We start from the raw sequence: 68082 nt of genomic DNA on the forward strand, positions 1-68082 counted from the left end.
CCTCTCATTTTTTTTTAAAATTCTATTTCCTAACTGATATCAGTCTTATCTGAGTTTATCAGCTTTGCATTATTATAATTAGTAGCTTGCTAGAACAAACTCACTATTTGCCCAAATTAACGCATTATGCCGTGAGTGTAAACATCCACTGATCCGACTAATGGAGGTAACGCCCATACACACCCACACACACTAAGATGCAGACATTTTTCAGATAGACACCTCTTCGATATACAGACTTTGGAAAAAGTCATTTAATATCAACAATTAAAAGAACAATATGAATAACGGTGTTACAAGCAGTATAAACAGCCAACCGATTAGTGGTTATCCACTAATGACAGGTGATAATCATTTTTGTCAACAATACCCGTATAAGCATCTTCGAATTCAGAAACCGTTTGTTCTCTTGCCATGTCATTATATAGGTCCGGTCGTAAAGTTGGTTGCTGTTTTGAGGCCCTTGTCTTGATCGGCTATCATTAAAACGGTCTTTCTCAAGATGTGATCAACCAGTTCCTTGCCAATTGGCAGCGTGTGTTACAGATGTGAATCAGAAGTATCAGTTCCATTAGTGTCAAAGTCGGCAGATTTATATAATCGTCGAAATTCATCGTAGAGAATTGTCACTGGTTTGAAGGTGGTCTTTTTAACCATTGAGGAGGAATCGATGAAAATCCGTTTTGTGGTCAATACGCAATTAACTGGTAGGCAAAGTGTTGTCTTGACTACCCATATAAACGGTATATATCGGTCCATCGTCATCAGCAGCGAGTGAAGAGTACGAGTTACTACAAAGAACTGTTTCTTGTAGTAACATCTCACAAGTTTATCAATTTCAAGTTCATCGTCAGTCTGTTCATTGTCTGTTGCTGTAGCATCTGATGTTGTCAGCCGAAAATCGTCAAATACACATTCTCCGATGTCAGCAACGATGTCGTAGATTCTTTTGGAGTACTGAAAGGTGAGTATCATTGGCATCAACGGAATACGTACGACTGGATAGAAGACGGCGAACCAATAATTGATTACACCTTTGAAGAACTTCATAGCGGTTGATACACAAAACATGGGAAATGCGAACACTCTCTTAAACAGAGTTTGGAAATATTCAAATCCGATTTTCAAGAGTCCAGCGCCGTCAATTCCAGAGATTCGTTTGCAATAGTCAAGGAGAGAATCAATCGCCATCAGAGGATGGCAGAAGACTTGGTTAGCGACAGAGAAGCACCAAGTGACCGATTTCGTAGCATTCAATACACAGGTCGTAGGATATGCGAATACTCTGGTCAGGAGCTCCTTGGAAGTGAAAATTGCGTCCGTCAAATATGTCCATGGCCGGTTCAGAATCAGGTCAGTATAATAAAACAAGAATGGCATTAGTGGAACGCGTACTGCGAGTTTCTTCACAGTGAAAGTGGCGAATTCGTTCGCAACACGGCGAACTTTTGCCATACTCGATAATGAAGGAATTGTCTTTCTTGGATCTGTCAACACATTTTGCATTACGTTGTTGATGACATTGGTAACGAACGATCTAGCCTTACCGGGGAAAGCGATAGCTTTGTCCACGAAGGAGCATAGTCGGCTGATAACTGGTAGTCGGTGGCACAGTCCAATACACGCTCTGAGCAACCTCGTCAAGTTTTCCCAACAGTAGAAATTCTTCCATGTCTTGGTAACTTTTAATTTCACATTGGCAATACGGGTAGAAATCCATTGTCTCAGTCCAAGTCGGTTCCAGGTCCATTTTATCAAGAAATATGGAATCCATAATGGTGGAACTACAACAACCAGTAATGGCATACCCCTGAAGATCTTCACCAAGTCATCGAAGATGGAAATGGAAGAGAAAATCAATTTCTCTGAAATACGGATACATGTTCCCACCAACGGTAGCTTAATCGCTAGGCTGTACGTGATACGTAGCCAAAACCTCAGCAACAGTATCAGTATTGCCGAGAGTTTCATATTCATGCGCTATCAAGGCGGTATTTTGTGGAGCGAAGTCATTCTGCTGCACGCAAAGTGATGGCAGAAACAAGAATATATGGAACTTGACGATCGATTGTAGCGTTGCCACTGGTGATGATCTCGCAGATGTTCCACATAACACGAGACTTCAAGGGTTCTTTTCATTCTGCAAACGAGTGCGTACGCGGTGTAGGTATATTGTTTCGAGGAATTAAGGGAATTAATGGTGATATTATGGGATGGACATGAGATAAGGTGGGAAAGGTGAGGAGTAGAAGAGTAAAGTATCTTGAAATTGTTATTTACAGTTTAAAATTTCACATAATATGTACACAGGCTACGCTGATTTCACAAAATACTCGTGCACTATAAAGTTTACTTAGAATGTACTTTTTAAAAATGTTGATGAGTAAGCTCACTTTTAATAAATGTAAGAATGAAAGCTTAAAATTTTATATAATTTGGTATATACATTGATGATAACAAAGCACACGTGACCTCTCAAGCTTATTGATGTAGCTTACATTTTAATGAGCCATTTGCATAACAATTTAGGTTTACCTGTTTGCACTGAAGGCAATCGGTTGACAGCTGGTATTTGTTTAAAACAGTATTTAGGAATAGTACATGTAATCGGCAATTTTGTTTTATATGGAAAGTTGTCAGTTAGCTATAGGTAGGCCTAATTGAAATAATGTGTCACTTAGCCGAGTACTTGTATCAACTAACGGTAATTAAGAGGAGACATTGAGAGTTGTAAGTGAACACAAGACTATACCTAGTACCTTCGATTCTTCACAGGTTATCAATTATGATGAGTCAGTTTACTTTATACAGAGCAAAATATAGCTTACCTGTAGACTTAATTGACGCTACTACACTATTCCGCTATCATATTAAACTGACGTCACACACATTCCAAACGTAGAAATGAACTTGAGATATTTTGTACCTAGAAAGCATCTACTGCTAAGAAAATCCAATATGGTATCTATTCTAATGATTTTACATATTGAGAAACGCCTCTTTTCTGGGCTATATATGTTGTAATTTGGAGTGTTTTTGAAAGGATAGGACGATCTCTTCGATCTGGGGAGAATGATCTGGGGCTGGATTATCTCGGCTGGACGATCTATCTGATCGATCCAGCTGGACGATCTGGTCATCTTCATCATCCTCTTGACTGGTGGGCCAGACGTTACGAAATAAATCTTCTTGTTATATTAAGTTATATTCTGCTGTGTCCCTGTACAGTGATTCCGTGTGTACCTCTCGTTGAGTAATTCCCCACTAAAAGTTATCGATAGTTGTTATTGACTTTGAAAAGAGATTCAAAGATTGTCAATAATATACTGTCGTTTTAACACTGACATTTCGATTTAAAAAGAAATGATAAAAATCAAAATGTCAGTTAGGATAGCGGAATTATACTCTCCTCTGAGTCGAGTCTACAGGTAGGCTATAAGCAAAATATTGCTTGTCGAGCACTTTTTTGTCATAAACCTAAATGTCCGAGTGTAAAATGCTATAGTTATTAACAAAACAGAAATGGGACGAATCTATGGCGATGAATGCGTTGATTTTAAATTTTGAAAATGTAGTGAATCGTCAACAGGAAACACACAATAAGACATTTTACGTTTCCCCTGAAAACGCTGCCTTACTGAAGTGCCTAATTCTGCATTTCATCCAAACACCATTGTATTGTCGGAAATACATCAAGTGTCAATTTTTGATGAAAAAGTTCAAAATATAAAACAACATTTAAAAAATGGTATATATGTGTAACGACTAGGATTGGCATTGATATATCAGATGAATAATACGTGTATAAAGGAGGTAACACGGACCTCCATTAGTCGGATCGGTGGATGTTTACACTCACAGCATACTGTCTTAATTTGGGCAAATAGTGGGTTTATTCTAGCAAGCTACTAATTAATGCAAAGCTGATAAACTCAGATAAGACAGTGATATCAGGTAGGAAATAGAATGAAAAAACAGTGAGAGGAAACAGTGTTTAAAACTTTATTTGAAATATACAGAAAATAATATTAGCAATCCGGAAAATCGGGAGAACAAAATTGATTATTTGTCCTTTTCCCTGTGGTCTAATCACGCCCATACACACCCACACACACTAAGATGCAGACATTTTTTCAAATAGACACCTCTTCGATATACAGACTTTGGAAAAAGTCATTTAATATCAACAATTAAAAGAACAATATGAATAACAGTATTACAAGCAGTATAAACAGGCAACCGATCACCACTTTGTATGGTTTTCTTGCAGAGACGATGACATTCTTGGCTTGATCGTTGATGACTGTTGGATTTTGTGCGGATAGAGCTTGGTCTGTGTCGTGGTTATCCACTAATGACAGGTGATAATCATTTTGTCAACAATACCCGTATAAGCATCTTCGAATTCAGAAACCGTTTGTTCTCTTGCCATGTCATTATATAGGTCCGGTCGTAAAGTTAGTTGCTGCTTTGAGGCCCTTGTCTTGATCGGCTATCATTAAAACGGTCTTTCTCAAGATGTGATCAACCAGTTCCTTGGCAGCGTGTGTTACAGATGTGGTTGAATCAGAAGTATCGGTTCCATTAGTGTCAAAGTCGGCAGATTTATATACTCGTCGAAATTCATCGTAGAGAATCGTCACTGGTTTGAAGGCGGTCTTTTTAACCATTGAGGAGGAATCGATGAAAATCCGTTTTGTGGTCAATACGCAATTAACTGGTAGGCAAAGTGTTGTCTTGACAACCCATACAAACGGTATATATCGGTCCATCGTCATCAGCAGCGAGTGAAGAGTACGAGTTACTACAAAGAACTGTTTCTTGTAGTAACATCTCACAAGTTTATCAATTTCAAGTTCATCGTCAGTCTGTTCATTGTCTGTTGCTGTAGCATCTGATGTTGTCAGCCGAAAATCGTCAAATACACATTCTCCGATGTCAGCAACGATGTCGTAGATTCTTTTGGAGTACTGAAAGGTGAGTATCATTGGCATCAACGGAATACGTACGACTGGATAGAAGACGGCGAACCAATAATTGATTACACTTTGGAAGAACTTCATAGCGGTTGATACACAGAACATTGGAAATATGAACACTCTCTTAAACAGAGTTTGGAAATATTCAAATCCGATGTTCAAGAGTCCAGCGCCGTCAATTCCAGAGATTCGTTTGCAATAGTCAAGGAGCGAATCAATCGCCATCAGAGGATGGCGGAAGACTTGGTTAGCGACAGAGAAGCACCAAGTGACCGATTTCGTAGAATTCAATACACAGGTCATAGGATATGCGAATACTCTGGTCAGGAGCTCCTTGGAAGTGAAAATTGTGTCCGTCAAATATGTCCATGGCCGGTTCAGAATCAGGTCAGTATAATAAAACAAGAATGGCATTAGTGGAACGCGTACTACGAGTTTCTTCACAGTGAAAGTGGCGAATTCGTTCGCAACACGGCGAACTTTTGCCATACTCGAAAATGAAGGAATTGTCTTTCTTGGATCTGTCAACACATTTTGCATTACGTTGTTGATGACATTGGTAAAGAACGATGTAGCCTTACCGGGGAAAGCGATAGCTTTGTCCACGAAGGAGCATAGTCGGCTGATAACTGGTAGTCGGTGGCACAGTACAATACACGTTCTGAGCAACCTCGTCAAGTTTCCCCAACAGTAGAAATTCTTCCATGTCTTGGTAACTTTTACTTTCACATTGGCAATACGGGTAGAAATCCATTGTCTCAGTCCAAGTCGGTTCCAGGTCCATTTTATCAAGAAATACGGAATCCATAATGGTGGAACTACAACAACCAGTAATGGCATACCCCTGAAGATCTTCACCAAGTCATCGAAGATGGAAATGGAAGAGAAAATCAATTTCTCTGAAATACGGATACATGTTCCCACCAACGGTAGCTTAATCGCTAGGCTGTACGTGATACGTAGCCAAAACCTCAGCAACAGTATCAGTATTGCCGAGAGTTTCATATTCATGCGCTATCAAGGCGGTATTTTGTGGAGCGAAGTCATTCTGCTGCACGCAAAGTGATGGCAGAAACAAGAATATATGGAACTTGACGATCGATTGTAGCGTTGCCACTGGTGATGATCTCGCAGATGTTCCACATAACGCGAGACTTCAAGGGTTCTTTTCATTCTGCAAACGAGTGCGTACGCGGTGTAGGTATATTGTTTCGAGGAATTAGGGGAATTAATGGTGATAGATTATGGGATGGACATGAGATAAGGTGGGAAAGGTGAGGAGTAAACGAGTAAAGTATCTTGAAATTGTTACTTACAGTTTAAAATTTCACACAATATGTACACAGGCTACGCTGATTTCACAAAATACTCGTGCACTATAAAGTTTACTTAGAATGTACTTTTTAAAAATGTTGATGAGTAAGCTTACTTTTAATAAATGTAAGAATGAAAGCTTAAAATTTTATATAATTTGGTATATACATTGATGATAACAAAGCACACGTGACCTCTCAAGCTTATTGATGTAGCTTTCATTTTAATGAGCCATTTGCATAACAATTTAGGTTTACCTGTTTGCCCTTATTACTGAAGGCAATCGGTTGACAGCTGGTATTTGTTTAAAACAGTATTTAGGAATAGTACATGTAATCGGCAATTTTGTTTTATATGGAAAGTTGTCAGTTAGCTATAGGTAGGCCTAATTGAAATAATGTGTCACTTAGCCGAGTACTTGTATTAAGTAACTTAATGATTCGGTAATGAAGAGGAGACATTGAGAGTTGTAAGTGAACACAAGACTATACCTAGTACCTTCGATTCTTCACAGGTTATCAATTCTGATGAGTCAGTTTACTTTATACAGAGCAAAATATAGCTTACATGTAGACTTGACGCTACTACACTATTTCGCTATCCTGTTAAAATTGATGTCCCATGCATATCCAAACGTAGAAATGAACTTTAGATATTTTGTACCTAGAAAGCATCTACTGCAAAGAAAAAACCAATATGGTATCTATTGTAATGGATTCTATTGTTTTAAACCAAGCACGTTATTATCTCTAACAAAACCAATATACAAGTTTGAACACAAAGCAAGATATTCCAATTAGATACAATGAAACATGAATAACAAAAGAAAGCGAAATGATGAAACAATGGAGAAAACTATATTTTTTAGCGAAAACAATGAGAGTTAGTGTGAAATTAGTCTCCGGTTATATTTGTATAGCCTTTGTTTAACGTAAAATCAAGTTCAAACTGACTCAAGACAAAAGAAACTATTACATATAAGATCAGAATGAGTGGCAGATTGTCTACTGACGTCAAGTGGCGGGTTGATATCATACAAACTTATCACAATTTCAGAGGAATAGAATTTATATACATTGCTTGTTGGCACCACCTGTCATAAGAATATTTTAATAGTAAAGTATTTTGGATAAATTTCTTAAGAATAACATTTATAGTAATAAGCGTCGGTACACTGAGATGATAATCTGAATATCACGTCATTATATGCAAATATTAAGAACTTCAATCCAATCAACTGTCTGGAATGACTAGTGACGTGAAACTTGACATTTGAATAAGAATTGTACTAGTGCTTCTTCAAAATGCTTCGATGAAATTAACGGCATTGGAGAATCTTTAACTCCTGAGGTTGGCGTGTCAGTGAGAAACGCCTCTTTTCTCTAATTCTGCATATCATCCAAACACCATTGTATTGTCGGAAATACATCAAGTGTCAATTTTTGATGAAAAAGTTCAAAATATAAAACAACATTTTTAAAAATGGTATATATGTGTAACGACTAGGATTGGCAGCGATACCAGATGAATAATACGTGTATAAAGGTCAAAGGTCAAAGACGCGAACTCTGACCTTCATTACTGGACAGATATTGATGGAATAAAATTATTTATTATTCTGTTTCATATTATCACCCCAACACAGACACGCGCGCGCGCGCGCACACACACACACACACACACACACACAGCCATATTGTAGAAACGTACATATGCTAGCCTGATAGCAATAATTTTAGCAGTAATTGAAGCAGATATCTTAATGCTTTTAGCATTATCATTACACGCATGTAAATTGAATATCACATTTATCTGAGTTTGCCATTTTTTGCCTTTCTTAATTTGTAGAGTATAATAATCAAATGATAGATATTGCGGATAATACTAATGCATGGGCATTTTCACAATGTATTTACGCGCCCAAAAGTACATGTTTATATAGTGCCAGTTCACTGAGTATTACATCATCTTTTGAAGCGACATTCTTATCTAAAGAGACATCGAAGGCAGAGTACCAGAAATACCGCAACAGAGAAAGATCATTCAGTTTCTCCGCTGCAGATTCAAGGTTCGATAATTGTTTGAGCGCCACCTGTGGCAGGTCACCGCCTGACCTCAGCTGCGAATAATGATTTGTTATACTTGACCTTTACTCTACGCTGATCTGTCGCGCAAACATCCAAAAATATTAAAACTACCGGATCGACTGCGAATTCATCGACTTTCGACAACGACAGGCGATGCGTGGTTGTCTAGGTGACAGACACAGTGAGAGGACACAGGTGGCTGATCGATGCCAATATACCAAGTATTACATCTTGAATTTGAAACCGTTGTGTAAAATGGTGCCCGATAGTGATACTGATAGCTAGAAGTAGGGTTTGTTAAAGCACTGTATGATATTGGGACGTTTACTATCAGGTAGGCACTAGTACTGTTCCTGATTTGCACGTATTTGAGAAAATGTTGTTGTTAGTCCTCCACATTTATAATACTGAGTATTGCGTACACTGTACTCCCGGGAATAAACTCGATCTTCTTCATATACATCGTTACATTACAATGTTAGTGCTACACGGAGTTATTTATGTCGGGCTGTCGTATTAGGAATACCTGGTGTGGTTTGAAATATATGGACACACTAGGCTATATGTATCATGATTGTAGACAACGGGGAAACGTTTGTGACCACGATCATTCTCGAGTACATTATGTTGTGAGTGCCAGGAGGCGTACATGCATGCGTATTTACTCGGACGACTGCATATATTTGCATATTAACATTGTTCATATCTATAACTTCCGGGGTCGCAGATAGCCTTCATCACTTCATCATGACGATTGGTATATGCATATATGGTGTGATCCTTGAGAAAAGCTTTTTTTTCAAAAGCATGAGATTGTCCAGTGAAACCAGGTCTAATGCATTTTACAAGGTTAAAACAGTTATGGTTATTTAAAACGATTTATGCCGTGGTTGCTCCTGATCCCAATCCACACAAATACCTTGTCAAATCCCCCCCCCACACTATAAAGAAGTTTTTAACTTTTAATACAACAACCAGGCAATAGATGACGGTGATAAAGTTCAGAAATAAAGGTTATTTATCATTTCACATCTGGGAAAGCCATTGTCTGTGGCTTTTGGGGAACCTTGAAATTGGAAAACATCTCATTATTTTGTTGTACAATCCGAATACAGCGTATTTCAAAATACCGTAGAGCTTCTCTGTTTGATACAACCATGCCGCAGCTAATAAGAAACTACACATGACACATCAAGATTGCATGAAATTTGTCTCAATGAACTGAACTGACTTGTTGTCACCATGCAGACTTCAAATGCAGAGTGAAAACATTGGCGTCCGCGTGTCTGCTGCTTCCTGTTGCAGTACGGTTTATTTAGACAAAATCACAGACAAGAAAGAAAATGTAGCAATACATTGACATCTTGCTATTAAAGTGCAACACATGCAGTTTCTTATTTAGATCTATGTGGTTGTATCAAAGCTGAACGATGTTTTGAAATCCGATGTATATAAATATATATTTTTTTATGTCATTTCAGCTATACGATCTAGGAGAATGAGACGTTCCAGACTATTTGCACTTATTATTGCTATCTCAATCACATCGTGTCTTGTACTTATTTGCTACCAGCAAATACAGACTTATGACGACAAGGAATCACCATGGGCTAAGTTTAGATTGGATATCGATCGTATGCTTACAAGGAAAGAGATACAAGATGTTAGTTTGGAACAAACAATATATGAGTCTACAGAGTAAGTCTTTCAAGCTTAGAAGTGTTCCAAGTGCAGTCTAGTCGGTTTACGGCGCTGTTGAGATACATCGATATCGTTAGCTGGACGTACCTCCCTAGCTTGTACATCATGCACAGACAAGTAAAAAACAAGCTGTTGATATTCGAGGGCTAGGAGGTACGACCAACTAACGATGTATCTGAACAACGCCGTAACCGTCAAAGTATAGAGAGAGAGAGAGAGAGAGAGAGAGAGAGAGAGAGAGAGAGAGAGAGAGAGAGAGAGAGAGAGAGAGAGAGAGAGAGAGAGAGAGAGAGAGAGAGAGAGAGAGAGAGAGAGAGAGAGAGAGAGAGAGAGAGAGAGAGAGAGAGAGAGAGAGAGAGAGAGGGAGGGAGGGAGGGGGAGAGGGGGAGGGGAGAGGAAGGAGAGTGAGTGAGTGAGTCAGACAGACAGACATACAGACAAACTGACAGACAAACAAACAAACAAACAAACAAACAAACAAACAAACAAACAGAAAGGTGAAGGACGGGAGAGAGGATTAGTGTCATGTTACTAATGACTGTGCATTATAAGGTTATACGGTTTGATATTGTCTGAATTCAATACTATTATATGTACTGGATAGAAGTGAAAAATGTAATAAAGTATAGAGGTTTTAGCTATGAACCCAGTTGACTGTGAGATCTAGAGAGTATAAAATCAACATAGCTCATGATCAGAGTATTGTACGTTTCTTCGTAGATTGCCACTATTACGTAATGGTGAAATAGACACTCGATACATGCCGTCAGTAGGAAATGGACATATAGCAACAGTGATATACAGTAATAGTACTTACATCAATGGAGTATACAACGGAAAGGAAGGTAAGACACTCAACGAATACGGCTATTGAGGTGACTTTAATATCTTGTTAGGAGATTGTATGAGGTATACTTTCTCAGTAGTACCCACCTGTCTGGTATTCCGAGAACTCGTGTAAGGGTTTTAGTCAGAATAAATAAATAATAAAGGAGGGGGGGGGGGAAATAGAATCATTAAAATATATTTAAGACAGTGTGATGTTTCGATTTTTATTTCAATGAGTATATATAATTCACTGGAAAATAAAAAAAAATTGACTGCCAGATACACTTGCCAACAAGCAGAAGATATATACTGTAACACATAAACGGGCAAACAAGTTCAAAAATATTCTGTACAAGTATAATATGCATTTATTTGATTTCAGGAAAATGTACACTTTATTATTAACTTATTATTGCTCGTCTGTCTGACGATTTCTTTGAGTGAAAAAAAAATATGCAGCCCCTTTCATGTTAGTGTTCACTTGCTTGTTTTACAATGACGCAGATAAACCAATAAGGAACTGCACTGAAGTAAGCCAAATAAAGTTTCAGAGTGTGGGAATAACACTCCTTGATCATAAAGTTGCCCACGGGACTCTGACCAGTGTTTCCTTTCCAGGCTTTAGTCATCGTGCAAGACTACCATCCAAAAATGCAATTCGAGTTCACTTCGATGAAGATGTCGAGAGGGAATTGTCAAGACGATACAGATTAAATGTTCGAAATGGTAAGATATGACACACAGATAGAGAATCACACAGTTACATAGATGTATACAATATATAGATAGATATTTGGCTAGAGATTGGTAGATAGATAGATAGATACATGTAGAAAGATAGATAGATAGATAGATACATGTAGAAAGATAGATAGATAGAAATAGTCACATACATTGTACCTACAACATACACATACATGCACACACACACACACACACACACACACACACACACACACACACGCACACGCACACGCACACACACGGACAGACAGACAGACAGACAGACAGACATGTACGTAACAAATTTAAACAAATCATTTTGTAGTATGCTATCTATTTTTCCATACTGACATGTACATTTAATATTGTATTATTGTTCTTCTTAGAGAAATTCCAGTATAGTGTATACACAAACACAAGACTACACTTTTTCATTTCCTTACAGGTGTTTGGCAAGAAGTTATTCAACACCCACAGTTTGCAGTGACTGTCAACATATATGCTCACCAATACTTCACCCGTTTACTTGTAACACAGGTAGAATTCTCAAGAACTACATCACGTTCAGATGATACCAAAAACATTCAACTGAAATTGGAACAGAACGAAGGAAAAGCAAGCCAAGACTTCTTGTTTGATGAACCTAAAGAATACATTAAAGCTAATAATAGGGCCTGGTAAGACTATGAAGAGTTATAATTTTGTTTGTTTGTTTGTTTGTTTGTCTGTTTGTCTGTCTGTCTGTCTGTCTGTCTGTCTGTCTGTCTGTCTGTCTGTCTGTCTGTCTGTCTGTCTGTCTGTCTGTCTGTCTGTCTGTCTGTCTGTCTGTCTGTGTAATGCATTTGCTTGTGTGTATGTAATTTTTTAGTACGAGATATACATATAATTCAGAGATACATTGACTAGTCGGTGTATTTCCCACATTGTGGGATTTCCCGGGGGTGGGGGTGGGGTGGGTGGTTCAGTATTCATGGGCAGACGACTTTCAGGGAACTATAGAGCTCCGTAATTGCACACAATCATGCATCTGATAAAACACAGAAGTACAAACTTGCTGAGTATCGCTTTAAATGTTGATCTAAAATATTCGGAGACAGTGTGACGATGGAAACAAAAGAATCTGGTGAGCTTGCCACACCATACGATGTACCCGTTTAGTGTACGATAGTTTCAGAAAAGATAATCTTTTACACATGTATTATGCATAATACACCGATAGCTACACTTGATAGGTTTATCTTCAAGAAATTCTGATAAATTTCTCGTAATACAAATACAATTTTGTTCGTCTCTGCAGGCAAATTAGTGGTACAACCATCGAACCCGAATTGTCCGATAAAAAGACAGGAGATAGTCCGAAGATATCTGTATATGTCTATTATACGGATATGCCAAGAGAGGTAGAGGTCATGGCAGAAGATCAAGATGCCCATATATGGACATATGTGACGTCAGTAGATCAGGATCAAAATGTCGCAAAGCGAGACTTCGACGATGCTATGACAGAAATAAACAAAAATCCAAAATCGTTTCTAGAAAAACATAGCCAACTGTGGGAAAGAACTTGGGAAGAAGGAGGGATCGAAGTTGATGATCTTAAACTTGGGAAATATATATACGGATCGTTTTACTATATACTCAGTTCGCTTCCCGCTCTACATGAAACGAACCAACCGAAAAACCAATTCTTCGGTCTTAGTCCAGGTGGTCTTGCGAACGGTGCGAATGCTACAGATTATCAAGGGCATAGTTTTTGGGACACCGAAACGTGGATGTACCCGCCAATGTTGATGTTCTATCCCGAGCATGCCAAGGACATTCTATCGTATCGCTGGTACGGTAGAGAAGCTGCCAGAAAACGCGCTAAAGAGAACGGCCATTCTGGAACTCGTTATCCGTGGGAGTCTGCCTTCACTGGAGCCGAGGTAACGCCGAGAAAATTGTGCATGGCATGCAGGGAAAATGAACAACATATAACAAGTGACATTGCTTTTGCAGCACGACAGTATTTCTCGGCGACTCAAGATATGAAATGGTTGAAAGACTGGGGGCGTGAGTTCGTCTACGAAATGGCCAATTTTTGGCAGAGTCGCGTGACCCAAAGAAAAGTTTTGGATGCCTGGGAGATTAAAGGTAGAACGCTAATTTTTTTATTAGAAAATAGTCATATAATTGTAGTTGTATGAACAAATCTTGCTGATGTTTGGAGACTCCTGTTGATAATACTAGCTCTACACTAGTTTACTATTAACACAATGACTGCGTGTAGCCTGCAGTAGGCAGGCCATATATTCATGAGAATCTCAGCCAACCAACACTGATTTTCAGGTAGGATGTAGATTTTACCTAGAATCAAAGTTCTTAAGACCTCTCCAAATTTTGCCATGTCGAATTTTGAAAATTGCTTCAGGTCCTTTTGAAATAATAAAAGAAATTGGGGGTCCACCGCGTTCTCTTTTTTTCATGGAACTCGACAATCTTTTATTTGGTGCAGTATTTGGCGGCCATATTGGACGGCGGCCATATTGGATTCTAAAATGATTTAATTTTGATAACATTTTGACCTCTGTTTAACCATAGACCATGTCTCTCTAGGGTCTATGATTTAATAAATTCGTACGGTGACCCATGATTTGTTCTTGATGTTTTAACTGAGAACCAGTTGAAGTTTTCTTGAGCTAAACACCGGCAAAAATTTAAACGGTGTATTACCTATGCGCATTTACGTGTTAACCGAGTTACAGCAATCTCCATATCAAATAAAGCTATAAGAAATGTTTTTTTTTTTCATTTCCATAAATACTGACATTATAGTAATTTGACGAATCAACAAATAGTGAGAGAAATAACGAATTTATACATTTTCAGGAGTCATGTGCCCAGATGAATACGCGAAGCACGTGGACAACTCTTTTTACACGAATGTTGGAGCTAGTCAAACAATTTCGTTCGCTCAGTTTCTTCAGTGCATGGCGGGTGACAAAGCGCTACCGATGGAATGGCAAGAAAAGGGGAAGAACCTTATTGAAGTTATTGACACCAAACATAAATATCACCCGGAACATGAACATTATTACCTAGGTAACCCAACTATCTCTGATTACATTTGTCAACACTTATAGCCAGAGTCACGTTTGCTGATGAACCGCATTCATGTGGTTTGGTCTGCTTGTCTGAGCTGAGTAAATTAGTATAACGCCCTCAGCGCTCACCGACGACAAACAGAACAATAGTACATTTTGTAATGTCAGAGCACATAGATTAGAATTTATTTTGTGGCATGAAAAAGTACTGCTTGTTCTTCGTTTTCTATGTAAAAGTTGGTTTTAGAAAAATTACAATACATTTTCACTGACTTTTTATGAAATATTGAGTGTATTATAATTTTCGTTTGCAAAGACACGTAAATAATGATATATCACATCGTTCATATATGTCTTGTTTTTGTTAATGTTGATGTATTTTTGTTTGTTTGTTTGTTTGTTTGTTTGTTTTCGTAAGAACAACATTATTGAAAGGGAAATCGACAACACATTTATTTACTCAGAATAAAGATTCAAGTTTAGGTACTGGTGGTCGTTGATAACTCAAACCTACCGACCATTTTCATTTTCTATGGTGTTCTGATGAGGTATTACAAAAATACATAGACCATAAGAGATTTTGTTGACAAGAAATTAAAGAACAATTGTTGTATAAAGGAACCTACATATTTGGCTGTACATTAAACTGAAACTCTAATAATACTCAGTATTTCCTTCATAATTTTATTTGATGAATAGGTACCAGTGTCAAGCAAGCTGACGTCATCTTGACCGGTTTTCCGTTGATGTGGCCGACAAAACCGGAAATTAGAAAGAACGATCTGGACATCTACGAGAGTGCCACGGATTCTCATGGACCTGCTATGACGTGGGGAATGTTTGCCGTTGGTCATTTAGAACTAGGCCAATATGCTAAAGCGGCCGATTTATTTCAAAAAAGCTACGCTCCGTATGTGAGAGAGCCTTTTAAGGTAGGTCACCTGATTTTGTTTTGTCTGACTGGAAAGTCTTATTTACAAACTGGACCTCGAAAAGCATAACAAAAGCGACTGCACATTTCACAGACCGCATGAAAATGGTAATATTATACTTTAGAGCGACACAGACCTGTAACTAAGGTACCAGTTTAATTTATAAAACAATGTTATAATGGCTTTCTACTTGAAAAATTGGCATGAAACAACATTGACCGAGTCTTTGTTTGTTACTCATGTGTTTGTCATTGTTTGTTTGTAAGTTTGTTATTGCCTCATATGAAAGCATATCATAAATAGACGGCGAGGTGACCGACGTATCATATTGTTTAGGATGTATTCAACACCTTCCCGTGACACTCATTCTTGAGTTTATAATATTTTGTATAACATGATCAAACTATGATAAGCGTAGTGAATACATCTCATCGACAACTGATACATTTGTAGTTGTTTTATCTGACTTTGGAGTTTACATGTTCATGTTACTCTATTTATTGAAGGTATGGACAGAAGCTCGCAGTGGAATGGGAGCTGTTAATTTTATAACTGGCATGGGTGGCTTTTTACAGGCTGTTATGTTTGGGTATGGCGGTTTCCGACTACACATAGACAAGTTGAACTTTGACCCCGTGTTACCTCCAAATATAAACAGCATTAAATTTAAGAATTTGAATTATATCCGGTCGAATTTCGACTTTGTTGTTGATGCCAACACAGTACGAATAGTTGTTGGATCTGTTGACCCTCAACATGAAATTAAAGTGAGAGTTCAGAATGGAACTGAAGTCCTATTTGAGAAAGGTACGTGTTAATATATTACTTGTATTATATTTTACTGAAGTGACTAATTAATCCGATGTCCATATTACCTATAGTTACAGTGAAAATTATTTTAATTTTAGATCGAAGACAAATTTGGTTTACTGTAAAATTCAACCCAATAGGGGTTGAATGATGTGTGAGGGCGCTCGTCACGGTGTACGGAGACTACCCAATCATTGAATCCTCACGTGTTTATGACTCAGTGACGCCGCGCCGTAGTCAAGGAGGGAAGACTCAATGTTAGGATGGGGGGGGGGGGGTGGGGGTGGAGAAACTGTCCAAACACCAGTTTACCTCTTCAGCTGGATTGAACGTAGAATTAAGCACTTCTTTTTAAACACGTCTGATTGTCGACGAAAGAGGTAACGATTAACCTCTTTAGCTTGAAGATTAGTACACCACCTTAAAATGGCGAAGTTTTACCACGATGTTGATTTCTCTCGCTCGGTAACACTTTTGTTGCCAACTTTAAACCTGAATAGCACCCCTCAGTATTCACTAACACCCACATATCCAAAATTGTAATCGTCTGATAGTGGAATCCGTAGCTATTTATTACTAGATTTATGAGTTTAATAACAAGTTTGCTAACCCCGTAATTCGTACTTTTACGGTATTTCGTCCATTTTATTATGCTGTTGAATGGCTAAGATGTGCAGTTTTGTTAGATGAATAGATTAGATGAACAGGTATGCAATCTAGCACTCATCAACGTTGCCTGTAGCATAGAAGTACCACCGTAGTAATGATCAATATATTGTGAGGGCAAAACAGAATTACCGAAAGGCCCGACTTGTGAATGATTTAATTACAGTACTTCAGGTCAAGGTCAAATTTGATTGTACATGTAGTTAGTGTAGGTTGTTTTACATGAATCACAAAGATAAGAAAAACAACTCAAATCAGAGGGGTTCGGTCTGAGACTAAAATTTGAACGCCAGACTATGAGGGAACTTACGGGAAGGAATTCGAAGGGGATGGGGGGGGGGGGGATGAAGATCATTATTAGGAGGAAAGGGACTGGAATGACTCTGTTCATGTTGTTGTCATATCCTTACTCATGCCATCCTGTTTATGACTAAAAATCGGCGATAACAAACAAACGTACGGTATGTTTAAAATGTACAGGCAATTGTTAAATAACTGATAGAGGGCGCAATTTATCACGGACATGGGATCGGGACTGAGGTGATGTTTCCGCAGTGACGCAGAGATATAATATTTCGTTGTGCTTTCTTCAAAGGTCCATCAACATATTATACCAACAAATCTAAATCGATGTGCAATATCTTCAGTATTGCTTTACAGATTCGTTAAGTGTAGGCAACAGAAACTAGTATCAAATAGATTTTGTTCAACATTCCCGCAATATAACAGTATTACTAGTATATCTATGTGCGTAGTCGAACCTGGTTCATTTATCGAAGGTCAGTTCTCCAGGGTCAGCTCTTTATCTTATCATCACGACAAAAAATCTTACTATCTGCTGAACGTAAACCTCTTTGAAAGGACATCGGCCTCGTTCTGAGCTAACTTCTTTCAACATTTTCAACGCTGCATTTCTGCATTTTTTGGGGGTTTGGGGTTGCTGCAAGGGTTTATGGGAAAACCTCTAGATGATGATGACATCACTTTTGTCCCGACACTCTATATTTGGACCTTTTCTTTCTGTTTCTGCTTCTGCTTGGTACTGTACAAAACACCTTGTGGTTACCACACACGGGTCAGCTCGTGTGGTACAGGAGTACTAGTGATGTGATGAGTTTACAATTTTTGATATGCTCTGTAAGGCTTGTAAATTTACTTTAAATATGAAAAGATGAATGGAATGGAATAAATTGAGTTTCATAAATAATGAACTTGACGCGTGTAGATCACGTGACGAAGAACACATCGATGGAAATTACGAGTTGTCATGGCTCTTTACTTTTACGCATAATCCGGTCACAATGTCACACATGTATGGTCCACGGTCACTCCAACGATTAGTACCAGCCTAAATAAATGATCACGGTGGTGATGGGGAGGGGGGTGGGGCGAGATGGTTCAGTACGAGGCCACTGCTGCCGTATACCAATATCACAATTCAAAGTCAACGAATAAAACAAACGCGTGTACAAGGTCGCCAAGGTCGTCTCACTCAATCTTTACAATAACAATATTATTTGACATGAAAAAAATGTGTAAATTGGTTGTGTTTGAACCTGATAAACAAGTTGAAGGGTAAATACCACGTACTCCTATGGTTACTATCAGATACCTTAATACCAAATTACCACAACTACAAATTTTTGGCAATTTTTGTGTCGCACCTCTATGATGATTTGGTTTGACTTTTTTATTCATCTATATTATTTATCTTTAGAACTATACGTTTACGTGCTAATCATACATATTAAGCATAGTCGTAAACCATAGCCTGTTTTACGGCATGCATAAGACCAGCGGTACACATTTCGTTACTTTTGGATCAGCAGAAATATGTCCTCTGGTTTGCAAGAATGGGGGTATAGAGACCAGGGTATGGTCTTTATACATACCCTTCGATATTAGATGACACTATCTTTATCAAAAGAGTGAAATTCAGCAACGTAAATATACTTCATGTAACCCAGCAGGTGTTTGAAGTGAGCTTGGTTCCCACAACACGAACAAACATCAGGGTTACATGTAGCATACATTAACTGCTGTATGTGGTATTTGGGTTTTAATAACACACAGTGATTAGAACAGGAAGTAAAGAAACCAAATTCAAATTAAACCCAGAATGCAATATTTTCATTTCACAGGGAAGGTGATCAACCTGACACGAAGTCCTGGCACTATCTATTCTACGAAGACCATACCATGTGACCTGCCAGCAGACAGAATTCTTAAAACTCTTTCAGTTGATTCATCCATATCACGCAAGGCGCCGAAAAGGAGCTCGAGGCCCTAACATTTAGAAACGGTGGACGATAAATGTATTGAAGCTGTCAGATTACAACACAATGCAAAGACAAGGGTCATAACCTGACCAGAGGTCAGAGGTCATAACCCAGGTCAGGGGTTGTTTAGCTATCGGCGGTTTTCATCGTTCTTCTTCGGTTTTTTGTAGCATGACTGTAAACGCTAAATTGAAATGGCAAATACCTTGAAAATAGATAGCAGACTGGAAGAAGAAAATAAATGTATATAAGACATAACGCTCTCGAAATTCTACCTTTGATCAACTCTACTGGATAATATTACACTATTAGCTGTAACGAATTTACTTTTAGCGAGATTTGATGAGTCAAACTGAGCATGCGTGACTGTGTGTATATGTCTACATATATGACATTTACATATATGTCTATATAACTGAAAATCGCTGGGAGCAATTCCCAGCACAAAAATATATTTAAAAAAAGAAGAAGACATCAAACAGAGCATTTTGTGTTGTCAGCCGTATAACGGACATATCACAATTTTAAACTATGTATATGTATTATACCATTTAGAACAGGAGGGACAGGACATTAATCTGCAGGGACAATCTGAACTTACAGAATGCAATAATTGAAGACCTCATTGACAGTACTAAATACCAATGCAACGTGATTACAATTTATTTTATAATTCATTGAGTGCATATTTTTTCAAATATCAAGGGTCTTGATTATGTTTACATGTAAAGTGAAACTTTGGTGTATTTTCTAGTTTTCATATTGCTTGGTATATAGGTTATGTTATTTGAAATGCAGTTTATCCGACCATAATTGAACCATATATTAGGTGAGTTAAAAAACTTTCTACCTACTCCTCAAGCATGTATACTGATGAGGTCATCACTTAGCGTTCAATGATATTTTGGACATATCCATGCCTGGAAGGAAATATAATATATGATACGTCACTAGTTCTTCCATTGAGAATTTAATACTGAGAACTTTATGCAAATTATATGTAAATTTTGTAATATCATTCAAAAGATTAAAGATAAATGTCTATCAAGTTTAATAATTACTGTCCATGGTAGTGGGATCTTTGTTTTTTTTCAAGTTGTACAATAGGCTACTTACTTTAAATGTGGATGGATGTATTTTTTTTTTTATAATTCTCACAATCCGATCGACCTAAGCTTATATTCTCTGAATCTGGCCAAAAATCGAGAAAACATAACGCCCTAATTGGGTACTTTAGTGATGGTAACTAAGATATCACATAACTGTGTACGTATTATATATACCTGGATGAACAGTATCATTTATCGCTGACCTTAAATACAGTAAAAATAGTTCATTCATCTTTCTGACTTCAACTGTAATTTAGAAGGCACCCGGACTGCGTACGCATCAACAACAACAACATACATGCACCCAATACCATCGTGTTATGTGTTAACTGACCTAACTTATTAATTACAGTTAGGTGTGACGACGAGAAAATGAGACTAAAATGTTTACCCGTCGGTAACAAAGCTCTCATACCACGTCTAGATTTCACTGATACATCTATAGACATATCTCAAAATATACAGTATACATGTAGGTTGTAGCAAGGGAAGAATTCGACAAATGTAGACTTGGTACGCAAGTACGATGTCACATATATGCTATATTAATCAACACAAACAAACTATTGTCATTTTTTTATTTATTTATGTATTTATTTATTTATTTATTTATTTATTTCGGTATAACCGCATGTACCATCAATCATCTCAGTGAGCTCTCAGAGTTGTTCAAACATGGAATTGCAGTCAATAGTGACACAGGTTGTGAAAAAAACATCAATTAATAACTGTCATTATGTTTGTTAGTGACCATCACGCGACTGTTTGCGTGACCCACAGAGAATGTATACCATGTTAGAGTACGTGCATACCGTAAATGGGTCGCTGAGAGGACTTCAATTGTCTGAAGGCAGTCGACTTGAACGGTGATAGTAGCTTGGTAATGCTGAAAAGTTACATGTATTAATGGGAAGGCTTGAAAGGACTTGAAATGGACGCGGTTCCAGACAATGGAAAGCCTGCACGTGACCTGAAACTGACACGGCTGAAATGGACATGGTTCCAGGCCGTGATTCTGTTTATTATAATCATGACTCTATCAAAATATCTTGTATAGATATCAGTTCATTACATGCTATAAGCTTAGTACAGATATGTTGTTACGTTGCATGTACCAAAATGCATCTATAGCACCAACATGGTTTTCAAAAACTTGGGAGACATGTATCTCTCAACATTACATACCCTACATTCAGTGCATAATACCTATTTTCCTGCGCCAATACACGAAGTGAAATATTTGGTGTAAGGACTATATACTTGATTAGTTTTTCCTGTTGATTTTAAATTTGCTGTTGTTGTCCTTTTTATCTTGTTACGTTGATCAGAAAATTAACAAAGTGAGATATTAGTTTTACATGCGATCAAATCGATAGCTAGAGCCTAATAGTGTAAACTTGTAAATCGACTTCTTACATCCGGGTTCAACCCCCCCCCCCCCCCCATCCCTGCGTCACTTAGGTCACAAACGTGCGAAGCTTAGGTCACATACCAAAAGTAAACTCATACCCCAACATCAATGGATAAACCAATAATCTTATTTAAATCTGAAGTGGTGAATACGGCTTGATTTCTGCATTTACCTCTAATTGCTTCATTTAGTGTCGTTTGTTAAATTTGATGTTGTTCCGGGAGCTCGAGTGATCTCCACCTTCCATGCAGCAAAATCGAAAACAAACGAAACTAAACCAAGGAAAACAGAGGTAAATAAAGAAATCGAGCGGTATTCACCACACCAGTTTTGAATCAAATTGATACACCAGGTAATTGATGGTCGTTCTAGATAACAGTCGTCGCATTCCAGAACTCAGGTTTGTGGTGGTGGTAAAACGACATTGGACGCGACGACGAACAATTCCAAATACCCGGACAATGTGAGGTACAAGTTAATAAACATTAAAAATATTAATCGCTTTCGTAAACATGCCACTGTAGAATATTAAAAATGCCTTTTCAAGGCGGTGCAACTGTAAATAAACTTAGCTCCAAGTCTTCACAGAGTTGGACATTGATAAGACATTGATAACGGTTTGACAGAGGATGACTGTCCTAGAAATTAATATTTTACTGTATCTATGAATCTTCTTATTTGAAAAAAAAAAGATTCAAGGAAAATTGAAAAAAAAATCCCAAATCAACCCTGTTAATGTTGTTTCTTTGCAATATCTTCTGCTACGCTATAACGGTAACTACGTGGTATTCACCTGACTGAGAACAAAGGAACTCGTAGGAGTTGAAGTTGTCGCCCACACGCCATGGTGGCGATGATGTCATCCCATTGTACTGTGACACAGGTCACGACAGATAAAATGTTGCACATTTCTGTGTACATTTCACACCTCCTTAAAAATATTTGCTACATAGGTATACAATGAATTGTTTCATTTAGTTACCACATTAAGTATTTAGTCACAGGCCCGGGTCAAAGGTCACGACGACACCAAAAACCTGAAGTGCGTTATTTCTATTCAAATTTCATTTTTTCTCTGTTCGTACGTTCAGGTGTTCACTCCAACGCTGTGGTTAGATTCTACTTCCCTTGTTCAACCCTTTCAAAGCCCCTTAATTTGGTACACATATGAAAATATAGAATATTACGGTATTGAAATTAATATTACAAGTATTTGTCAAATCATTGTTTGTCATGACTCTGTTAAATATCTCAAGAGCCGCCAACACGTTACCGTGGGTGGTTTGTCGTTTGCCGTGCTGTCATACCAAACTTTTGCAATACCTGGAAATAACGAGTGTGTGTCACCTAAGAATGGCCTCATCAGATACAGTTCTGTGAAGATTAACAATAGCGAGGTGACGAACTCTTTGTGGTGACTATTCTGGTGGCGTCACGAGGTACTAAAGCTTTTTAATGTTCCGAAGGAAAAAATAGTTAAAAATCCAAATTATATACAAAACGATAAAAAGTGAACTGTGTGATCTCTACGATGTACAACCACTTGTGAAGAAGAAGAAGAAGACATACATGAATAGATGTGGGGGACTGGGTCGGATAGGAAAGTATGAATAAGGGGGGTGATGGTGGTTGTAGTGATGATGGCGGCGGCAGCTGGTAGACGACGTTGTTGTAGTTTTTGTTGTTGGTGATGATGATGATGATAATGTTGTTATTGTTTTGCTTGCTTGTTTGTTTGTTTGTTTGTTTGTTTGTTTGTTTGTTTGTTTATTTGTTTGTTGTTGTTGTTGTTGTCTGGTGCTGCTGCTGGTGGTGGTGGTGGCGGTGGTGATGATGATGATGATGATGATGGGGTGGTGGTAGTGATGATGATGATGGTGATGATGGTGGTGGTGGTTGTGGTGGTGGTGGTGATGATGATGATGATGATGATGATGATGATGATGATGATGATGATGTTGATGATGATGATGATGGTGGTGGTGGTGGCGGCGGCGGTGGTGGTGGTGGTGGTGGCGGCGGCTGCGGCTGCGGCGGTGGTGGTTATGATGATGCTGTTGTTGTTGTTGTTAATGATGGTCATAGAACAAGTCTAACCGAAGTATATTGCGGTTAACGTCCAGTTAGCAGGTTGAACTGTCATTCTTATCTACCACAATCGGTTATGACGTCATCTATAAATCACTCTAACAATGTGACCCAAAATGATATATGTATTCAAAACCAAAGTTCAGAAAAACTAATATTAAACAGATAGAATATTTGTGTATTTGCCAACGAAACCATCACTTCGGAGAAAAGTTGACGAAAACAGAAATACAAATAACAGATACAAGTCAATGTACTGACCAGAGTGTAAACAATAAAATTATCAAGTACTGTATATAAAACTAGACACGTGTACTATATAATAGCAACACACTGTAGTTCCTACAATTTACTGTAAGGTTGAAATATAACATGAAATATAATATGAAATTGACACAGAAGGGAGACACTGTAGTAAATGGTTTGACACAATAGAGAAGATCAACCGTATAATCGATTGAATTGTTTAACATTTTGAAATCCAGTGAAATATGATATTTACACAACTACATCTCTTAAAGTCATAAAGTGCGAAATGATGAGTAGTGCAGTGATGAGGGGATATCCTGACCCGGCGTTGGTGCGGGCCCTCAACATCCTCTGTCAGGGCTAGCATGGATGCGGTTATTTCAACCACCTGTTGATTCGCACTCAGAAAGTCGGAGAACCATAGACGAAAGACTCCCATATCATATCATATCAACGCCATTAAACGTCACCTGAAAATTGTCTCGCTGAAAATCCGTGAACAAAGGGGTTCTTTCAACTAAAAAGTCGACCCTGGAAATAAATGACAGCAATGACCAGGGTAAGCGTAATAATCAAATACGAAACACCATGCGTCATATTTCATTTTGAACGCTGACTGACTAATCACACAGGTTATGCCTCAAACTACCGGAAAGAAATTTCCGTGCGTATAACATTACATATTTACGTTATGATTTTGACTAGGTGGGCTTGATCGATATCTACAGATTAGATGAACGAAACGCTAGGTACACCCGAGACGTCTCCGATGACAACTTCCGGTCAAGTAGTCGTGACGTCACGCTACTTCAGGTATAAACTGTCAATTTTGTTTGTACCACCCCTAGGTACTCGATCAAATTAAAACTGCTCCAACGGTTCGAGTCGAAACGAGACGCACTGCCAAGGAGGACATAAAAGTGGCCGCTTCGAGTGTTTTTGTCAGGAATACGATATCGGAAACTATATCAACCGGATTATTGGAATCGAGACGAGATTGCCACGACATTTCTGACTATTTTGGCGGAATTTTGTTACAGAATTAGTAAGGTAAAAACGGGAGGCACACGGACCACGATGCAGCTACAGGTTCCCATAATCGGACTTCTTTGTTTCTTCGCAGCCACTGTGTGCGGACAGGACCCCGACACACTCTTCAGCACAACAGCGTAAGAATATTTACTCATGTTACTTCAATAGTGCTATATGGTAGTTGTCGAGTTCTGCTACTCAAAAACAGATGCCAGAATATTTCAAAGTCGGAGTACCATTTTCCAATTTTTGTAGTACTAACCGAAAACAGTTTGAAGACGCTATAGGTCGTAACAGCCAAAATCTGGCAAGACAGTACTAGTCAATATAGACAATGTATTAGGCACATGTTCATATATGTTAACTTAGAACAGAAGAAAACGCCATTATGGGGTCCAGAGTTTATATTTTTTAAGTAATATGATTTATGATCGGTTCAAAGTTACAGGGAGTGTTCGCGCCCAATAGGAACGTAACACATCTGATAATAGTTGATGTCTTTTCGAGATAGAAAAGATAAAATATTTGAAATTACGTAACTTTCAGGGTAGAGGATGAGAGATGAACTTATCACATAGCGTTCGTCCGTTTTAACTAACATGTAATTCAAATAATGTTACCGTTCAACAAAATTCCCTTTTTTTTCAAAATGGCGGACTAACGCTAACAGGTATAGGTTGGGGTAATAAATAATATTACGACTGTGTGTGTGCATACAGATATGCAGAGTAACACAACCTTGACAAATATTTCTAAAACAATCTACTAAACTGATACATTCTTTCATTGTCTTTGCCGTTTATGGTAAAATCATATCAAATGAATTTGTAGAGTGGTAACAGGTATGGGGAAATGAAGTCCACATTAATGGGGTTACTGATGGAGTTGCGTTTCCCAATAAGTGAAAAAATGTCAGGAGAATGCCTGTCTGCTTTTACAGTTAAACAGCAACTCGATTTAGCGATATGAAAGGTCTTACTCATAAACTTGGTTAATGTTTAACGTAGATTATACGTGGGAAGTCTGTCATTAGATATATATGTGTGTGTTCAACCCTTGAACCGCTCTGCTGTCATGTAAAGCTGTCGTCATTGGCAAGACAGTCTGACGACTATTTTTTGTGATATTTAGGGAATACTTAAAAAAATGGAGACATTTGTACTTTAATAACCAGTCGATGTCAAATTTCTAAATCTAACAGAAAACGTATAATTATACGGCGAGTAGTTTTCATTGAGATTATTTTGAAAAACAAACACACAAACAAACAATACGACATATAATAGGGAGTGCTGATATAGCGATACATAAATAACCGTTAGAAATGGGATACTTTAAAAAAAAAAACCATTACGTCATCTTTCCACTCGCTGGTAAATATTTGGCCCGTTATCAAATGTAGTTGAAGTAACCTTTACATGAGAAATTTTGAAAAATGTTTTTTTTTGTATGTTTAATAACATCTGTAAAATATGAATCATATATGCACACAATTTATGAATATTTTTGGTGATGATTCGCGGATCAAGGTCAAAATGCAAAAAAAATGATGAGTGACAGAGAGATTGGTATCTATACCGGATTCAAACAGCCCCACACCTGGCTGTGTAAACATTCCTCAGTTAGTCTATCATATTTTGTTATCAAATTCACTGACTCGGCTTCGTTTCACAACGTACGCCCGCGTACGAAGTAAATGCCACATGTTGGAAAATACCTCCTATGTATTCAATCTTACACAACTGGAACTAGCTGTAGTACAGTCTCTATATTTTGTCACAAGAGAGAAATTCTGGACACATGTCAATTTAGTTTTTTACTTGGGGGGGGGGGGAGAGGGGGTTGAGCCATTTTAGTTCTCATCCTACAAATATTTTGAAACTTTTAATGGATCTGTTTATACCCGTAAATACAAATATTTCTAAAAATAAAAGTCGTCAAATTGAGAAATGGGAGAATTTTCCGTATAGAAAATGCATGGTGCTAATATGAAATAAAGTCAACAAAAGACTTATTTTTTCCTCTCTACACATTGGCTTTATATTCATAGTACTTGAAATTGATTGTGCTATCTGAAACAATTTTCAATTTTGGCCAATTTAGTTAGAAGGGGGGGGGGGGTCTGCAGCCTAACTAGACGTTTTTATCCTAGTAACATTGAACTATGAACTATTGATTTCGCCCCTAAAATAAATATTAGGTCTGTTTGAATTCTCGTTTACTTTTAAACCAATGCACTGCTGGGTTCGTCGTGGTGGACGTAGTGCTATAAACCTAGACATTTTCTCCGCTAGAAAATTCGGCGATTTTACAGTCTTCAACTAATTTCCGAAGACTAATATTTACAAATTACAAAGCCAAGTACACTGTTTATGTAAAAAGGGTCATTTTACTCACTACTTATTTTCGCGGTTTTTTCCCCACAGACATATGAGAAAATTTCTTGAACCATGATTCATATTCAAACACTTGCTAATAATACACGAAACCAAATATTAATATAGTTATGGTATATATTTTAATAATTGACAACATCCTCATGGCAACTATTTTAAGTTGATTTTCAGTTTTGTTGAAGGTTCAGCAATTCAATCAGAATTACATGTTTCCTAGTAGATTAGAACACAGTTTAAAAAGATGTAATGTAATGCAATGTAATGTAATGTAATGTAACATAGTTTAATGCAATGCAATGTAATGTAATGTAATATGTAAAGGATTATAATGTAATGTTATGTAATGTAACATACTATAATGCAATGTCATGTTATGTAATGTAATGTAATGTAATGTAATGTAATGCAATGTAATGCAATGTCATGTCATGTAACATAGTTTAATGCAATGCAATGTAATGTAATGTAATGTAATGTAGTATGTAAAGGAGTGTAATGTAATGTTATGTAATGTAACATACTATAATGCAATGTCATGTTATGTCATGTTATGTAATGTAATGTAATGTAATGTAATGTAATGTAATGTAATGTAATGTAATGTAATGTAATGTAATGTAATGTAGTATGTAATGTACTGGACATACATAGTACCTTGTTTCGCCACGCCTCGCTACTAGACTCTGGTTAGGGGTTATATGATATGACATGACACATCAGTAATGAAACAATGGCGTAAATTATAGTGTTGGGTTTAGCATAGTGCACTAGTGTAACTTGTACAATTCATATTCCAAAGTAACACACTTTCTCTATGTGCTACACTCCTTTATAGCATTCACATCAAGTGTAAAATTATACTGTTTCAATTTGTGTATTTACAAGCCTAGCAAGTGGCCTTTCTAATGTAGTCAATTAGCAAATGAAACAATATACTTTTACACTTGATATGGATGCTATAAATGATTGTGGTATATACAGAAAACTCTTAACTTTGGTGTTAGGGGTTGTATAATGTAGTAGTAGTAGTAGTAGTATGCACACCAAGACTGTAAACTACATTGGGTATAGCACTAGACGGATATAGTTGAAACGCATACTATTCAATATCGACATTTCATTTCTTTCTCGTACATTACAACAAAATTCTACATTACACAGTTTGTTTGTTGTGTAATTATTAAGAGTGAAATAGGGATACGTGTAAAATGTACCTGATATGTCAAAGGGTGGTATTTTTCCACTATAAGCACTTAGTGATGAGTTAGGCTATGCAACATCTTGGTGAAATGTTGGGTGCTGACATAAAGCGATGTCTAAGATGGACGGCACAACATGGTGTTATTTTGGACCCCGAATGACGGTCGAATACCAGGACATAAAAAGGCTAGGGTAAAGATTCTCAGACACGAGTCCTTGATACTCTTTTACTTACCCTCTAGTCTGTAAGATGCAGACATTCGTGTCACGATATCAGCCAGCACCACTCATCGTGGTTAAGAAGCTTGACAGGGCTGAACAACACGTTATATCTCACCGTCTAACTTAACCCTGTGACACGATTTGAAATTCTGGCGCAAGTAAATACACGGGAGAAAGAACACGAATCTAACGACATGAATATATTAATATTGACCTTTGTGAAGCTGGCATTTATGGCGGGACATTAGCTTCATTTGTGTTCACTTACAAAATTAAGGGCACGGTTTTGTCAGCTTTTTTTGCAAACACTTGAAAAATGCAAATACTCGTGTCAATGGAATGACACACCCGCACTAAGGGACTGAGAGCACCGACAACTGTACTATGTGAAACTATCAACAAAATCGCTGTTGTCGAACAACCGAGGAATTTGCCATCAAGTACGGTGGTATAGCCAATAAGCAAAGACGAATGTATGTCTCGTATACTATGTATCAACAACAGCTAATATGTGACGCATATCTATCCTTGAATATATAACTTATTATTCAAACAAAAGACATAACAATCTGACAATTTTAACATGGACTTTGCTCTGATTTCGAGCCGCCATTTTGTGTATGTGATTTTATCAGTTTTGAAAAAAAACCGTGACTAGATATGAAACAAAAATATTCTCGAGCAAATAAAGGACCTTATATGGCGAACGCTGTCCTATTAGTTTGATTTGAATTTTGTGGTTCTCAAGCATTGTAAATACTGTCATGACAATAAAGCTGATGTGACTCCAGGGGCGGTGCTCCAGGGTTGCCAATGTACTGGACAAGTAAGATCGAGTTGTGTCCCTGTTCAAAGGACGAACAAAGTTACAGACTGACATTTTAAATTGGAAAAAAGTACAGAAATTATTTCCCAAGTAAAAACACCTCTACGAATTCTGACCAAATAAAAATATGAGTCCATATTGAGAAAAAAAGGTTAAGGGAAGGTGAGACCATATCGCGAATTACGACAAACAAGGAAGAAAATTTTTGGTTCAATTTTAACCACTGGTGTACTAAAAATAATTTGTTTTATTGCAGACTCGATATGCATAGTAATACTACTGTAGATCAACGACTCTTGCCCACTGTCGGCAATGGCCATCTTGCTCACGTAGTGACCACAGACACATTGCACATCAACGGACTTTACAATGGAAGAGGCGGTAAGTTATTGATGCATATATTGGCACACTTGAAATTCATTTGGTCTACTGATATATTTACCGGTACACTGGGGGGTGGGGTGGCGGTGGGGGTGGGGTGGAGGTCAAATAATGCGAGACATTAAGTGACCAATTGATATACCATTTGATTTGTCATGTTCTAAATCCTATTTTGCCAAAAAAATGTCAATTTTATTTGTCGGGAATCACACTCACTTATGACTTTATGTCACACATTCAAACTCTAGGGGTCCAACCGTAGTTAAGATTCAAGCCATGGATGTCCAGGTATGATGACTGCACACATGACTATTTTAGAACATTCCTGAAAAAAAATGCTAACACGAGACACGATTACCAAGCTAGGGGGATTTTAAAGGGACATTCTAAAATAGTTTGTAGTGCAGTTATTTTGTACTAGGCTTGAATGTTAGCTTAAAAGTGACTGTGGCTCAAACCCCGTGGCTAGTAATGAGGCTAATTATAACCCGATACTAGGGGTCGAACCCGACACTAGGGGTCGAACCCGATACTAGGGGTCAAACCCAACTACGGGTCAAATCATAGACCCTCCACCAACAAACACTAGGGGTCAAATCCGACACTGTGGGTCAAACCCGATACTATGGATCAAATCCAACGCTAGGGGGTCAAACCCGATACTAGAGGTCAAACCATACACTGGGGGTCAAACATGGGGCCAAACGTGCGGTAGCTTGGTTCTACGTTATACTAGTACACAATTGAATTGTATCGTCGCTATGAAATAGCGTTTAAATTAATTCAAAAGATCTTTTCAAAATTACTTTCTATTTTCTAGTAAATTGAAAAGAAAATTACTTTTTAAAAAAAGGGGAAATAGTTAGTAGTAAAATCACAATGACCTAAATTGTATGTTTCTACCTCTTCAAATTCGATTTCTTAAAGTTAAAACAACCAGCATTCTATCGTTTCATGCATGTTTTAGACCTCTGGCGATGAAATGGTCTAATCTTTCGTTTTTCCTCTTTTAAAGCTGACAGTCACCGTGCTAGAGTACCGACCAGAAATACCCTCGAGGTAGACTTGATGTCCAATGGTGAAGAACTGACCGTGGCTAGAACCTACAAACTGGATGTAGCACAAGGTAAGTGTATTTGGTAGATGACATATCACAATTATCCAAGGTCGCAAAAAAAAAACAAAAAAAAACAAACAAACAAACAAAAAAAAAGAAAAAAAAGAAGAAATCACGACAATGTTGAATTGGCAACTAAGAAACCATATAAACAATCAACAAACGATAACCAGCCTAATAAAATAGCAGACCAGGAAAGTAATCAATCAATCAATCAATCAATCAATCAATCAATCAATCAACCAACCAACCAACCAACCAACCAACCAACCAACCAACCAACCAACCAACCAACCAACCAACCAACCAACCAATCAACCAATCAATCAATCAATCAATCAATCAATCAATCAATCAATCAATCAATCAATCAATCAATCAATCAATCAATCAATCAACAAACAACCCAACCAACCACAAATCCATCCATCCATCCATCAATCAAACAATCAATCAGTCAAATAATCAATAATCGATCAATCCATAAGACATTCGGTTGTTGGCTAATGATGTTTTTCATTGAGATGTTCCCATTGATTGATTGATGATCGATCGTCGATCGATAATGAAACTATCACAAGAGCATGGACATAAAGAAAAAAAAATTGTAACGTTTCAAATACAACTTAACTCAGTGACCTAGCACTCAAACTTTCAGTTACATCTCCAAAGCCGCGATTTGTTTGAGTTGGTATCTAATGCCGTTCATCTATTCTATTTAATGCAGGTATATGGATAGAGGAAATGGTAGTTGACAAGGTTTGCCAAGTCAACATGTACGTCTACGCTCATCAAACATTCAATCGCCTCCTGGTCACTCAGGTACACTTCAAGCGATTAACAGACGCTGGACAAATCAATCAAGATCCAATCACAATCAAACTTAACAAAATACCAACTGAACGAATGGAAAGCGATGATCTGACTGTTACAGCAACGACTGAATACAATAAGTATTCCTGGTAAGTGTAGTCTCGAATTCATATCAGTGGTCTTCAATATGACTAAAATAGTCACCGTTGGTGGCGCACTCTATTTTGTTACTCAAATATTGATTCTCCGTTGTTGGCTCATGATTAGCTAAACACGGGTTTGTAACCCGAATTTTCCAATTTGCATCAGTGACATTTCAAAACAGACAACCAACAAAATGTTACAGTATTTGTTTGGATTTTGTTTAAAAGATTATACAATGCATTTGATAAATGAGAGACTAAATATACACTGGCAAAGCTAAAAATGCATCTAGTCCTCGCTACACCAAGCCTCAAAACCTGGTGAATACACACCACTAAAACTTGTTCAGGAAAACATGTATTGTCGGGCTGATATAAGTCTTACTGCTCGTTTCCCCCCTCTATGACTTGTAAAATAAGCTGATATTTTATTTGTGATCACCCCTCCAAAATAGTAGTGGTAAAAAAGTTGAACTTTCTGAGTATTTTCAAATCGTAGCAATGATTTATTGTATCCAAAAGAATTTATTTAGGTAACGGTCAATTTGTACAAATATGTATACGGACAGTTTGCGTTGGTATATATATATATATATATATATATATATATATATATATATATATATATATATATATATATATATATATATATATATATATATATATATATATGCTTGTGTGTCTGTGTCTGTGTCTGTGTCTGTGTCTGTGTCTGTGTGTCAGTGTGTGTGTAGTATTGGTGTGGGGATCCGGAGGGGAGGGACATCATTGAAATGAGGATTGCGGGGGGGGGGGGGGTGTTACGTCAGAAAATATTTTATCACGAGTCCAAAAATATTTGAAAATATTTTCAATTTTATGGGACACCTGAATAATTTGAAAATTTGAAAGTGTCCTTGTTCGAATCTTCGTCTGAAGGATCGCCCGTATGGTAATAGGTAGGATGTGACGCCAGTCGCCAGATAATGGCCATTGCGGGCAAAACCATAAAGTACATTTGAAATATTTTAGATTTCATGACATTGTAGGGTAGACTTTATACCGTGTCAACCCGGTTTGTTTCAACTTCGGTGTTGATTATAAAATATCAATACACATAATTATTTGGGGTTTATTTTCAGGAAGAGAACAGCGACTGTTAGAATATCAGAAACCGATGGAACGACAAAAAGCAACGTGTACATGTATTACAACGACATCCCAGATACGATTGCAGTTAACCAGGGTGACACCAACGAAAACTGGCACACGTATCTTTTCTCGGTCGATACGGACAATAAAGCATCTGAAAAAGATTTCAACGATGCTGAAATCCTTCTTCGTGGTAGTGGGTCGGTGGACGCCCATATATCATTTATGAGAAACCATACCAAGAAATGGGAAAGGGTGTGGTCACATGGTCGTATCGAAACAAGTAATTCGGAGTACAATAGGCTCGCCTACTCCTCACTGTATTACTTGCTTAGTTCCTTGCCCACATTAGACGAAACCAATAGCGCCAAATCTCAATATTACGGTCTGAGTCCAGATGGTTTGGCCAACGGCGGCCAAGGAAGAGACTTTTATGGTCACGTGTTACCAGACATGGAGGTTAACATGTTTCCACCCATTTTAATGTTCCACCCCACTCTGGCGAAGGAAATGTTGTCTTACCGGTATCACGTGCGCAGTGCAGCATCAACCTTGGCCGAAAGTAATGGCTACAAGTATCCATACGAATCAGGATCAAGTGGAACAGAACTGACGTCAGTCGAGCTCTACAAAGATAGGGATTACGTCAGCGGTGACGTCGCCTTTGCTGCCCGACAGTATCTATCTGCAACACGAGATCTGAATTGGTTAACCGATAGTGGACGTACATTGATGAACAACGTAGCAGATTTCTTACAAAGTAGGACTGTACATGACAAAAGCCTAGGAGCCTATGGAATTGACGGTAAGTTTCGTGCTGTAGAGTTTGTTTAAGTTGCTTTTAAATACATACATACATACATACATACATACATACATACATACATACATACATATATACATACATATATACGAGCAAGCAGGCATGCATAGCACGCAAGCAGACAGACAGACAGACAGACAGACAGACAGACAGACAGACAGACAGACAAACAAACAGAGACAAACACAAAGACAAATGCTGATTAGAAGAATCATTATATTCACGTGGAAATGTGTAGAATACATGGACCGACTAACCGACGAAATAACCAACCATCCAATCAACCGAACAAACAAACAAACAAACAAACAAACAAACAAACAAACAAACAAACATGTAGCAAACAAATGAAGGTATTTCAAGGGAACACACACTTATCAACAGTGATGATTGATAGGTAGATTGGTGACGGTATCTAAAATTAACAATTCACTTTTAAAATTTATAAACGTTCCATTTCAGATGTGTCTGGACCTGACGACTATCCCAACACACTTGTTGATAACTCAGTGTACACAAACATTGGTGCAAGTCATGCCATAGTGTCCGCAGATTACGCCAACTGTCTCCTCAGCCAGGCTGCTGTTTCTGACGAATGGCTTGAGAAGGCAAACAAAATGGCTGAAATGTTCGATCATCAGCGAAACTATCATCCAGCATATGAAGGTTACAAAGAAGGTATTTATCACTAACACTATCCAATGCTTACGTAATGGGTAAAAGAACTACAACCCATTTCATATTGGTGTTCACTGGCTGTCCTGAATGGAACCAGTCAACACTAACATGAATCAGGCTGTACATTTTGAACGAGAATGGTATATACTCAATATCAGAAATTAGGAGATCCTTAGTTTCTCGCTTCTGTGATCATCTGATGACTCTGTCAGGTTGATAATGTCTGTATGTTCAAGTAGATTCTCCACTAAAGTGTCAAATATAATAATTTTTTGCACAGGTACTACAGTCAACGCAGGAGATGTCATTTTGGTGGGATATCCACATGATTGGGCAATGCTGAGCGAAGTTCGAGAAAATGATCTCGATATTTACGAAGCGGCTACAAACTTCCAAGTGGCGCCACCAACGGTCAAGGCTATGTTTGCTATTGGTTATCTCGAAGTCGGTAACATAGACGACGGGAATAAATTTTTCAAGGAAAGTTACGACTACACGAGAGGATCATTCAATGTAAGTAATATCTAAAAATATATTTGGTTCCGGTTACCCAAACTCCGCCTAGTTTTTCACTGCCGACCCTAACCTTATTTCTTTTTCTTTTTTTTACATATTCGAGAACAAAATAATAAAATCGCGAAAATTGTGATGTCTCGCCAAAAATAGTGGATAAGGAAACTGACACCAACTTAAAAAAAAGACAATAAAAACTGTTAAGTTCTTCCAATCTAGTAATGATTGTACATCTGATAGGAAGAAACCAATAACACAGAGACCATATAATATGGAAAACGACGGAAAACATAACTACCTAAATTAGCCACTCACAAATGAAAAAAAAAATACAATGAAATAATAGATCTACCTACCCCACCTATTCTAAAACTGAGCGTAATCGGAACCACACATTTTTTTATAAGGCCAAATGACAACACTACAACACATTATAACAGACAAACTACAGTCTGTTTCAAATTACCGTTCACTGGTTCTGTGTACAGAAAGCAATAAGAACTGCACATTCTATACTTAGAATCGGATAGCAAGATCGCAATTTCTTGCAGCTATATTTTGTCTGAATGAAATAGACAATTTAAACATACTGTAACTAGACACAGACATGCAGGCACCTATGTTTTGTGTCTACATTTGATGTCTGCATATATGATGGCGGGTTAGTTCATTTCATTTGGACAAAATGTCGCAAGAAACTATATTAATTATACACTCTTGTTATCTATTAAGTATGTATGTATGTATGTATGTATGTATGTATGTATGTATGTATGTATGTATGTATGTATGTATGTATGTATGTATGTATGTATGTATGTATGTATGTATGTATGTATGTATGTATGTATGTATGCATGCATGCATGCATGTATGCATGCATGCATGCATGCATTTATTTATGTATGTATGTAGGTAGGTAGGTAGGTAGGTAGGTAGGTAGGTAGGTAGGGGTGTGTGTGTGTGTGTGTGTGTGCGTGCGTGCGTGTCTGAGTGTCTGTCTGGAAGGGGGGGGGGTAACTTGATACTACACCAAGTACAATTGTGCTGTAATTATATCTTTTCATCATCATCATCATCATCATCATCATCATCATCATCATCATCATCATCATCATCATCATCATGCATGTGATGTTTACATATTAGAATGATGAAGGAATTCTGTATTTGAATGTATACAGTATATTAGCTTGTATAAAAGAAATAAAAGGCCCTGAGATTAAAAAGATTTCGTGTTGCTATGATACCTTTATCGGATCTCTGTTGTCTGTTGTTTTCTGCAGTAAATATTCAATCTTCAAATCTGAGCACAATTATGATGAAAAATTATGAATATTAACACATAAATTTCCCACCCTTCATTAGGTTTGGACCAATGCTACCTTTGGTACCGACGCAGTGAACTACATCAACGGTATGGCCACATATCTACAATCTCTCGTCTTTGGATATGGTGGTCTCCGTCTCCGCCATGAACAACTCGATTTCGATCCCATCCTGCCACAAAGCTCTGACTTCATGAATTTCATTGGTTTGGAATACTTGGGGTCAGAGTTCGACTTCAAGTATGACGACTCACAGATTTATGTTAACGTTACGAGTATGGGTTCACATCCTCTGCAAATAACGACAAGCGATGGGCAAACATTCTCTCTCAGTGAAGGTAAGGTAGAACGGTGTTGCACACTGGTAGCAAAACTTTTACGCACCAAAGATCATATTGTTCGGTATGACCCACAGGTCACTCGCATCATTCACACACACACACACACACACACACACACACACACACACACACACACACACACATACACACACACACACACACACACACACACACACACACGTACGTAATTTTTTATACCAGCCAGCCAGCAAAACCACCTCCCATAACACTAAGTGAAAAACAGGTGGCCTATTTGGAAAAAATAACTAGCATATATGTAACTTATACTGTACATCAGCCAAAATTACCCCCCAGAACCTGTGAACTAATTATATGTTCTGGAACTACTGTTGTCAATCTAATTCGTAACGTATCCATGACATGTCTTTTATCGCATGTTTCATGTTAGTGTTGACTGGCTCTGTTTGATACAACCACGCAGAAGCAAATAAGAAACAGCACATTTTACACTTTAGGATAGCAAGATCGTAATCTCTTTGTACGTTTTGCCTCACTGAAATAAACCATGATTTAAACATACTACACACTAGACGCAGACACACGGGCGCCAGTATGGTGTCTGCATTTGCATGATGTCTGCATTAATCCTACAATGTGACACATTTGCTCATTTAATTTATACAAAATGTTGCCAGTAAATGCATTCATTCCATCTGTCTTGCCATCTTAAAGTGTGAAGTGTAATTTCTTATTAGTTATGTGCGGTTGTATCAAAGCCGGTGAACACTAATATGAAATGGGCAGTACTAGTATACAAGCAAGGCAACCAGATGACAAGTGCATTGATCTAACAAATGAACTATTTATAGAGCATTGTATGGGAGAAGCAAGTTATACCTGAAACAGACCGCCTTGTGTTCTGACCAAAAATCTTACTAACTAAACACTGCTACATTTTACCGTCTGGTTATTAGACAAAATTTTCTGCAAATATTGCTACATTTTGCCGTCAGGCTAGACATAAATCTCACTAATATTGTAGTTACATTTTATCGTCTGTCTCGACAAAAAAGGTAAGGAGAATTGTTACATTTTACTTTAACCCTTTTAATGATGAGGGTCAATTGGCGGCAACGCAAAATAAAATGTAGTAAGTAGACTGTTGGTGGCACCGAGTCATAAAGCAGTGTATGTAAATTTATTGTCGTCAGACGACAAGTTGTTTCATGTCAACTGGCTTCTATTGTATCATTTGAGTTTCAGCATTACCGACCAATGAGCTCTTTTTTTCTAAAACCTTACACTTTCTTTCACCTTCTTTATAACAGGTGAAGAAGTGTCATTCAGCCGTCAAAACGGTACCATGACAACAACCACAGACACAGAGTGTTCACTCAAACTGCAAAGAACAGGAGGACTTGTGTCGTCTGCCAACCAACTCGTCATCTATCCCATAACGTTCCTCTGGGTAACGTTGGTGGCGCTTTTCTGTACTAAAGCATAAATATTTCCAAGCACTGAAATTTAGTTCAAAATCCACATTGTGAGTGATAGACGTTTAGTTATGGGTACTAAAAAGGACTTCTTGTCGTTATATTCTTTTGGTTCAATTATTCCACGATTTAGTCGGTGTATTGTGAGGCTGACAAACACTGCGACTGCAATTTCTAAAGTTTCCTCGTGTGTATAAATGGTTAGGCTGTCCTTTTTGAAGCATATTACCTAGAATAATTTCCCATGTTAAAAGTACTATCTAATCGGTTTACGGAAACCGCTCTTTCGTTAGCTTTTTTGTAGTAAATACATTTGATAAAGTTCTTATTTCAATAATCATGTGCATTTTATAAAATAAACAAGAAAATATTAATACCAAAGAGATATATTATATTGTGCAATCATTATTAATTACAACTTTTTAAATTTTGAAGATTATTTCTTTTCGAAATAAAGCAATCCTTACCTGCAGTATAGCTCGATCAACATAATGTAGATTTAGTCGCTGAGGGCGCTATGTTGCTAGACCGCAAGGATCGCAGCTTTGTACATTACTGATGAAAATCGAAATTTGGATACCACCAGCGCAAATAAGACAATGGTCTCATATGAGGTTGCATACAAACAAAAACAAACCAGTAAATTTAAAAAAGATAGAAAAATGAGCTCGAGAAAGCATGTCTGCGTTTGAATTTTTATTTTTATTTCTATCAGGCTGCGATATACTGGATTATTATCATGTATTGCATGTCCCCAAGGGCAAATATTACTGTTATATACAATATGTACACTTTGTAATTCAATTGTACACATGCACTCTACTCTACTTTGTTGAGTACTTGAAACACATAACATTATTTTTAGTGATCATGTAGAATTTCCAGTTTGAGATCTAGACAGTTAGTAAATTTTGTTTTTTCTATTCCATGTCAGTGGTTATTTTGTATAAGTAAGCTTACATTTCGTTTTATCTCAATTTATTCATAGCTACAGGACTTTTTTTTCTACAGATTTCGTTTCAGTTTGCTGCCAGTTGTAGATACACGTTATTAGAAATGTTTCAATTTCAAAATCAAATATTTTGGCTGAAAAAAAAAGTTATTTGAATTTGATAGGCAGACATATGTTGCTCGGTATTTCATTTTTAGCAACTACCACCTTGTTCACAGGATATTTACCAAAACATGGAATTGTAGCTTTGGATGGGTAAGCGCCAAAACATTAAGTAGTCCATTTTCCACTCAATAGTGATCGTCTTCGAACTACGCGTTTAGAGATTTTTTTTTTTTGCTTTATATACAATAATTGCACGTTGGAATATACATATACGTGAGGTGAAATAAATACCGGGAGGTCCCCAGTTTCGAGCAATGTACCTCCACACACACACACACACACACACACACACACACACACACACACACACACACACACACACACACACACACATATCATGTTTCTGTCTATTGGAAAATTATCCCAGAAAAAAACAGTTTTGACTCAATAGTTACCTACTAGGTGATAAAATAGTATACATTAATTGTTTTTATAATAACAATTTCAGTGTCCAAATCTGCGTGTCACTATTATTCGGGCAGTCTGTCTGCGGTAAATTTGAACTTTGACCCCTCGATTATTGGATTGAGAGAACTGTTAAACTTTACAAAAAATATTATGTACATTTCTTGTATGAAATCAACTGAATTAAAATTTAATTATGAATCCCCCTCATGTTTAATTCAAGATCATAATTAATTAATTAATTAATTGAACGTAATATTTTTTGATAATGTGACTCTGAAAGATACTGTCCCCTTTTAAAAAGCTTATATTTCTTTTTTAAGAAAATAAAGTTTAGTCTGTAGTACGACTTACGTATGATAATGTCAGTTGTGTTAATTGTATTTTGTCATTTTATAGAGATTGATAAAATTCAGAATGGAATTTAGTTATTTGGTGAGATGACTCGAGATGACTTAGCTAGTGACAGAACCCGGGATGAATTGCAGTGACTTGGCAAGTGATGAGGTGTAGTGAGTTAGCGAATGTAGAACCCAGAATGAGGTGTAGTGACTTAGCGAGTGATAATCCGGAATGGGGTGTGGTGTCTTAGCGAGTGACAGAACCAAGAATGAAGTGTAGTGAGGTTAGCGAATGACAGAACTCGGGAGGAATTGCAGTGACTTAGCAAGTGACAGGTCACGAAGTGTGGTGTCTTAGCGAGTGACAGAACCAAGAATGAAGTGTAGTGACTTAGCGAATGACAGAACCCAGAATGAAGTATAGTGACTTAGCATTTGACAGAATCCAGAATGAAGTGTAGTGACTTAGCGATTGACAGAACCCAGAATGAAGTGTAGTGACTTAGCGAATGATAGAACCCAGAATGAAGTGTAGTGACTTAGCGATTGACAGAACCCAGAATGAAGTGTAGTGACTTAACGAATGATAGGACCCAGAATGAAGTGTAGTGAGTTAGCGATTGACAGAACCCAGAATGAAGTTTAGTGAGTTAGCGATTGACAGAACCCAGAATGAAGTGTAGTGACTTGAATTGGTGACGGAACTCAACATAAGGTGGCGTAACTTAGTCAGAGGCACTGAACTGGGGAATGAAGTGTGGCGATTTAGCAAGTGACAGAACCCAGAATGAAGTGTAGTGACTTGGTGACGGAACTCAACATAAGGTGGCGTAACTTAGTCAGAGGCAGAACTGGGGAATGAAGTGTGGCGATTTAGCAAGTGACAGAACCCAGAAAGAAGAGTAGTAAGTTAAAGACAGAACACGACACGAATTGCAGTGACAGTCGCAGAACATGGAATGAAGTGTAGTGACTTAGAGATAGAACTCAGCATGAAGTATAGTGCCCTTAGCGGCAGAACTCGACGACATGAAGTGAAGTGACTTAGTCAGAGACAGAGCATGGAATGAAATGAGTGACTTAGAGATAGAACTCAGCATGAAGTGTAGTGCCCTTAGCGGCAGAACTCGACGACATGAAGTGAAGTGACTTAGTCAGAGACAGAGCATGGAATGAAATGAGTGACTTAGAGATAGAACTCAGCATGAAGTGTAGTGACTTAGCGACAGACCTCAACGACATGGAGTGAAGTGACTTAGAGACAGAGCATGGAATGAAATGCAGTGACTTAGAGATAGAACTCAGAGTGACGTGTGGTGACTTAGTGGCAGACCTCGACGACATGGAGTGAAGTGACTTAGTCAGAGGCAGAGCATGGAATGAAATGCAGTGACTTAGCAAGTGATTAGCACATGAAATGAAGTGTAGTGACGTAGCGAATTATGGAAGTTTGAAAGTCAGTATGCATGTTACTCATTGTGTTTGACTGTTTGCGCCGCCGTTTGTGTTACTCCGTAAGCCATACGTGGTATACGACCGCTGTTAAAACGGAGTAACACAACAACGCCGTAAATAAGCCTGGTCATATATGATTTTAATTCAAAATATAGCTTACTCCCTCGTTGCAAAACCACATACCTCTTTGCGGCATCGGGAGCGGAAAAATATGCACTAGCGTGTGAGAATGAGCTTATTCATCATTTGCAATATTCTCAGACATCACTATTTCATATTTTCATCAATGTCCATATTCGCATTAATATTCATGTATTCATATTCACATTAATATTCATGTATTCATATTCATATTAAGATTCATAATCACTGCAAACAGTATTCACGCCTTCGTATTTATATTCACAATCATAATCTACTCAAATTTAATAGGTATTTCAACTTTTACGACAGGAGGACTTCGATTCCGATCTGATTCACCATTAACGTTCTAGGGCAAAAAATACACCTTTGTTCCTCAATCTCAATTTGGGAACGGAAATACATATATCACCTTGCGTGATCAATTTTGTATACTTTGTGTTACAATGACGTTACAAATTATTCATTCATAAAAGGAAATAAGTGCTTAGGCCAATATGAAAAAGGAAAGTCATTTAACTTCAAGAGCTGACCTCGACATATTGGTGATTTTTCAATCTAGAACGATAGGTTGAAGGTATGTTTAACAGAAAATATTACATCCAGTCGAAACATAAACGCTAATAATGTTCTGTAACAAAGAAGGAAATCTCCAACGACTACCTGTGTGTTATCACTTTACATTCATTGCCCCTGAAGCAATTTAGTTTAGAAATTAACTCTCATGAATTCGTGCAGGGTTATTGGCACTCTTTCTCCGGGGAGAATGCTTTAAACTACTTTTTCTTTTATAGCACAGTTTTACTTCTCTCCGCTTTGAGACTTTCGACTCAATCAAATCGTAGTCATCGTGAGCGTTCCTTGTCCCTTTTATTTGCCCTCAAGCTTAAAGTAGAAACAATCTCTCGAAGCGCAGCGAAATTATGGAAAATTATAGTGCCTATAATGTACCTTGAGCTGGCTAATAATTACAAATATACTCCACAATTCACCTGGGCTTTAACATCCGGGCCGAGTTCGCCTCAAGCGCTGTAATGGACGCCGGGGACTCGTTTGCAAACTCTGGAAAAATGGTTTCACTGTTGAGTGTGGACAGACACCAGGGAATGCTCGCTACAGCTGCCGTTGAAGCTGATAGTAAATTTAAATAGCGTGATTGAGGGGCTAATACACTAAGTCAGACAATCAATTATTATCAATAAGATCATTTTGTCAAGCAGTAGAATCTTGGGACTTCGATGACGGAACAAGAGAGAAGGGTGGGTTTCAAGTTTACAGCGCGGTCGTATACATATATAGGGAAAAAAAGCATCGCCGCCATTGAAAGCGAATTTGTTGTGACATGAAAAACCATGACGCGATAGAAGGGGTAATTGAAGGTTCTCCAACTCACCCATCAAATACACGATAATGTACGGTCATATAAATGAAACAGTTCGTTTTTATTTAAGGCTAATGTTGTTTTTTATCTTAACACTTGTGTTGAAAGGGAATGAATATATGATCTGCACTGTCAAAGTAACACGTCGACTAACATTGTATACTCGCCAGTCGACGTCTATCAAACACCATGCCATTAAAGACGTTGACCTACGGGACGCGTGATCAGTACATGACGATTGTTGTAGTCTAGCGGGACAACGTGGATTTCTCGGCTATCAAATCAAACGTATTCAGAATTGGGGATTTTCCATCACACATATCGGAGTAACCTCGAGTGTTGTTGGTGGTGACCGGCGGTGGCTGGGTGGGTGGGTGGGTGGGGGTCAGTTAAAGTGATATAGGCTGTAACTGCAACAGGATTTTCGACAAAAGTCGTACAAAATACATCACAAATAAAACATAAAATCGAACAGATTCTGAAAAAATCCAAGTCGAGACATCTCTTGGTAACAAGAATATTTTTAATTTTTTTTAATGGTAACCAATAAAATATGTTATTATGTTAATGTTGTATCATATTATATATCCTAGTCAGGTGACAACTCTACCACTTTCTAGACATATTTCAACGAGATTAGAAGTTTCAATGTTAAATACCATAGAAACTTTAAATACGAAAAAAAAGTAACCCCTAAATAAAAATCCTAAATCATTAAGACTGTACTCCTTTAAAAGAAAGATTCAAAATTATAACCAAAAGCGACAAGCATGACCAAAGTGCCCCACTAAAAAAATACATGTAAATAGGCCTACAAAAATTGTATGGTTCCGATTACGCTCAATTTTAGAATAGGGGTAGGTTTTTTAATTTTTTTTTTCATATGTGAGTGTCTAGATCAGGTAGTTATGTTTTCCATTGTTTTCCATATGGTCTCGGTGTTATTTATTTCTTCCCATCCGATGTACAGTAATTACAGATTGAAAGAACAATTTTATATTATCTTTCAAAGTTGATGTCAGTTTCCGCATCCACTATTTCTCGCGAGACCTCACAATTTTCGCGATTTTATTTCGAATTCTTAAAAAAAAAAGTTTATGATTGGCAGTGAAAAACTAGGTGGGTTCAGGTAACCAGAACCAAACAACTTTTTTTAGGCCTTATAGAAACACCGTGACAAGGCCTACAAGATAAAGAGACTAAACGTTAGGGTTATAATATATGTATATTAGTTGTGGAATTTCCTTAGTTTGCTTGAATTTGAAAATATTTTCTAACTATTGATAGAATGAGAGCCTTTATGAATGTATTGTGCAATTGATAAGCGTAGGATATTATCATATAAAGTCGTATAGCAACAAAATATTACCAAGTCCGTATAGGCGTTTGTAAAACGAATCTTTATATTGATGGAGGCACACATTCACAGATACACACTCTCATTCCCCCCCCCTCGCCTCGCCGCGCCACTCTCCTCCCTTCCCTCCCCCCTCTCTCCTGGTCTATTTTTTTTATAACGAAAAAAAAGATGCACAAACAAATTTCAAAACTTTTGTCAAACATTGTTCCACACTATCTAGCCACTACTGTGTGTTAAGATCTTAGATACACACGTCAATTGATAGATAATACCACATTATGTAACCTTACCATGCTATTTCTAAAATCATTTGACTGTTTTTACACCTGACCCACTAAACTGACACACTCTCCCTCAGAGAGGAAATTTCCTTCCCGTGAATATCTTAAAATTACGTATGAATGTCGCGTAGAGACTTTGAAGGCGATCGGCGATTCTAGAGAATTAGGGGACACACAATATGACAATTACGTGACTATACAAGGGGATATGTGGTTGGTGACCGTTGGGGGTATCATGCATGCCCCAGGGGCTGTACAAATCCGATTAAACATCTACCATTTTCCCTGACCTTATATAGTTCAAAGCGGGAACTCGTGCTTACATTGATCATACGTATATCTTCGTGACTTCTGGACTATCATTAGCGAACAATCATGCAACGGAGATATTTGCAAAGGAAGCGCATCGACAAAAACCGATTGCATCGCATTTTTACGAAGATGAAGAATCCAAACACATACTATGTTCATTTGTAATAAAATATATAAAAGCAACATTTTATCAATTTTTTCCGATTTCCTTGACTTCTGCATTTTTTTTGAGAAATTGCAAAATTGTATGCATGAAACTTTCCCGGTCTGTGTGATGTGTACAAGTAAGCTCTGTCGTACAAACTTTTGAAAGCTCTTTACCTTTTAGTCACTTTTATGACTTCAGTGTATTGAAATGAAAATAACAAACACACACGCTACCCTCGATTTGTACACTTTTAAAGTCACTATAAGTGGAATATAATCATAACACCTCTATCACAATACACAGACTTAGCAGATGAACAAACCAACGGGTTAGTTAAGTTAAAAATGGACAAGGCTGGGCACGGTTTGGGGTTGGTGAGTCTGTACACTTATACCTGTACCATGTTTGACAACTGCATGTCCGAAAGATATATAGCCATGGTTAGGCAAGAAACAACACAAAACGAACAAACAAACAAACAAACAAACAAACAAACGAACAAACATACACAATGAACTGAATTCAGAAATAGGGAGGGTAGTTCTGAAATTAATTTTATTTTAATTTTTTGGGGTGAGGGGGCCGGGGAGGTGGAGGAGGGGGGGGGGGGAGAAACACCAGATAGACTCGTTGGTCACAATACCTAAATAAATGAATACAGTTGTATGTGAAGTAGACGAACGCAATATGCAGCAGACTGTACTGTATACATTCACCTTTATAGTCTAAACAGGCATTTTCTCTGAAATAATATTTTTTAAACGACCAGAGGTACAATAAAATTTCGTGTTGGCAAGAAAATTTACACGGAAATGGAAGTAATTTCTCACCATTTGACCTTTTTGAATGTAAAAAAAAAACTGTTTAGTGTCGGTCGGGTTACGGGAAAACACTTTAAAAAAATTGGCTTAGTACGACTGGAGATATTGTATTATGGAATGTTCAGTATTGCTGGAATGTAGTAAACCATTGCAGCATATAAGCTTCCAAATATCTCGTTATAAACCGTAGTCTGAGTAACTTTGGTGTAATTTGTTCACCTGATGAAATTCGACGCCTCAATAATTGCAGGCGTGGTTAATGTGTTTCTAGTTATACGTGCAATCTTACGTTCAACACCTGTCTAATATACGACCCAACTAGATAAATGCTACAGTTAATACCCAACGACATCGACTTACTCTACTTCAATCGACACATCTTGAAAACGAAATGAAAATGTGGTGCAAATGGCCACACTTCTCGTCTCGTTCCATGTTTTTTTTTTACTGCGGCACTTTACATTCACTCAGACTTCTAATTCAAAATTTTGATTCCATCACACTAGTTCCTTGATAAATGTTGTCACTAATATCGCAGGAAAGATAAGCTCGTTACACACCTCACTTTTATTAATAGAACGGTACAAATTCATTGATTAGTTTGACCAATATGTCTAATGTAGTATTTGTGACAACCATTACCAAATAAATTGGCCTTTACTAGCTTTCAGGTGCCGTTGATTTTCAATCCTCCGAGGCGCGTCTGAGAACTGACCAATGAAAGTGTCTCTAGTCTGCAGACGATAAGATTAATCCCGGCAGCGGCAAAAAAACTCTGTGAACGTGACATGACAATAAAGTACGATCTTTACCAGGCAATCACTGTAAAGGAAAGGTCAAGGGGTGCAGTGTTAAGTATTTGAAATTGATGTAGTGTGTACTTAATCAGCACAAGATCTAGCACGGTATTATACTCTCTAATCGTGTAATAAAGCATCCGATATCCCTATTTGACTTCGATTTCAACGTTATACGGAAAGCGTTATTGGTATTTATATCCTCATTGGGTTGTTAATAATATCAATCAAAGAGCCCTTCTGACTCCACAGTAAGACCCCCTAGCTATAATGATATTAGAAAGGGGGTCGAATATAGAGCAAAGCGATTTACGTACGAAAACTATCTATATTATGTGTTGAATTTTTCGTTTCGGTTTACCGTCAAAAATAAAACCACCTTGAAGTTCCCGCCTTGGTTGTTATAATATGCATGTAGGCTAGCACTAGTGTCTATCACACAAAGCAAATTTCATTTGTACTTTTGTAAACTCTCAAACATATCTGAACTACTGAGGGGTATTTTTAGTTACTTTTACAAAACGTAAGTGTCAAACATTTGAAAAGGGACAAGAATTTTGTTTATATAATTTGGCGCGAACAATGTCACAGTATTGAAATTATCACATTTGTGAATATTTTTAATAAGTGACGAACATTAGAAGATGTAGTGTTTTGTTTGTATAAGTTTAGCGGGAAAATGTTACATGGCGCATTTATAACATTTTAAATACATTTTCTTACTTATAAATCAAACTATTACATTCATTTCATTACTCCTGATGAATTCTATAATTCTGATCCAAAATGAAAATTGCAAGTGTGACAAACATTTGAAGAGGGTCAACAACTTTGCTTACACAATTTGGCAAGAACAAATTTGGAGAAATTATAACATTTTTGATTACTTTTAAAGCGAAGTAGTACATTAATTTCCTTACTCCTAATGTATTCTACGATTCTGGTCTAAAATAGAATTAGTATTGCCAAATATTTGAAGAGGGACAGCAATTTTGTTTGCAATATTCTGGCGGGAAAATGTCACATAGAAAATTCGTCACATTTTAATACGTGTAAACCCAAATAATACATTCCTGTCATTACCCATGATGAATTATATAATTCTGATCCAAAATGAAAATTAAAAGTGGCAAGAAAAAAAATGGAGAAATTGTCCCATTTTTTCAAATGTTTTGTTCCTTCAAAGCAAAACAAAGCAAAGCAGTAGATTTATTTCATTACTCATAATGAATTCTATGATTCAGACCCTAAAATAGAATTAACATGTGACAATTTTTGAAGAGGAACGTCAATTTCGATAACATAATTTTGGCGGGAAAATATCACTTGTAGTATTTTTAAAAATTACTTTAAAACCAAAATAATGCAATTAGTTCCATCTACTATTACACATCTACTATGATTCTGATCCAGAAGAAAATTTAAATGCCACAAACGTTTGGAGAGGGGCGACAATACTTTTGGTGGGAACAAACGTGGGGGAAATTCTGATCCAAAATAGCATTGATATGTGACAACAATTTTGCTTGTGCAATTTTGGCGGGAACAAATAATGAAGAAATATGAAATATTTTATATCCCTATAAAACAAAATCTTACGACCATTTCGTTACTCGGGGTGAATTATATATTGAACACATGACAAACCTTTGAAAAAAGAGACACTGTGCTCAAACTATGGCGGGAAAGTGTCTGCCGTTTAGTGAAAATATAGGTTATTCGTGACCTTCGAGATACAGGTTTAATTCTTTTCGTACATCATCAGCGAGACACTTTCGAAATTTAAAGACTGTCTTGAGGCACACACTGTCGTTCATCTAATGGCGGGAGGTACGTTGTGTAGTCAGGAACAGACGATATTTAGTGGGGAGTTCAAAGGCTTGTCCGTGACTCCCGAAATATTACACAATCTTTCTCTTGTCGAAGTATGGGCACAGGAATTTTGATATTGTGGGAATAAATTTTTGATTGTAGACACTGACTGTGATAGTGGCTTACACCTGTCTTCAAGTTTAACCGCGTGCGTTTCCTGGGGCGTTACAAGGACGGGCGAATGAGTGTGACATTTTAATACTAAGATTCGCTTCAGACGAAGAACACTCTAACAGACATCCTTTGAAGACCGTGCAAGTAGAAATAATTATGTAAAGTAAACGGAGCTGAAATTCTAATGTCATTGAAATCTTCCCTATAATATAAATTTAAAAAAATCAATATAAATATTCATAATTTTATAAATTCATAAATATTCAAATAGAACCCTTTTCGTGTCATAATAATTATTTTTTCCATCAATTTACAATATCTTGTTTCCATGTTTGAAAATTTACAAAGATGAGTTTTGTAAGAAATAATTCGAAAATCTTGTATAATTCACACAATGGTTTACATAATAAATAGAAGGTTCTGTATTACAAGAAAAACATATTAATTTATAAGCAGAATGACGCATACACGGCAGTGAGATTATCTCTTGTGTCTGATAGCTAATATTTAGCCCCCGTTAGAGAAACCCCTAATGTTGCTTCACCTGCAATCAACATTTTACTCGGGGTTAAATTCTTCTCAGATTTGGGAGCTCGAGAAGGTCAATGTTTTGATGTTTCACTTTCCCTGTGGTGATGATTGTGTTTTATTGGGTCTGTGTGATACTCACGTGGACAAAATGAAATATAATAGCTCTTCCTGATACATTCGGCACAAAAACTAGAACTGGAACTGGAAGAAGACACGTGCACTTTGAATCTTAACAGAGAAACACACACGCCCGCGCGCGCGCGCACACACACACACACACACACACACACACACACACACACACACACACATACACACAAACTATTTTAAATGATTACTCAAGACGTTACACAATACTTTAGTGATGAGAGAAATTTCGGGGGATAGACCGAATTCCCATTACTTTTTAAACCACGGCATTTGTGATATATATGTCACCTTTCCTGTCAGAGCCCTCATTTTAAAGGTCCTGGAGTTGTTATTTTAATTTCTGGAGGGGTCGTGACGTCAGAGGTAGTTTGAAAATTGAAACATTCGTGAACAGAAACCTCATATGATTAAACGCACAAGAAATTAAAAGCCCCTCGACTCTTAACTCGGGAAGGGGATTCAGTGGACGATTCGGAGATCAAGAAGCGTACTTGAGGTCGGCTACAACTTGACACACTCGAACTTGCTCTGTGTACATATGAAACTTAACGTGCGCTCTACCTAGAACTACCAGTTTTGTCATTACGTACGAGCATACACAAAGTTACACATAGTCGTAATGCCGGGGAAGAAACAACGTCATAAACACAAGGCTCTTTACGGCACCCCCCCCCCCCGAAACGTACGTGACGACTTATTTCGGTGCTTCAGTAGAAATATGTGTTCTGGCTTACAAGAATGGGGAAGAAGGTTGGGGACATGCTCGTAGGTTGGCGGCGTCTCAAATTAAGATTAAATACATATATACTGCACTCTTGCTTTAGCCTTTAATACTAAGATGAAACAGTTTGTTATAATTATTCAAACGTTTTGCTCTGTTGTAAATATTGACCAAGCTAGGGACTACAAGATACAGCCACTAGTCGAAACCAATAGAATAGTAAATTCTTCAGACATTTCGACATTAAATTGAACAATAATTTGTTTTTACGACAAATCGACAACAGGGCGACCCCTACGGCCATGGGCAATGATTTTGATCGGATCATCGATTATAACCCAGAGTGCACTCAATAAAAAAACTGTGATGTAGAAGCAGACTTTATATAGATTAGCTATATGAGGAATTTCCGTGATTGATGTGTTATTTTACAGTTTTGATTGAAATAGAAATGGCTTAATTTAGCGAGAATTAATGGCGTTCACGAGGTACTTAAAACGTGCGCTCTCACCTTCGCTAGGATGGGAATAGGCGCAGTAAAACGTAAAGACTCGCGATTGGTCTTTGTTCCAGACATGTGTTCACATGCAGTCTTCAGATTATATGTCAAATTGACGTTAACGAATTGTAATAATTTGTCAACTATAAGTCCTTTCATAAGCTTGGTTGGATCAACATTTTCACGAAGGCAGACGATTAACCTAGCCCAATCTACAAATTATAGTGTCGCGCAGTGATTGTTTTTAATGTGATTTAACTCGAAAATTGAGCTACTTCAAACGGTGCGAAATGTAAATAAGTTGTAACAACTTCTGCCGGTCAATTTTACATTTTAATTGAGTCTAAGGTTACAGGCGCTAGCCAAATTGCATCTAACGTCAAACGAGTTAAAATTCATTCTTCAGCAGAGTAACCATTTTAACCGGGAAATTGAATAAAACTAGACTTCCGTTCTTGATTAAGTACAGGTACAAGTATGTCCTGAAGCCATATCGTTCGGTACAAACAGATCTTTCAATATCGGGTTATAAACATGATAATACAGTCTTGCAATATTTTTTAATCATCCAATAAACTTATTTCCCCGCAGCTCAAGAGGTCGGTACGATTTGAACAATTACGTGTAAACCAACGCAGGAAATACACTAATAAACAGGATTTTCATATTATGTGCGGTGAATCAACGACAGCGTTACTTTGTCAACGTATGCCGTTATACGCAAATTGCTACGCCTGAAAGACAACATCGGTTCTGTCTGACGTGGAAACACAGACGGTTTCTTTTGCCTTTGTGTACATTTATATATTTTAAAATCCAAAGCTTAGGCTAGTGTTTCGATCAATGACCAAGTATCTGTAGATGTTACTTTGATCCAAATGACTTGAACATTTGAAAATTTGAAGAAAAAAATGCTTCAGTCTCCCCTCCCACTCCACCCCTCCCCCTTCTCCAAATTTCAAGTGTTTTACTTTGTAGTATCGGTACCCCTTGCAAGAACAACAACAACATCCGCTGATACGGTATAAAATGACACGAGTATTGAACAATTGAAAAACAATAAGGGTGCAAATGGATGATTTTTATTTCATGTGAATGCACATGGAATAACATTAAGCTTACAAGTTGGATATTGAACACCTAGCACAAAACAGTAGTGTATCTAAGGCCTAACAAAAAATGATGGTTCCGATTAGGCTCAATGTTAGAATAGGTGGGGTAGGTAGATATTTCATTACATATATATATATATATATATATATATATATATATATATATATATATATATATATATATATATATATATATATATATATATATATATATATATATACATATATATAGTTGTCTGATGATCGCACTATGCGTGAAACTCCGAGTTACAACCAAGAAAGAGTTCCAGTACTACCAAAACTATTACGCTCTGCACTGCGGTATAGAGCACTGTCTTAGCAGATTGATACTCATCGAGTTATATATATATATATATATATATATATATATATATATATATATATATATATATATATATATATCATATATGAGTGTCTAGTTCAGGTAGTTATGTTTTCCGTTGTTTTCCACATGGTCTCTGTGTTATTGGTTTCTTTTCGTCAGATGTACAGCCATTACAGATTGGAGGAACATTTTTATATTGTCTTTTTAAGTTAATGTCAGTTTCTGCATCCACTATTTTTGCGATTTTATTATTTTTTTTCTCAAAATACGTAAACAAAATAGGGTTGGTGTGAAAAACTAGAAAGGGCCGGTAACCGGAACCAACCATTTTTTTATTAGGCCTAATAAATTTAGTTTTCAATAAATTTTGTGAAAATTAATTTAAATAGTCAAGTTTGATAAATATCATAATAGTAAATAAATTGCAAACACATCTACGACATAAAGGTTCGAAACAGTATGTGAAGTTAAATTACAACAAAAGTTTAACGTGTTATTGAGAGTTGTTTCCTGTGAAACTTTAGCCGTAAGAAAAATACTATGAAAAAGATTAAAAGCTGGTTATATTAACAGAATCATCTCTGTTTAAAGGTTTTGACATTTTCCCTTTGTCCCGGGGTCTCTCTTTTCGATCCCCACTGATCCACTGATATGAGGATATGGAATCTACAACAAAAAAAATTAAATAATTTGCGAGGATCGCTTGAGACTGAGAGAAAGGGCGTTGGTGAAATAATACCCTGACAGATGAGAAGCTTCAATAATAGAAATTTTGCACCATGGTGTTGACTTATTCAGCGTTACGACACCCGATATAATGAAAACACATTTGAAATGTCATGTTTATTAAATATTTTCAAGAACTTGGAGCTGTGGATGGTCTATGTAATTTCAGTTCATCGTTCTGGTTAAGAAAGGTTTTTGAAATAAAATAAATAAGCTTTGTGGATGTAATCGTCTTTCAACAATGCTTCGGATGCAATTTTTATTTTGAATTTCTACTAATCTCTGTGCATGCCTGTAGCTGGTGACAATTTGGTGTCGAGTGACTTGAATCCACTACAATATGTTAAGATGCCTTTCAAGAAGGACATTCTGCCCCCAGCATGCAAATGTAACTATACCTATACTATTACAAATGTTGAACCAATCAATTTTGGGCGTATACACGCCATACTATGTGTACAAATATTGAGACAGCCACTGACATAGACAAAGACAGAGTGGGGGAGAGAAAGAGAGACATACATACATACATACATACATACATACATACAGACGACAAAAGAGAGTGATAAAGTCGCAGACAGACAGACAGACAGACAGACAGACAGACAGTGGGCAATATGTGAAACACCTTTAGTTGGTATTAGGGAGCATTCAGTAATTACAGGTGGGGGGGGGGGCAGGGAAGTTGGGAGGTCCGGATTTCACATAGACTCCTTTTATTATCTAACTTTGCATTGTTGTAGGATTTCAGCATCCCACCGCTGTCACCACTGTATCACAATATCAGAATATATCAGTCCAATGGATGCTAACAACCACGCAATGATATTAAGCACACACTGGGTTGGTACTACACCCCCGTCTAGTGTGAGGGAGTTCTTTTGCCTTCAGTTCTATCGATCACAGGGGGCCCAGGAACCGTGTTACAAAAACAAAAAACAAAAACACAAAAACAAACAAACAGACAAACAAACAAACAAACAAATAGATGTGCATGGGTAAATGGAACATCATATTAAACTCATGGAAAGCGATCTATATACATACGGGCCTGTGTGCTATTAAAATAATATACTACATGTTTCGCTATGAATTGTATACTCATACACACAATAATAACACTAAATGAGTATATATATAGAAACATAGTATATTATTTCTTATATACATGTAATATATAGATAGTTATACACGAGTTGAAAATGATATTTCATTTACGCATGTGTAGTTGTTTGTTTGTTTGTTTGTTTGTTTGTTCACATATATGAAAGAGATGTAAAATGAACCATGACGTCATTCAGAAGTAATTACCGTGTCTACAACTCACGTCACCAAAAGAAAAGAGAGAGAGAGAGAGAGAGAGAGAGAGAGAGAGAGAGAGAGAGAGAGAGAGAGAGAGAGAGAGAGAGAGAGAGAGAGAGAGAGAGAGAGAGAGAGAGAGAGAGAGAGAGAGAGAGAGAGAGAGAGAGAGAGAGAGAGAGAGAGATCAGAGAGAGAGATCAGAGAGAGAGATCAGAGAGAGAGAGAGAGTCACACTTGGCATTTTTGAATCGGGGAGGATCACATTTAACACGACGACCCTCGCTTGATTTCCATATGCCAGCCCCAATTACTGAAGGCTACCTTAGAATACAGACTACATGTACCAATTTGATCAGTATGTAAGTATCAGACTTCGTAGTGAATCTAGAAATGACATCAAACGGTATCTACTATTTTCTGTCAATGGAAGAACGGTCATTCATGTAGTCCAAGTTCTACTATAGATTAAAACCAAATAAGAATTTAACTATGATTAAAGAATGACAAGCGGGGAATGGTTCAATGCTGCAGCCCGATTATTTAGTGGATTTCACGACATTCTGTTTCTAAAACTACACAGTCTGTATAGTCTAGGGTCAACAGAGAGCCACCACCACCACCACCACCACCACCACCACCACCACCACGACCACCACCACCACCACCACCACCACCACCACCACCACCACCGCTACGACCGCCACGACCACGACCACCACCACCAACAACAACAACAACAACAACACCACCACCGTCACCACCATCACCATCACCATCACCATCATCATCATCATCATCATCATCATCATCACCATCATCACCATCACCATCACCATCACCATCATCATCATCATCATCATCATCATCATCATCATCATCATCATCAACAACAACATCATCATCATCATCATCATCAGGGTAACCATGACGACGCAACCATCGTGTGTCCATGGTAAATATGCGTATAGATTATCAGGCATAAATTGGCGTTTTTCAACAAAATCATAGTCGGCGTTTCCACAGAGGAGATAGTATTAGCCAGCTCAAGGCCCGTGGTAGACTCGCTCATGTCCATAGTTATCTTCTACGGTTGGTGCGACTTCATAAAAATATTTCCGTGTATCTCGCTATTCTGTTTTTACGTCTTTTTTTACACTCAGTCTAAAACTTGAAAAAAACTGAGAACGTTTTACGTTTGATTTTGTTATTTTGAGTTATAACCAATCGTTCACATGGCTCACGACCTGAGAAACATTGAATTACCATATCAATATCAATCATATATGAAATGGTTATTTAATATCCATGAAATATTAATTTGTAACTTCACTTTCCGATACGTGACCCATACCCCTTGTGCCACTCTTCCAGAATCTGTATCTGATTAAAGTGGGTATATATCTGATTATAGAATGCCGGCCAACGTCTTATCGTCTTCGTACTAACATTCGATCAGGGTCACAGGTCACAGATAAAGATCAGTCTATAATATCATCATGATAACATTGCATGAAATTGTCAGAATTTGTGTAAAAGGGCAAATCTCTCAAATTTGCACAAATGACACACTTGTACACTTAGGTGATCCCAATCTGCGGTCAAAATGAAGATAAAATCGATACATTAACATTATAAGATTATTATTGAAATACTAGCAGTAACAGGTTAGGCTGGGGGGGGCAGAATTTACGGTGTGTGTGTGTGTGTATGTGTGTGTGTGTGTGTGTGTGTGTGTGGGGGGGTAATGAAAAAAATGAGGGTTCAAGGGGGGCATGAAGGTCTGAAGGGGGGGGGGCGAAATATTTTGCTCATGATTTGAACAAAATTAAACCTCAGTAGCGGTCGTTTATGTAAAAAAAATTCTCTCGGCTTCGCCGCAATACCTTCTAAAGCCTGTATTCAGTGAAAAGTTGGGTGACAGCCATGCGAATGTATTTGTGTATGCCTTCGTCAATTGTCTGTCTGTCTGTCTGTCTGCCTGTCTGTCTGTCTGTCTGTCTCTCTGTGTGTCTCTCTCTGTTTGTCTCAGTCTCTCTCTCTCTGTCGCTCTCTCTCTCTCTCTCTCTCTCTCTCTCTGGAGACATTTTTGAACAATCAAACCTCAGGAGCAGTCGTTTACCTCGTACTTTGCAAAATTGTGCACTTTATTCACCTACCATACACTTAATTATGAGGCAGTCAATAGCCAAGCGAATGTGTGTGTCTGCCAAAATATCCATGTATAAGTTAAAGTGTAGGCATTAGTCATACAGTTGTATAATAATGTATTGACTTGAGTAAAATTGGGGTATTGAATTTTCAAGTACTCTATGGCTTTCGATAGCGTGTATGGTTTAAATTGTATGTCATTAAATGGCTTCTACATGTCGTTATTTTTTTAAGTGCTTACTGTGGGAGGGGACACCCCCTCCCACACCCTCCCCACTAGCTATAGTGGGGGATGTTGTTTCTGCCCAGAATCAAATATATGTTACAGCCCAATGTGAGACATTTTTCGCAAAGCCCACATCTATTTGTGAAGAAATCTCTCTCATGTATGGACGCTGAAGTTAACTTCCACTGTTCGTTTAATGTACTGTACCATACTGTACATCTCTGAAGTGGAGGGGGGAGGGGATACACATTAAAATATGTGTAGCCGGGAGGGGAGGGGCTACGAAAATTCTTGGGTTCATGGGGGGGGGGGTGACATGTTTTGAGAGCGCGAAGGGAGAGGGGGGGGGGCGCTGCGAAATTTGTTTTAACCAAAATAATTTCTCCCCAGGCCCCCTCCCCCTAAATTCTGACCCCAGTCTTATGCGGATTCACCTTTGAAGTTGAAGTGAAATGAAATGAGCTCCTGCCATATATGTTGCCTTCACTGACTATGCTTCAATTCAATTCAAACCTCCTATCTTTCCATCTTTCTTTCGGTACGTTTTGAAAACATCCCGGGAAAACATGTTGAAAATATCCCGGGGGAAAATATGCATAGTATATACAATATAGCTTGTACAAAATCATAGAAAGTGAATTAGTCATAAACATCAACACATGACATGCTATTGGTACTACCAAAACAAAGAGAATATAGAGTTTCACATTAGCTCGTATGATGTTTACGTTTTTGTGTTATCAGTCACACAGACAACGTACAGACACTCATAGCATTCACGCACATACAATGTTACATTTTATCACACTGTGAACACAAATATTAAGTTTTGTGATTGAACTTCCCCGTCTCATGTGACAGTGATGTTGATTTGTGCTCACAGTGGGATCAAATGTATCGTTTTATATGCCTGCTTGTTATCAGTAACTGTAATTTGTTGTATGTAATTCATAACAAAAAACCTTTTATGAGACCGTCATAAAAAAAACATCTTGTCCCCTAATTCAAACTCAGTGCTCTCTGTTGTTCGGTAGTAAGATCTTATAAAGGAAATGGAAGTCGCCTGGCTTGACAAAATTCTTACTAGTAATATTACTACATTTTATCGTTTGTGAAGTCAAACAACGTTTTTGTTCCAGGTTTACTGTTGTGAGTGTTTCTCTCTCTCTCTCTCTCTCTCTCTCTCTCTCTCTCTCTCTCTCTCTCTCTCTCTCTCTCTCTCTCTCTCTCTCTCTCTCTCTCTCTCTCTCTCTCTCTCTCCCTGCTTTTCAGTTACAGATAGGGCCTCAAATGATAAAGTTGAAGAAAAGAGCCTTTGTGAAGTCAAACAACGTTTTTGTTCCATGTTTACTGTTTTCTAGAGTGTTTTTCTCTCCCTTCCTGCTTCTCAGTTACAGATAGGGCCTAAAATGATAAAGTTGAAGAAAAGAGTGTTCAAAGCTGCCCTGGCTGCAACTGGAATGTTTTTTTTTTTTTTTTTTTTTTAAAGATATAATGACTTACTCCTAATATTGAATCATTGAATGACTTGTGAGTAAACGTATTGGTATAGCTGTACATATAATATGATACAATAAATGCATTGGTTTTTGGGGTCCGCACCTTAAAATCAGCGCCCCAACGTGATCACGATTTTCAACCTCTAACTGTACTAGTTATGGATTAAAAATCGACCCCTAATCAACATGTAAAATGTCGAATTATTTGCATTTTAAATACTTTTGGTGAATGTGTTTTAGATTGTGTGATCGAATAAAAATGATACTCCAGTTACAGGTAGTGCAGATTTCAAGGTGAGAGATCCCCTACTCGCATGACTGTAACTGAAACTCGCTGTCTAATCTTTAATTCTAATCAGATCAAAGCAATGGGGATAATGCTCTGTCTCTATTAGGTAATAAGCCATATCTAGAATCTGCTGTTTTATTATTTATTATTTGACAACCAGAAACCACGATAACCTTCTTTTTGTCATCTGTATTTCTTGACCTCTATTGACCCTACTACGATACATCATCATTTCGTTCCAAGCCTATCGTTAGATTGTGTTCAATGCATGTCAATTAGCTAATCTTAGATAGAGCAATTTGCGGACTGAAAAAATAACGGAGAAAGGTGCATTTTTTTTGCCACCCAAATAGACGAAATGAAACTCGTGAGCTACAAGAACGTAACAGTGCATTTAAGCAGAACGCTGTATTAGAATTTTCGCCTTCAAAAATCGAAAAAGTAAAACATTCGGTTGTAAAATAAATCGTTCCGAGTTTTTGGCGCGAAAGCACACACGTCAAACATTCGGTTTACTGTGTGGACGACTAGACAATGCGATTTCAATCACAGTCGCACGAACGTTCCTTTAAAATCCACTCATTTGTACAGCAATTAATCCCCGCGATGACCCGAACATTATAAAGAGTGAACTCGTCCCTCGAATAAACGACAGAAATACCAAGAAAGCAAAACACAGAAAAGAAAGAAAACGCAGACGACAAAAAAAAATCTGTGAGGTTTTGGCGGGAAAGGAAATCACCGAACGCATTGTTCGAGGAGACTAAATTAATATGGACATTTCACCCGCGCAGTAAATTTTCTAAGTGGTTAATCAAGCGTAGAAAAAAGTGTTTGAAAACTCATCATCACGCTTTGTTTAACACTGATCTACCCAAACGAGATTCGTTTTTGGCTAGTCATGAAAGATTGTTGATCGCATCACTTACACCACTTCAATTCATTACGAATAAACAGCCGACACACCAACAGACTGTAATTTCCTATTAAATACATTGAATTACAAACGATCTGACCGACCCAGGCATGTTCGGCTTTCTCTTTCTCTCAGCAGCTCGTTCCGCCGATATGGTGACTTCGATGAGGCGTGGAAACGTTCGCATTAACGCGTTTGCAAAATGTCTTGTCCTTAAAAATATCACATACATTCTATCTCGCTGGGGAAGCAGGCAAAAGACGTGACATGTTTTATGAACGTTGTGTACTTGAAGTTTTTTTGTTTGAAAAAAAAATACAAGCAGATAATGTGAATTTTACGGATCAGTGGCTACGGATGTGTTAAGCTGTAAGGGAATGATTTTACAAACATCGGAAACGACTTCTCTCCCTCAATAACTAGACGGTTTTACTTAAGCTACTTACGGGTAGAGTAGGGCAAATTAGGAAACTGCAACAAAATCATATTTCATAGTATTTACTAGTAGGCTAACCATGTACATACATCACCATGGCATCCTATCGATGCTGGGTCAATGTGAGTATATTTCGGTCAAGTTTCGGTCAAAGAAGAATATTTGTGTTCTAGATATATTAGTAACGTTGTTCACACTTTCCATTGGCAGTACCGTTATGTTTATGGAGTAGATGGTGATATCACAATGAATATAGACAAGGTCCCCACGAGGCATCATCCTCTCCTCATCATTCAAACTATCATGAGCAACGAAAGCAACCACCAGTACCATCAACACCAACACTACCATCATCTGCAGCAGCACCCCACTGCGACCACCACCGCCACCACCACCACCACCACCACCACCACCACCACTACCACGAGCAACAACAGCGGTAGCAACAGCACCACTATCAGCATCAGCATCACCAACCATCACCTCAGCAGCATCACTGCCACCACCACCACCACCACCACCACCACCACCACCACCACCATGGCCACCACCACCACCATCGTTATCATCATCATCACCATCATCATCATCATCATCATCATCATCATCATCATATCATCATCATCATCATCATCATCATCATCATCATCATCATCATCATCATCATCATCATAATCATAATCATCATCTCTTTTGTTGTCATCTTTAAATCGACAAACCATACCGACTTTCAGGCCATGCATAACTGGATAATAATTGCGCTGTTACTGTCATTATATTTTATACCCAGTGCTAGGCTATACAAAACTCGGCATTGTAGATTTTGAACGAAAAGGGTTACGTGATTTTAGGTCAAAATATAATTTATATCGTGTCGCTGACTATACAAAACTCAGCAATATAGTTTTTTTTTTAAATGGCATAAAGCAAAGAGTCAATAGAGAGATACCCCGTGATGGGCATCACAATTTTTGAAAGGGATTAATATTTCCAGTGATATTTGCGACATGTAACATACATAGCGAAACTTACATCAAGTAATATTTTGTTAAACACGTGACACGATGAAATTTACATAGTAAGATAATCCAAATTAAAATTGTAAAGAGTCAATGTGAAATGACACATAAGTGTATCGACAAAGGATGAAATATACACTGTCTGATAAAGAAGGAAGTCATGATGCTAAAAAAACCGAGCATATTCGTGTGCCTTGGATTGACACATAGTTAAATGATTTTAAAATTTTTGCACTGTGTTTTTCCTTTCGCGGTTTTTTTAACCCATGGACTAATAATGCATTGAGTGTATTCATCAACATTACTGGGTTTGTTCTCAGAGAAAATTATAATTTTTTCATTAGCATTCACTTTCAATTATACAATTTGCAGGACAAATCATTTGTTTTAATAACACTTTGTAGGAGAATCACTTTCGTTGACGAGTACTTGCAGTAATGGTGAAGTAGATCGTTAAACATAGCTTTCCGTGGGAAAGTTTTGTCCCTTTGTTCCAATCTCATTGTAGGTGTTTTATTGTCATCTACGTGTCTCACCGTCGTATGCCACTGGGGGCGTGCTCAATCTGTGCGCTTACAGCACCAAAATAGAAGTAAACGGGAATCATTCAAATCGGAGAACTAAAAAAAAAAAAAAGTTGTACTTGCGACTTCGTTTGAGATTTGATTAAAAGTGATCACATTGTATGTAGATTTGTCTTTGGGTTACAAAAAAGAATGCAAGATCACGAAAATAATCACAAAAAAAGAATTACAACGTCACTGAACCACATGATGATAAAAATTAAAAATAGTTTGTGATCGGCTAAGTGGCGGTTGTCTCTCGGCCCATTGTGAATTGTGTGTGTCATATTTATCCATGAAGGTTAGTAATTGACACAGGAAATGTCGTGAAGAGTACCTTCCCGCTGTCCAGGATACAACAAATTGCTTGCACGTTAACGTTACCAATAGCTAATCTCCACATTTAAACTTAGGGCCATGGTATTGACACCCTTCATACATGGTAAATCAATATGCACTTTATATAGTCTGTTATAGCATTTGTGTGGAGAACGCGCCCTTAAAAGCTCAAAATATGATACATATTTTCCCAAAGTTTGATATTAGCGGTTTACTCGTCACATCAATATCTGTAACTGTTCGATTTGGAAGTAAAAGATGCTGTGCCGAGATTTTTTTTTGAAAATTAAAAAACAAACAAATATTTTTTTTGGATTCTGAAGTCTAAGATTACATGTCTAGTAAGCCACAAGCTGTTTATTGTATTCGAGGGGAATGTTATCGTCTTCACTATCGTAGAAGATGTCTTCATTGATACATGTACAGTGCAAAGAAAAGACTAAGGCCAAACAAGAAAGAATTGTTTCTGGTCAGGACATTTTGTCTAAAATGGTGCGACGACGCGATTTTTTTTTTAATTCTCAACAAACCTGTCACTCAGTCTACTATTTATGACAATTACTGTTCTTTTTATCTAGCGCTTTAGAGCAAGTGTGTACGTGTATGTGGGGGCAGTAATTTGCTTGTGCATGATTCGCGCTGCTGTTATCTTCACTGAAGTAGGGAGGGTTATTTTTGTGTTACTCCCAGGATCTGCGGACAACATGGGCTGGACAAACACACACACACACACACACACACACACACACACACACACACACAAAGATCGACGCGTGGGTAATTAAGTGATGCGCGCGCTGACCAGAAACAAATTCTTTTCTCTTTTTTTTGATCTAAACTAATCTAAATTAATCCAAGAACAACAAGAGAATCATAGACATAGTGAAACTTAAGCTTCGTTGTTTCTCTAGGTCTTAGATACCACGTCACATAATGAGATCAGATCGACAATTGTACCTTAAAAAATATTAATATTTGATAAACAGAAAGAATAATAACGACTGTAAATCGTCCGATCATTTTCACACCATATGATGTTTCTTCAAAGTGTATTACTATTAATATTAATGATGATTTTGAGTATCGATGTTTTCTGTCTGTAAAATGAAACAATCAATTTTGAAATGAAAACTTAGTAAACACGGTTGCTTTATGTGCAAACAAACCAGCTGAAACATTTATAACTATTCTTTGTGTAGCATGTCCGCATTATAATGTAATATCGGACGATTAGGCAATGGTCGGTATCCCTTTTATTATCCATTCATTATTTTTTTTCTCGCCCCGAGACACTTTTGTGTCTTCTGCCTTTCTTGCAACAGACAGATAATGGCGGGATTGTGCTGTTTTTATCTTCACCTACAGCGGGCCATACATAGGCGATTACCTCACAAATTTTTTTCATTATTTAACACTTTTATAAATTTATGATTGGAAATTAGTCTTGTTTTCCCTTAGGCGAAGTGAAATCGTGGGAGTTTGATTGCAAACACAATGAGAGCGCCATTTTCTCATCAGGCAAGATCGCTCAATGCTATTACGCGCCATTTTCCCAGCAGACGATAGACCGAAATCAAAATTGCGCGAAGTAACACGTCGGAGAATCATCAATTCGTTTAATACAGATACCACGTATAAATTGATCAATGTCTGTGTAGGAAAGTCGCGGATGCGGCGATTTTCCCCTAAATCCCTCATAGTTCTTAATATCGTTCGAAAACAGCAGTGGGACCTGAGGGAACAATACTAGATATAAGGACGTGTGTATCTCTAAGATGCTACAGCCGGCCCTAGTCCCTCACATCTTCACCGACGGATGAGTAGAATAAGCCGATTCACTGTCTAAAATTTCCATTCGCTTTATTGTTTAAACTAATGGGACTATTGATCGATTTGACCCATTCACCTTCGTCATCTACTACCGTGGAGCTTATACTTTGAATTAATTATAGTTTTTAAGCCTTATAACTACTACTTTTGAAAAGTCTGGATTTAAGATAGCCCCAATACACACATCGAATGCAATAGATTGAGTTTCTAATTCTCCTCAGCTTAACATAAAAATAGTCTGCAATGGACGGTGTTGAGTATTCATATCGGAAACTCTGCTTTCTCTAAAATCTATAATTGATATCGTATTTTTTTGTTAATTTTCAACTTCAAATATTAGATTCCAACTCTAAAATACGCAGCCGGGAGGACTAGTGCTTCATGATTCAATAATTAACAAGTTGACCTGACCCGGTTGCTTTATTTCAAATTATACCGGCACTAGAGCTCAAGATGTCATTTTTTTGGTATTAAAGTGGTACGGGGCCAACTTGAGACGCTATTTCATCTAGCGAATAAATACTTACATAAACTCTGTCTAGAATCACTTAATTTAGTTTTCTTTAATTTGTGTACTGAAGTGAGTGTAGCCTCATCTTATAACATCGGAAGGTTCATTCATGTGTCGCGATTTCTCTATGATCATGATGTCAACAGACAAATTTATTGGGGTACACAAATTGTGACGTCACAGCATGTGTACAAATCATTCGGCTTGCCGACCTGTTTTGTCGCGACACACAACGAGTTACTCGTGATAAGTCACGTGATTAAATCTGTTTTTTTTTTAGTTTGTAGAACGAGAATGAAGTTCTTCAGAAGAAACAAAGAAAAAACTAACATACAAAAAAAAATCATTCAAATCTGGCAAGTGTAACTTTAAAATTGTCATTTGTAACAGGAAAGTTACATGAGTCCGATGATTCTGTAGTTACGCTATTTAAAAGTCAATAAAAGTCAATTTTGAAAAGAAGAATGTGGTGGCAAAATGTCGCGTGTTTATCTTCATTAACATAAACCTTGATGAATATCCAGAAAATGGATCAAATTCTATTTTTTTTCGGGAACCAAACAAATGAAAAAAAGTAAAAAAAAAAAGACACACAAAAAAACCAATCTTGTTGTATTTATTGTTACTTTTGTCTTTATCAATTTGCTTTAAAACCCTGAAGTTACTGAAAAAAAGTTGAACTATTTTTGTATACTTTTCACTTTTTTTTTGGGGGGGGGGAGCTGTCCTCAATTATTTTACACATATTAGTCTGAAAAATACACGAATCAAAACAGGGAAAATCCTCAATATAGATCTTTGGGGGGTTATGTGGAAAGTTTTAAAAACATTTGTTTCAAATGAAGTCGGAGTTTCCGCCGGACAGTACATATTACATTATCTGTTTGGCTGCGAATGTCGCAGTGGCAATTCTACTAGCTGGCTTTCTAATGTGCGACAAAAATGTGCAAAGTCGCGCCTTCATGACAAATATATACGTATAAGTATAAATCCCAAACTTGTGCAGTTCCTGGAAGAACCGTAACTATGACAGACAGTCAGCTGCAGTTTTAGACAGATTCGGAGTTTCCAAGATATACGTTGGACACCCGAGCGCAGTAGTGGCTCTTGTGCAGAGCAGTGCAGTGTAGTGCAGGGCCCTGGCGTCGTCCAATCACTTTAGCCGCAGAAGGGCGTTTATACATGAAATTCCACAAAAATGCCGCTTTGAATAGCTCTGATGGGTGTAATTGCAAACGACTACATCGGGTTATTTGTTGTGCACCAACTGGCAATTTCCACGCAATTCAGTCTACTTATTAAGATAATTGCATCAGTTTCAACATTAGAGGTTCTTCTTTCTGTGGCTATTAAAACGATACCCACTGACCATTACAATGATAATACCCATTGTTAGCAAATCGTGTAGTCTATTGCCGTTCACCGTCTTTGAATGTTTCCACACACTAGTTCGGTATCTTTAGTTCTTTATTGAGAGATTGTGCGAGTCAATTGAAGCGCACACGTCCCATAGACGGCTGTCCACTGACACGATTCAACTCAGTCAAATATTCTTTCAGTTTCTTCACCGTACGGAAATCTCGGAACCTTTTCCTGTCTTTGTTATGGCATCTTTAATTGATTTGGAAAGACTATCAAGCCTAAAGACACTGAAAACAAATTCAATAGATCCAATTTTCCTTTTCTTGCTTCTCATTCCGGCTCCAACAAGCTAGACTGCTGGCCGCTGTTGTAATTTATTTGAACAGAGTTTTTCGGTAAAGGAGAAATGTAAAATTTAATCTGATTGGCCAGAATCATGGACGGCAGTACACGTAGTTACTACAATGTACCTAGGCTAGCAATGGACTTACAAAACTATTATAGTTTTGGCGGGTCTAAAATCTGGTCGTTTCAAACTATCGGTTCGTCGTTAATGAGATATATCGAATTCTGACGTCATCAGTGCGTTGCGTATTGTAGACCGATTTATGTTCACACCTTGCATTGGAGTCAAAATATGGAGAACCAATAGCGGATTAATACTGAGATTAGGTTGGGATTTCAAGGTTGTGTATATAGGAGTTAACAAGGAGATGTCCGACTATAAAATCGGATCTGTTTTATAGGAAATAAAGACTGGAGCAAATTTTCCTGCGTTTGTTCCTTGCCGAAACCCATCAACGACTTTTATTACCCCCAAAAGTGTGACATTCCTCCGACTGGAATAGCAGCAGTTTGAGTTGTTTACTAAAGGGGTCCCAACCAGTGTAGACGAGGGGCAACCTCTCTGTCAAAAGCTGACATCACATCGCGGCCTTGATTGAGGCGCCCATGCTTCATTTATCCAGCGACGCACATAGATATTCTACGCTCGGTAGTTCAATCGCTCAATCGCGTTGTTGCTATACAGATCACCAAATCCGGGGACGGTAAAATGAGTCGGAAAATAGGGCCAAATTAAAATGGGGGAAGCAGTTTTATGCACCAGTACACTAACTGAATCCCCTATAAAAGCGATGTAAAATCTCCATGAAAGTGATTTCCAAATACATACATATGTTGATTGTACGAGCACTTTGACCCGGTAGTTACTGTAGTGAAGCTAAAGTGACTTTATCGGACACAATATCATACTGTTTCACGTAAAACGTTAAACGTTAAACAGATACAGATACAGATACAGATACAGATACAGATACAGACATAGATACAGACAGACATGGACAAACACACACACACATACATACATACATACATACATACATACATACATACATAAATACATACGTACATACATACGTACATACGTACATACATGCATGCATACATACATACATACATACATACATACATACATACATACATACATACAAACATACATACATACATACATACATGCATGCGCACATACACATACACATACACATACACATACACATACACATACACATACACAAGTGCACTTTGTACATGCCGCAAATAAAGTTCGACCAAATATGTTAATTGGCTCGGGTTTTTACATCAAATGTCAATATTGAGTGAAATTTTTATTCAGAAATTCTCTTTTTTTAGTGATTGACGTGTTTATAGTATTTTTGATAATTTAGACAACAACAATGCTACTAGAAAATATGATGTATTGGGTTGGTTAAAAGCCTGGCAGAAATGAAATGCTCCCCTCACCCAAAAAGGGCTCACGAACAAGAAGCTAGTCACTCTAAGGACAGAAAGGCAAAAGTAAGTGGCTTCGATAAAGGTGAATATTCTTTTTGGTAAAAGGTTTTCACTTACGACAATTTCGAGATTCTTGATACAGGAAGAAACGTACCCCGCGTATTAAAGAACATTTTAAGAAGCTTTGTGTAAACCCCCCTTCGTGTACTAGCATAAGCAGATTCAGGATGGCAAAGTTGAAAAAAAAACTTTCAAGTACTATTTGCATAAAACTGTATGATAGTTACATAAAATCCTACCTCTAGGCTTATCCGTCCGTTTGTAAATCCTCAATCGTGCGGATGTGTGAAAAGGCAGATGATATTTTTTGGCAAAAATTTCACCTGGGATTTAGAATTCACTATCGTGATAGTGTTTGGTGAGATGAAATCCTGACAGACTTGATACTTTGATAATGGAAAACGTAGTATATCACCATGACGTTGACTTATGCAGTGTTACAACCTCATGTATAATGAAAACGCATTTTGAAAAATGTCATGAATAAATCATGAATAA

At 37.5% G+C, this 68082-nt stretch overlaps 2 protein-coding genes across 3 annotated transcripts; both read left to right on the forward strand.

The window, feature by feature from the left end:
• The first annotated feature begins 10016 nt into the window (after positions 1 to 10016).
• Positions 10017 to 20307, forward strand: LOC144446920 (protein-glucosylgalactosylhydroxylysine glucosidase-like). The gene is made up of 9 exons (XM_078136767.1): positions 10017 to 10078; positions 10802 to 10926; positions 11528 to 11635; positions 12078 to 12309; positions 12930 to 13765; positions 14501 to 14713; positions 15415 to 15647; positions 16154 to 16454; positions 19265 to 20307. The coding sequence occupies exons 1-9, from the start codon at positions 10017 to 10019 to the stop codon at positions 19411 to 19413; spliced, it is 2259 nt and encodes a 752-aa protein (XP_077992893.1). The 3' UTR covers positions 19414 to 20307.
• A 4834-nt stretch (positions 20308 to 25141) lies between these two features.
• LOC144446394 (protein-glucosylgalactosylhydroxylysine glucosidase-like) lies at positions 25142 to 40059 on the forward strand. 2 transcript variants are annotated; one of them, XM_078136145.1, is made up of 9 exons: positions 25142 to 25428; positions 30192 to 30320; positions 31339 to 31442; positions 32161 to 32395; positions 33511 to 34325; positions 34806 to 35021; positions 35302 to 35534; positions 36903 to 37200; positions 38493 to 40059. In XM_078136145.1, the coding sequence occupies exons 1-9, from the start codon at positions 25337 to 25339 to the stop codon at positions 38666 to 38668; spliced, it is 2298 nt and encodes a 765-aa protein (XP_077992271.1). In that variant the 5' UTR covers positions 25142 to 25336; the 3' UTR covers positions 38669 to 40059. The 2 variants fall into 2 exon arrangements, with proteins under 2 accessions (XP_077992271.1, XP_077992270.1); XM_078136144.1 differs by having other exon boundaries at positions 30192 to 30316; positions 31332 to 31442.
• Positions 40060 to 68082: the final 28023 nt, after the last annotated feature.

The sequence above is a fragment of the Glandiceps talaboti genome, chromosome 15 (genome assembly GCF_964340395.1).
Source record: "Glandiceps talaboti chromosome 15, keGlaTala1.1, whole genome shotgun sequence".
Taxonomy (NCBI): domain Eukaryota; kingdom Metazoa; phylum Hemichordata; class Enteropneusta; family Spengelidae; genus Glandiceps; species Glandiceps talaboti.

Coding starts and splice junctions, on each gene's coding strand:
- LOC144446920 (XM_078136767.1), top strand. CDS start 10,017: ATGCTTACAAGGAAAGAGATACAAGATGTTAGTTTGGAACAAACAATA. Junction 11,636..12,077: donor CAGATTAAATGTTCGAAATG/GTAAGATATGAC, acceptor ATTTCCTTACAG/GTGTTTGGCAAGAAGTTATT. Junction 16,455..19,264: donor TGAAGTCCTATTTGAGAAAG/GTACGTGTTAAT, acceptor TTCATTTCACAG/GGAAGGTGATCAACCTGACA.
- LOC144446394 (XM_078136144.1), top strand. CDS start 25,337: ATGCAGCTACAGGTTCCCATAATCGGACTTCTTTGTTTCTTCGCAGCC. Junction 30,317..31,331: donor ACTTTACAATGGAAGAGGCG/GTAAGTTATTGA, acceptor CCTCTTTTAAAG/CTGACAGTCACCGTGCTAGA. Junction 32,396..33,510: donor GAATACAATAAGTATTCCTG/GTAAGTGTAGTC, acceptor GTTTATTTTCAG/GAAGAGAACAGCGACTGTTA.